The sequence below is a fragment of the Nannobrachium achirus genome (genome assembly GCF_963921795.1).
Source record: "Nannobrachium achirus genome assembly, chromosome: 9".
In the NCBI taxonomy this organism is placed as follows: Eukaryota; Metazoa; Chordata; class Actinopteri; order Myctophiformes; family Myctophidae; genus Nannobrachium; species Nannobrachium achirus.
This window is the reverse complement of record NC_137818.1, coordinates 7,021,357-7,086,098: the sequence shown is the minus strand read 5'-3', so window position 1 is coordinate 7,086,098 and position 64,742 is coordinate 7,021,357. Positions and strand designations below refer to the sequence as shown.

The window sequence follows — 64,742 nt, the reverse complement described above, 5'->3', positions numbered from 1 at the left end:
TGTAAACATTTATACTGTGAACCTACCACTGTAAACCTTTATACTCTGAACCTACCACTCTAAACCTTTATACTGTGAAACTACACTGTAAACATGTATACCGTGAACCTACACTGTAAACATTTATACTGTGAACCTACACTGTAAACATTTATACTGTGAACCTACACTGTAAACATTTATACTGTGAACGTACCACTGTAAACATTTGTACTGTGAACGTACCACTGTAAACATTTATACTGTCAACCTACCACTGTAAACATTCATACTGTGATTCTACCAAAGACACTGTAAACATTTATAATGTGAACCTACACTGTAAACATTTATACTGTGAATCTATACCAAACACACTGTAAACATTTATACTGTGAACCTACCAAACACACTGTAAACATTTATACTGTGAACCTACCAAACATACTGTAAACATTTATACTGTGAACCTACCAAACATACTGTAAACATTTATACTGTGAACCTACCAAACACACTGTAAACATTTATACTGTGAACCTACCAAACACACTGTAAACATTTATACTGGGGACCTACCAAACTGTAAACATTTATACTGTGAACCTACAGTGTAAACATGTATACTGTGAACCTACACTGTAAACATTTATACTGTGAACCTACACTGTAAACATGTATACTGTGAACCTACACTGTAAACATTTATACTGTGAACATACACTGTAAACATTTATACTGTGAACCTACACTGTAAACATTTATACTGTGAACCTACACTGTAAACATTTATACTGTGAACCTACACTGTAAACATTTATACTGTGATTCTACCAAAGATACTGTAAACATTTATACTGTGAGTGTGAACCTACAGAAGGAGATCACACTGTAAACATTTACTGTAAATCTCCTAAAGATCACAATATAAACGTTTACAAGTCATTTGATGAAAGGAGGAATGACATATTTCCTCCCCCAAAAATTATTACCTATTACTCACACGATTAATTTGCATTTCTTCTTTTTTTTAATCTTACAATTTTATCCACAATATTGTAACCCTTTTGAGTGTGTGTGTGTGTGTGTGTGTGTGTGTGTGTGTGCGCGTGTGCGTGCGTGTGTGTGTGTGTGTGTGTGTGTGTGTGTGTGTGTGTGTGTGTGTGTGTGTGTGTGTGTGTGTGTGTGTGTGTGTGTGTGCATTTTCAGCAGTATAACAGCCTATACAGCCCATACAGACGATAACTCAGGACACAGGGTTAGGTTGGAAAATGCCCCCAAAACAGAGACTAATAATGGAATGAAAAGGTCCTCACAAGTATTGAAAAAAACAAAACAAGAAAACATGCACACACACTCCCTCTCTCTCCCTCAGAAGGATAGTGTGTGTGCGTATGTGTGCGCGTGCGTGCATGTGTCCCTTTAGGGCGGTCTTTATTCTCTCACTGTGTCATACCGTTGTGGTGATGGATCTGTACCCTCGGGAGAGAGACCTTATGCTCTCTCTCTCTCTCTCTCTCTCAGTGTGTGTGTGTGTGTGTGTGTGTGTGTGTGCGTGCGCATGTCTCCATTAATCACTAGGTTCAACACAGACTCGAGCCACTGTTTCATCATGCAGGTCTTGTACACACACACACACACACACACATGCAGACACACATGCAGGCACACATGCAGGCACGCACGCACGCACGCACACACCACACCATCACCACAACGAGACCAGAGATCATTTCTAAAGCCTCTTCCACTCAGACTACGTGGGATCCGTGTGATCGCAGCACTCATCCCATTCCTGTCCAATGAGGGCAATGATGCGTGACAGTCCTACAGTGGTTCTCAACCTGTAGGTCAAGACCCACAGGGGGGTCCACAAATTATTTTGGGGGGGTCCTCAGATGATTAACTTAATGTGTAACATTGTTTTCTCTCTCAACAGGAAACAAACCAAGAAGTGTATAGAGGGTATCTGCACACTTCTAAAGTGACAATTTAAGACTAAAGTGATTTTTTAATACCTAAATAACAAATTAAACATTGGCCAAATTGTCAAATATTAGAAGCTGAAATTGTGATAATAGCAGATCTACATGCTCACAACGCCTCGCAACACGAGGCGTTGTGAGCATGTAGGTCCTCTCTCTCTCCTTCTGGGGGAGAGAGAGGGAGAGGAGGGTGAGGAAGGCTGCTCCCTCTCTCCTTCTGGGAGAGAGAGGAGGAAGAGGAGGGTAATGAAGGCTTGCTCCCTGCCCACACAGTGACAGATAGACCCCTCTCTGACCCCTATGGGGCTCTTAAGTCTGACATAATTTTGTAGGCAGAGGAGAACTTTTGGGGCCATATGGCCCCAGTGCCCGTGAATCTTTTTACTATTTTGACTATTTACTAATTTGTCTTCTCTTTCTTGTTGACAGGAAAGTGTTAGAATTATACTTTAGTCATTATTTTTGTCTCGGATCTGTTGAAATAGCGAGGGACACATGTTGACAATACATCTGCTTGGAGGTCTGACTACAAAATGATGTCACGGCTTAAAAGCCCCATGGACATCCATGGTTTGTCTCATTTCATATATCGTCACTGTCGGGCAGAAACCTTGTATCTCCAGGTTTCAAATGTGTATGTTCTTTCGCAAAGTAAAGCCCTGCTTCGCCATACAAGGCGGTCACACAAAAGTAGTGAAAACAGCAGATCTGCTGTTTTCACTAGTTTAAATCATTTTTAAAATGATAAATGCAAAACTAACGTTTTTCACCTGACAATCGTAGTAGATCTGCCATTTTTCAATAGAAGTAGGCTATAAGATAATTCCAGGTCTTGGTTCAACGTCCCCAACCTGAGTAGTAGATACTCAGTACAATTAGGTTTTTATACAAAGCTTTTTTTACCGACTGGGTGTTCGACCAACCTACGTTATTTTTGTCTAGATTGATATTTCTATGCATTTGATGCACTGATGTTGATGTATTGATGTATTACCTTGCTTATTGTATTGATGAATTTATTACCTTCCCTACGTTCCTCTCCGTCGGGCCCGATAATCCCGCGACTCTAATATGCTTTAATCGCAATAAAACAATTAAAAGTATAATCGCTGTCTATCGCCGGTCAGGCTCTAATCACCATCGGAGAATTGCTTCCGGACGCATTTCCGTATCCGGCTTGATCGGGTTTCCGTATCCCATTAGCTTCCATGTAAACAGTAGTAGAGGCAGCTCAGCGATGGAAGCATATTTTTTTGATGGGATTTTTTAAATTTATTTGAAAGCTGTGATCGGGTGTACACACGACTGGTACACGATCCCTACAGAGATGGCGCGCGATGTGCACACATGCACGTCCCCACGTTAAAAGGTAAGGATGACGCGGCAGTTAACCCCTTCAGTCGATGTTTAAAAGACGGTATATGAGTTATTGTAAGTCGCTCTGGAACCAGAGCGTCTGCTAAATTGTACTCAGATCTCAGCTAACACACGACACCAACTAATAAACAACACACGACTGTGGAGCTCTAAATTAGCAGGCGTGCTGCACCTGCGGAGCCCTCACACTGACCGGGCAGACGTTCAAACAGAGTTAATGAATTCCCGGTGGGGAAACCAGGAAACACAGAGACAAAAGGAAAACAAACACAGAACAAACAGACGTATTCATTAATTAATCAGAGAGCAGGTTTGTTGGCCGCCCAAACGACCCGACACCAGATATGATACTAGCTGTGTGATGAACTGGAGACTGGTTAAACACACTAACTAGTAAGACGCCTCAGGGCGACAAGCGACCTCGCCCTTTGCCATGTCTTGGCCATCTGCATGGCCAGTGATGTATATCGGACCAGTTACCCATATATGGAGACCCTTGGCACCCATAAACCAGTAAGACTCCCTAATCGGGAGATAAGCGTCCGTCAGGTCGCATACACAAACTTCAGAAGGCAATGGTAGCCAATCAGGAGGGAATATGGGAAATGGGACAGATCCATGTTGATGACATGACTTTAGAGAAACTGCGTACTGCTTTGCGTGATTTTAGGGCAAAATCTTTAGGAGTGGTGTCCAAAAATGTGTTTTGCAAGAATAGGCCTCATGGTGGCGCTAGAAGAGGGCCATGTGAGAAATGAGGGGTGGAGATTGTGGTTTGGCAGCCATGGAGTGTGTGTGTGTGCAAAGTTTGGCATGGATAGGGGAAGCGGTGGCAGAGATAGGGGAAAAGTGTGACGTGATGTGATGTGACGTGACGTGACGTGACGTGACGTGACGGAGGGAGGGAGGGACAGCCGGTGGAGGTTTTGATAGTAACTGCGACCTAACGGTCGCAATGAACATCCATGTACTGTAAATGGAGATATGCTGTGAAAGCCCAAACATGCTTACTCAGTTATTCGTTATGTGAAAGTCCTATGATGTCTATGACATCTGACATCATACCCTTTTATGCCCATACATGGAGATCCCTGTCTGTAGAACCAGCCACACAGATATGGGCTGTCTTGGCCATCTGTCTTGGCCATATATGGATTCTGTCAGTGTGGTATGTGTCTGATGTGGCCTCCATATATGGGCATTCCCATATGAAGTCCTGTTAGATATGGGCTTAATATTGATGACATCAGGGAACACCATATATGGGCATAAAAGGGATTCTTTTAGTGTGGTTCCCCTGACATCACAGTGATGACCAGACCAGTATCAAGTATCAGTACCAAGTTTGTTTGCACTTTATTTTTTACGCAAACATTCCCTCTGCTGTGTCTTTCTCACTCAGGTTGTTGCCATGTATTCTCTCTCATCTTTCACCTTGTAAAGTCGCTCTGCATGAGAGTGTGACCGATAAAAGGCCCCCCGATTTAATTCAATTGAATTAAACTGCAACTGTTTAACCCTGTAAGACCCCAACATAGAAACACTTGGACACTTTCAGTGTCAGATGGTGTATTTTGGAGAGGAAAATGTAATGTTTTTTTTTGTTTTTTTTTTTGTAAGGTTTTATAGCCATAAATCATAAATCATGCTCTAATTTACATATGGGGTATATCTTTCAAAATAATAACATATGTACATGTTCTAGACATTCTAATGATCTCCAAAAAAATATATTATAGGCATTTTACTTATGTTTTTGTGAGGAACAGCTTCAGTGAAAAAAGTGAGATGTTGTTCGGAAATATCGTGGTAATACCAAACAATAGGATCCAATGGTGATGTTTAGGTGGTAGGGGGAGCAAAATTAAAATCATTAAAACCTTTTGTTTTTAGATGATAATACAAATGGTGTAATATTGCAACAGTGGGTCTTACAGGTTTAAAGAAGATGGAGAAAGTGGTGGAAAAAGAGAACAGATGTCAGAAGCTCTGTGCAACAAAAAAAAGAGAAACACCCACCAGGTTTTTGGCAAATGACCAAAGAAGGGAAAAAAAGGAAGGGAAAGGAAGGGAAGGACAGGCTAGATTCTTAAACGCAAACATTGTGACAAAACGACCATATGCTTCCACCGGAGAATGATTCCCACGAGGCCCATAGCGGCGCGGTTTAGCCGTGAATAAACTGTCAGCGTTTGTAACAAGCGTGGGAGGGTGGAGAGGCCTGGTCAGGGATGTCGCACCAAATTCTGGGCCCTGGGACTGGGTACAAGGATTCACTGCGTTGTTTTGTGCCTTTAACTATTGAAAAATAGCAGATATACAAGCTCACAGCGCGGCACCGAGTGCCACGCTGCGAGCTTGTAAATCTTTTTTTTCTTTTTTTTTTTCGTGCAAGTCTTATATTTCTATGTCAGTGGTGCTCAAACTTTTTCATGTGAAGGACCCCCAAAATGATATGTATTTGGCCACGGACCTCCATCTCAAAATATCTAGTTCCAGCCTCCAGGGACCGCCTCAGAAGCAAAATTTGAGGAACAAATGTTCGCATAAAAAAATACATATATTCATATAAGATTTGCACACATTTTCACAACTATTCAAAAATATCAGGTCTACGAGCTTGCAGCGCTGTGAGCTTGTATATCTGCTATTTTTCATTAGCTAAAGAATAGAATAATTAAGCCCCCCCCCCCCCCCCCCCCCCCCCCCCCCGCCCCACCTTGGGCCCTAGTAACCCAGTCCCACTTTTTTTCCCCCTTGTGACGCCCCTGGGCCTGGTCTCCCGGCTGGGAGGGAAATAACATCGTAATTTGGGGGATTATGTTTGTGTTCCTCTGAGGAGCGTCGCTATTCGCTAATCATTTCCACATGATCACAATCTCTCAGGATCGGAAATTAAGGGGGGGAAAAGGAGGGGGGGGGGGGGGGGAAGGGGGGGGGGGGGGGAAGGGGGGGGGGGGGCGCCGGCCAGGAAAACGTGTCCGACATCTATGTCACGTTACAGCGATTAGAAGCTAATAAAAGCTACAAGCAGGGTCATTTACCGCTCGGCCAAAGCACACAAATACATCGCCGTGGTGGAGAGTAAAGATGTTAGTCTGGAATCTCTGTGGAACCTGGGGGGGTGGGGAAAAAAACGCCTCTGGTGATAGACCCGTCCCATATTTGCATACCAGGCCCTGATTGGTCCCTCACTACTTTGGAGGGATTGATATCCAATCACAATTCGTCTGGTTTCGTGGCTATAAAATAACAAACAAAATTCAAATAATCATATTTATTTGAACTGGGGACACCCCAAAATAGTCATATTTATTTGAACTGGGGTACCCCCAAAATAATCATATTTATTTGAACTGGGGACCCCCAAAATAGTCATATTTATTTGAACTGGGGTACCCCCAAAATAATCATATTTATTTGAACTGGGGACCCCCCAAAATAATCATATTTATTTGAACTGGGGACCCCCCAAAATAGTCATATTTATTTGAACTGGGGACCCCTCAAAATAGTCATATTTATTTGAACTGGGGACCCCCCAAAATAATCATATTTATTTGAACTGGGGACCCCCCAAAATAGTCATATTTATTTGAACTGGGGACCCCCCAAAATAATCATATTTATTTGAACTGGGGACCCCCCAAAATAATCATATTTATTTGAACTGGGGACCCCCCAAAATAATCATATTTATTTGAACTGGGGACCCCCCAAAATAGTCATATTTATTTGAACTGGGGACCCCCCAAAATAATCATATTTATTTGAACTGGGGACCCCCCAAAATAGTCATATTTATTTGAACTGGGGACCCCCCAAAATAATCATATTTATTTGAACTGGGGACCCCCCAAAATATTTGAACTGGGGACCCCCCAAAATAATCATATTTATTTGAACTGGGGACCCCCCGCACCCTGACAAGGGTTAGGGCCTAAAAGCCGACCCACAAACTCTGCTATTTTCACAATTTCTGCCTCTTTCTTAGATAATATTTGACAATTTGACCAGTGTTTTTACATGATTGATGATTACTTGTGATGCAGTAATTGTCTTTGGGGTGTAATAAAAGTCCTTAAATTGTCACTTTGCTGTCATCTAGGGACAGTGAAGGCCTATCGCGGTACTTTCGCGCTCTGCTGGCTCTGAGGCGCAATTTGGCACCTCAACAGAGTGCAGTCTATAGTTATTACTGTTAAACAGATAGTTATCTGTTGGAACATTGTGTGGCTATTGATCACAAACTGCATAATAAGCATAATTAATGGTTCCACTGTAAAAAACAGAAGAACATTATGAGTGAATCTGTAACAGTGAGTAGCGACTAATGTATTCCATTTATTAGACAGATTATGATTTTTTTTGTTGCTATGGGTAGTCTGATGCGCGGGTCAGGGTTTTTATGACCGGCGGGTCGCGCACATATTAATTATCTGACTGGACCCTGCAGCCCACCCCACGCCGCCACGTCAATTTTCATAACCCGCCCTGGCCTGCAACCCGCCATCATTAAATACACGTCAAATACGTCTTTGAATGTGGATTTTATTCCATCCATCACGGAAAGGCAGTAAGGCAGCCAATCCCAACGGTGCAAAAACAGAATGGCGTCATTGGAGGAGAAACCTTCAGTGCTGATGCAGTGCAGTGCAACAGAGCCATAATACAATATCTTTCGAACATTAAAAAACAATGACAACTTTGTTTTTTTTTTACAACAAAGGGTTCATATTTTAGATTGTAATTAGAGAGAAGAAAAGATGAGTGTGATGTTTTCATTTACTGCTTTCTATTGTTTTTAGTATTTTGATTTGAGTGGGTGGGGGCATGCGTAAAAGTGGCTAAAAATGTATTTTTAGACACAATAAGCCGGCAATGTCTTTGTTACCATTTACACCAGCCCCCATAAGTCACATCTGCCCATGAAAGATTGCGGTGCATCTTAGGAATGGACTTATTGTGTCTTTGCATGCATGCAAATCAAAATCGTTAAAATCACTAAAATGATCGAAAGAAGTAAATGAAAATGTTTTAACACTCATCTTTTCTTTTCTCTAATGACTATCTAAAATATGAACCCTTGTTGTAAAAAAAACAAAGTTGTCCTTTAAATACATGACGCATGACATGCTTATTTGATTTGGCAACACTCCTGTATGGGTCTATATAGTACACACGGAGCACAAAACTAATGTATCAAAGAGCGATGTTTAGGGTTGGGTATCGTCAGCGATACTTTTAATGGTATCGATCGCATGACGTCGATACTATCGAGTATCGGTTCAGGTAAAAACTAACGATACCTTGTTTCGATACTCTTGAATACACCCCTGGCCGGTCGCATCTGTAACAGTTGGGCTACTGAAAGTTTAATGACTGCTTTAGTAGGCTACACTCATTATCCTACTGTGAAAATAGCCAATAATGTTTATTATTATGATGATTCTCCAACGTCTATACTAAAATGGCTGAATAACTAGCTTAATAACCTATTGTGGTGTGTAAAATAGCCCATAGAAAAAGGAAAATAATAATTATAATAATAAATAAAAAAGTATCGAAAAAGGTATCGTATCGATTCAAAGGTGCACGATACCCATCCCTAGCGATGTTGCAGATCCAGTAGCCTAGTCGCTGGCGCAAGACAAAATAAACAACTAAGAGAAAAGACCGAAGCAACAGTTCTATGAGGACGCCTCTCAAACTATTTTCTACTATATTTATTATATAAATGCAGGGGTCTTCAACGTTTTCAGGCCAATGACCCCCCTTGGCCTGAAAGAAAAACCTGTTCCTCTCTCATTGCCACCTGTCCAGTCCCTCGCACTCGCAGCCCGGGGAGAACCTGCCGATAAACTCAACCCTGTCCGTCTGCCCGTCTGCTCTGCTCACAGCTGTCCGTCTGTCCTTCCGTCTGCTCTGATTACAGCTGTCCGTCTGCTCAGTGTCGGGAGTTTTAAAGCTGCTGAGTCAGCACTGAAACTCTTCCTGTCTGCCCACGGAACACCTCCCCGCTCACACATAACTCACACTAACGCTCACCGCGCGCACGCACACACACACACACACACACACACACACACACACACACACACACACACGCGCACGCACACACACCTCCTACTAACTCAGAACCAGGGCTGCTGTGTGCACTGCTGGATGGATGCCAGGTGTGTGGATTCACCTCAGCTACACTTTAGGCCTGATTTACACTGCCAGCCAAATCCAGCCTGAATCAGATCTGTGTCACATCAAGATTGGAATATGATTTGCTTAAATTAGTCTAAAATGCAGTCAGGTCACATGCAGGTCACATGAAATCCCATTTTAAGGCCGGCTTTACACTGCCACTGAAATCTAGCCTGAATCAGATCTGAGTCACTTCAAAAGTGGAATCCGATTTTTTTTAAATAGTCTAAATCCAAACATGTCACATGCAGGTCACATGAAATCCGATTTTGAAAAGCCACATCCAGAGGTGGTTTCAAATCCGGATCTGAGGACATCTGACTGAAAGCAGCAACCACATCCACCCCATTGAGTTATATGCAGGTCACATGCAAGCCACATCAAACTGGCCAAGCGTCACTTGTTGCGCGAGCAGCGCGACCCGAGCGCGGCTGTAAATTACATCATTACAGAGCGCGAGTATTTACTATTTGATTACAGTGCACTGAGCACATGAGAAAAACAAAAGAGAAGAGAGAAAACATGTGAGCTAAACAGTGAAAACGAGAGAGAAGAGCTTAACACAAGAGTAAAGAAAAGAAGAGAGAAAAACAATATTAACGTGTGTTTACTATGGTCTATTATGTCGCATTTCCTGAACGTAATCAGAACGTAATCAACCAGCGCTGACGTAGTGACGTAACGGCATGACGCCTACGTCGTTACCACGGTAACCAAAGCATACATGTCGCCGCAGGGCAGCTTTGGGCTACGCTGTCTGAACGCACAGATCAGATCTGTGTCACTTGCAAATGCAGTGTGAAAAGTCAGGCCAAAAGATCAGATTTGAGAACAAATCGGATTTGGGCTGGATTTGACTGCAGTGTAAAGCCAAACCACACTGAGGTGGTTTCAAATCTGATTCAAATCTGATTTCTAGAGATGTATCTCAGTCTGAATGCACTAACCCGGTCTAACGAGCCATGTCACATATCAAACTGTCCAAAACGCCACTTGCAGCTTGACCCGAGCGCCACGCCAATTAAGGCAATATATGAAGACATATCTCACGGCATGGCAGAAAATGGATTCAGAAGGTCAATGTCAGAGGAAAATTTAAATTAAAAAAAAAAACAGAAGAGTGTAAAGTCATGACGCCAACGTTGTTACCACGGTAACCAAAGCAGATATGTCGGTGCAGGGTGGCTTTGGGTTGAAGTTGTTAAAATCAGTCTGAATACACAGATCAGTTCTGTGGAATGCTTTTTTTTATCCCACAATATTGTAACCTGCATTTTTTCACCCAGTGCCAATTGCCTAAACTGTAATCCTGGGCTCTGCTCTCCCTCTGCCAACCTGGGGAGAGCCCCGAACTGAGCTCGTGCTTCCTTCAATGCATGAGGAGTGAGCAAACCGCTTCTTATCACCTGACAGGGGGGAGTTTCTAGGGTTGGAAGTAGCGCGTGGAAGGAACACGTTATTCCAACAAGTTCCTTTCCCCTCCATCAGGCGGAGGCAGTATAGAGACCAGGATTACTGCATGTTTTTTTTTGTGAAGGTACCTATACCCCAGGGGACATGGGGAGAACATGCAAACTCCACACAGAAAGGCCCTTTCGCCAACCCGACCTACGGTGGGCGCTGATGACGCGGAGGAGGGAACAAGGCCCAAGCGCCCACAGCGTCCCCTGGTGGGAATCGAACCCAGGACCTTCTAGCTGTGAGGCGATAGCACTACCGACTGTGCCACCGTGCCCCCCCCTCTGCTGCATGCTTTGGCTCGCTTTTGGAACCGCCACCCTTTTTATTCATTTTACCAGCATCCTTTTGCAGTGGTGCTTTGGCGGGGAAGCAAAGTGGCTTCTGGCGAGGAGCAACAGTAGACTGGCTAGCAGCCATTAGAAGCAACAGTATACTGGCCTGGCCTGGGTGCCTGCCTGCTCGCTCCGTTCCACGATTTGTTTTCGTCTCTCCGCGTCACAGTCTGGAAATGGTTCAGTTCAGGGACGTGCTGGCCATTGGGAAAAGCGGGACAACTCCTGAACGTCCGGTTCATTCCCAGCCATTAGGAAAAAAATAAAAATAAAATGTCGGCCTTCGTTCCATTTTGGGGGCTGGGCGGCCAACAAAGTAAATCGTCACTGTCGGGCAGAAACCTTGTATCTCCAAGTTTCAAATTTGTACATTTTTTCACAAAGTAAAGCCCTGCTTCATCATACAAGGCAGTCGCACAAAAGTAGTGAAAACAGCAGATCTACAAGCACACTTGTGTGCTTGTAGATCGGCTTGTAGATCGGCTTGCCGATTGTAGATCGGCTGTTTTCACTAGTTTAATTTTTAAAATGATAAATACAAAACAAACGGTTTTGGACATACAAGGTTTCCACCCGACAACGACGAAATATAACTCATGTAATTGGCCCACTGGCTTGACACATCTTTGAGTAGCAGCAGCGCTATAGAGAGCGCAATGAGGGGCCTCTCCAACTCTTTTTCCCGGGCTGAATCAGGGGCCCAGCACATCCCTGGTTCAGTTGACTCGTATTCCTGAACGTCAGTTGTGACGTAGGCGACGTCGTTGCTGATTGGATGTTGTTCCAGCTAATCAGAGTAGGGTTAGCGTAGCTACGTCATCAACCAGCCAATAGACACTGGTGTATTTGTATTTGCCATGCACCATAGACCAATCGGAAGCCGCGGATGTGTTCCAGCCGCTTTCTATGTCCCACCTCCCCTTGGAAATAGGAGGCTCGCTTTCCAGACTGAGATGCAGAGAGACAAAACAAATCGCGGAACGGAGCGAACAGGCTGGCACCCAGGCTAAAGGCCCATTCCCACTGGGCCAGATAAAAGATAAAAAAATCTCTTTCTCCAGATATTTTTCCATTCAAAGTGGATGGTAGATACAGATAAAAAAGAATATCTGCCACAGATATTTCTTTTATCTGTGGCAGATCTTTTTTTTATCTCTATCTACCATCCACTTTGAATGGAAAAATATCTGGAGAAAGAGATTTTTTAATCTGTTATCTGGCCCAGTGGGAATGGGCCTTAAGACTGGCCAGGCACGTGCACACGTACACATCATTGGGGGCTTGAGCCCCTGCCCTTTTATCCGTCCGTAAAAGGGTGCCCTCTCCAGACCATGAATGCAGTTTTTACTATGGTGAAAGAAATGCATAATGCCCCCCTTCCCATGCCATACCTGAAGGCGGCAATCAAGAGAATCGCCTTGTCCAAACTCTCCTGAACTTGAATGCAGCATCTTATGTTGAAATAATTGCCCTCTCTGTGTAGAAATCGAGCACTGAAAATAGCCGACCTCCAAGCTCACAACGTGTCACAAAGCGGCGCGCTGTGAGCTTGGAGGTCTGCTATTTTCGATATTTTCAACCAAAAGGCCCTTTTAGAAATGTCAGCCCCTGCCTCTCTAACATTCTCTGCACGTCTCTTGAGACTGGCTACCAGCCTGACAAGGAGAGTGTTTTTCCACTGACAAAAAAAAAAGAAAGCGTTAAACCGAAAAGCAACACAGCAGAAAACAATCTGCTCGAATCAGCCACGCCACAGCCTGTTATCAGCCCTAGGGCTGATACGCACAGCAGTACCTGACTAATCATCATAAAGTCTGGAAAGTGCCACCCTTAGTTGTCAATGTAAATGTCAGTAAGCTTGGATAATGTCACACGCACGCACGCACGCACGCACGCACGCACGCACGCACGCACGCACGCACACACGCACACACGCACACACGCACACACGCACACACACACACACACACACACACACACACACACACACACACACACACACACACACACAGCCTTCACTTGGATCACCTTGGGCGATGCCCCAAACCTCCAGGAAATAAGGGACACTCTAATATATCAGTATGATGGATATCAGCCTAATGTTTTGTGTCTGTCAGTTGGAGGGAAACCTTGTATGTCCAAAAACTGTTTGTGATGCTACGTTCAAGCGTGAAGCTGTTTCTTTGTTTCTAGTGGCTTCAATCGCTTCACTTTAGTTGCGCTCTGCAGGGACGTGCTGGCCATTGGGAAAAGCGGGACAACTCCCGAATGGCGGTTCATTCCCGGCCGGTCCAGGCCGGCCATTTGGAAAAAGATTAAAATAAAATGTCGGCCTTTGTTCCGTTTTGGGGTCTGGGCGGCCAACAAAGTAAACCGTCACTGTCGGGCAGAAACCTTGTATCTCCGAGTTTCAAATTTGTAAATTTTTTCACATCATACAAGGCCGTCGCACAAAAGTAGTGAAAACAGCAGATCTACAAGCACACAACGCCTCGCACCGCGAGGCGTTGTGTGCTTGTAGATCGGCTGTTTTCACTAGTTTAAATCATTTTTAAAATGATAAATACAAAACAAACGTTTTGGACATACAAGGTTTCCACCTGACAACGACAAAATCTAACTCATGTAATTGGCCCACTGGCTTGTCACTTGTCATGATCTGTAATGGCAAATCTTTGAGTAGCAGCAGCGCTATAGAGAGAGATCTCTCTCTACTCTATAGCACGCAATGAGGGTCTCTCCAACTCTTTTCCCCGGGCTGAATCAGGGGCCCAGCACGTCCCTGGTTGCGCTGGTCAGCGTTGGAAAATGAAGCAATAAGCCACGCGAGGCATGTGGTTTACCTGGTATTTTATAACGGCTGAGAGGCGTGGTGAGACACGAGGCGAAGCCGAGTGTCTTCAACCCTCTCAGCCGTTATAAAATACCAGGTAACCACAAGCCTCGCGTGGCTCATTGCTTTTCTAAAACGGTTACAATATGGCAACATGAAAAATCAAAGACATGTACCAATTAAAACTGTTTCTAATAATTCACCACAAGGTCTACAAGAAAGTAGTTCCCAGCTTTTTAGCCAACAACACAGGTGCAGATAATTGGTGCACTGTGGAACACTGTGGAAAGAGATAACGCACCTGGGTTTGATATAAACTGATTCAAGGTGTGGGTTATTAAATCATTTTTAAAATGATCAATGCCAACAACACCAGGGGTGTTGTTGGCTAGATTATTCATGAAGCTTTCCCGGAAGAGAAAGATCCCATGATTGGATGCTAGTTGCGTTGTTTTCCCCCTGCAAGGTACCAAAACGATTTTTCCTCCACTGGACCCCATTCATTTTCCTCTTTGTTTGAATGCGTTTTGTGCAAATATGGCCCCATTTATGTTAAAATTGATGATAAAGTTGCGGGGGGCGTGGCCAACTAAACTGATACCACCAAGTGTTCTTCTTCGTGTGCTGTATTTCGGGAGGCTCCGACCACATTCTCCCATGTATCCCGACGGTTGCACGTGACCATATTGGCTGCCAATAGCATTCCTTATGATTCCTGGGTTATATTCAAACAATGATGGCGACACCCATACAAGGGACAAAAAAAGCGCCATTTTCGCCGCATAGAAACCAATAGCTTCGCACCGTCCATATTTTTTTTACAGTCTATGTTTTGGACATACAAGGTTTTCACCCGACAACGACGATAATATGTTTCCATTCTTTCCATCTTAAAATGCAGTCAAACAGACCTGCACGCTGAAACCATCCAACCGTCCACTGACAGACACACAAGAATCCATAATGTTTTTTTCCCCCCCTCCTCCAGAGCAGTGGAGTGACTCATCGTGTTCCGTAAAGCCTTGCTAATCCCCTCTGTACATTGTTCCAATAGAGGTGTCACGCTGGGTGACAGCGCACTGCCGCGTCTGGGTGACAGTGACATGCTAATCTGACACGTTACGGATGTCACACTTCAGCAGGACACCCGCGTACTTTTAACCCATTCAGAACGGGTATTGTTTTATGCTTTAGCTATTGAAAAACAGCAGATATACAAGCTCACAGCGCGGCACCGAGTGCCACGCTGCGAGCTTGTAGATCTGCTATTTTTGGAAAAATCGTGAAAATTAGAATTTTGACCCGGTTTCTATAAGTGTCTTTTGAGTCCTTCTAAGATTTTTTCGAAAAACCCTATGTTTCTATGTCAGCAATCTGGCCGGCCATCGTCAAAGAAAAGGTCCTTTTCACTTAACTGGAGCTCAAGTTAGTCTGTTCTTGAGAGACTACTATGTCAGTGGTTCTCAAACCTTTTCATGTGAAGGACCCCCAACATGATATTTATTTGGCCACGGACCCCCATCTCAAAATATTTAGTTCCAGGGACCCCCCCAGAAGCAAAATTTTAGTTACAAACGTTCACTTTGAAAATACATATAGATTTGCACACATTTTCACGACTTTTTCAAAAATAGCAGATCTACAAGCTCGCAGCGCGGCACTCGGTGCCGCGCTGTGAGCTTGTATATCTGCTATTTTTCACTGGTTAAAGCATTCAATATTTCTAACCCTAAATGGGTTAAGACCCCCCCTCCCTCCCCCCGCACCCCGATGGACAAGGCAGTAGTACTAGCATCCATCCATCCATCTCACATGGGGAGGAATAGCATTAAGCTCTGTTCCCTCTACAATAGAATACCAGTAAGACTCCCTAAATCGGGAGATAAGCGACCGTCAGGTCACATGCACAAAATTTAGAAGGCAATGGTAACCAATCAGGAGGGAATATGGGAAATGGGACAGATCCATGTTGATGACATGACTTTAGATATACTGTGTACCGCTTTGCGTGATTTCAGGGCAAAATCTGTAGGAGCAGTGTCCATGAATGTGTTTTGCAAGAATCGGCCTGATGGTGGCGCTAGAAGAGGGCCATGTGAGCCAAGGAGTGTGTCTGTGCAAAGGTTGGCATTGATAGGGGCAGTAAGACGCCTAGGGCAACACGCGACCTCTCCCTAAAGGGCGAGGTCACGCCATGTCTTGGCCTTTTGGCCAGTGATTTATATCGGACCAGGTACCCATATATGGAGACCCCTGGTCAGGGGCGTAGCCACGTGTAGGCCTGACTAGGCCTAGGCCCACCCATTTCGTTTTTGTGCCCACCCAAAAAAGATATATATATTTTTTTTTTCTTTCTTTTTTTCTGAGATGCCAAATACATATAATTCTAGGGGTCCTTGACATGAAAAGGTTTGAGAACCACTGACGTGGAAACATGCGTTTTTCGAAAACCTCAGAAGGATTTCGAAGACATTTGTAGAATCGGGTCAAAAAAGAATCAAAGACTTGCACAAAATTAATGTTTATGATTTTTCTAAAATAGCAGATCTACTGTGAGCTTGTATATCTGCTATTTTTTAATATCCAAAGGATCAAATAATTCCAGGCCTATAGGCTGGTTGTGTAGCAGTGTAGCGTGTGGTTAGCAGTGCAGATTGGTGTGCATTGTTACCTCACAGCCCAGGGAAAAGCTGTCTCTAAAAATAATGTTCCAGCACGTCCATTCTGGAGTGCAGCGCCATCAATAGTTAATTGTGCGGCTGTTTCATTTTTCATGGGAATTTGCTGAGACTGTGTGTGCGTGTGCATGCGTGCATGCATGCATGTGCTTGTGTGTGTACACACACGTGTGCATGTGCGTGCACACGTGTCGGCTTGCGTGGGTGTGTGCATGCATTCAGTGTGCATGTGTCCGAAAAACAAAGATTGGGGAGGGGAGACAGAGCGACATAGAGAGAGAGAGAGAGAGAGAGAGAGAGAGAGAGAGAGAGAGAGAGAGAGAGAGAGAGAGAGAGAGAGAGAGAGAGCTCTGAGAAATGATTCTGCGGCCGAGTATATGGCACTATTAGAAAAAGTTATATTTACTCAATAAAATCACTGAATATCATGTATGTGATTGTTTGAGTAGGTCACACCAAACGAAATGAGTAAAAATCCAACTGTTCGTTTTGAGTTAGATGTACATATATTATTTGAGTTAATTTCGTGAGAATAAATTAGTATTTGACCAACTGATTTTATTCATGAATTATACTCAATTTGTTTTGGTAATTTTCCTTCATAATATTTGAGTATGGAGTACTTATATGGATCAATTTAAAAAGACCCTTAATTATTATTCATTCCAACTAAATAATCTTTCATCTCTCACAACAACCTAAACAATTGAGTAGATATGACTAAGATTCAAAATTGTACACAAGGGTTCATGGGAATAAAAGGGTTCATGGGAAAATTCTACTGGAACATTCTGTCAACAAACAGCAGCAGCAGCAGCAGCAGCAGCACACATCTTTTTCAACAAGAGACCTGGAGAGTGTTTGCAAATATTGGTAAGTAGATTTACTGTATCTTTGTGCATATAGGCTACATAAATGTATTGGGTATAACTTGTGTTCTTTACAAAGGTTTGCAGCTAGTTAAGGTCACAGTGAGGGTAATGTGCAAGCCCTCTAGTCATGACTTTTTGCATTTATTACAGCACAGCTGCATACAATGGTGTGTACAATGAAGATACAATGCACAGGTAGGCCTACATATTATCTACATGTATCTATTATGGTGTTCAATGAGGATTACATGTGTAAAAGACTTGGAAAAAGTATGAAGTAAATAAGCAACATGATTATACGGTATTCCTTGATTTTGGTTTGGCCAAGTAATTATTGGAATCATAAATTGACTAAGCCTCACATGGTGTCAGTTATTTGAATTATTATCTTTTTTTTTTCTTCAGAAATGCTCAAATGACCAATTTACAAGCTCAAGATTGTGAGCTGTAGATCAGCTATATCCACTATTTTTTGAAGTATACAATTATTATTATTAACTATATCCCTGTAAAATTGGGTTGCAGATATTAAGCATTAGATGACATGATGTTGTCAGCCAGCAGACATCAAGGATAGTTGGCCTGCCTTGTTAGATGTTTACAGAAATGGTTACAGGAATTAGACCTGAATGTGACAGACATCTTGTCATTGTAGTTAACCACTTGTATACCCTAGCATCCCTATCCTGGGGGAAAATACCAGATCTATAATCTCACATCTTCTTTTTTACTCTCTTCCCCTCATCTCTGTCTTCCAGGTTAGTGCAAAGTTCAGGATGATCACCACACTGAATCTTGAGCCAAAATGTATGGCAATGTTGGACTTCTATACCCCCAAACTACTGTCCATGTTCCAGTCCAAGAAGGGCAGTTTGGGCACAAATGAGTATTCTACTTCAGGTATGAAACTTTCATTTACTCTAACTGCTTTAATTATATTTCACCTGGCTAATGACAATAATTACTACATTAATTTATGCTAAACTCATCTTTATCCCCTACAACTCTCTCTCCTGATTATTCATTTCTAAATGTATGTCTTAATAGCTACTAAGGACAGTCTCCCAGCTTCCGTTGCTAAAACTGGGTTGTGGAAACAATTGTATTGCCAAAGTTTATGTTAGTTTATGAAAGTGCAGTCATACTTTTTCTTTATTGTTCAAATAATTATGTTTCTATTCTGCAGAGAGGAATCCCCAATCAACGAACACGAGAGTGTCAAGATCAAGGACTTTCAAGTTAGTAAAATATTTTTTTTGACGTTTTAATGTGATCGTGGATGAGACCATCACATGCAAAGGAACAGCATAGTGATGTCCAGAGAAGGTTGTGACATTGGCTGAATGGCTGTTGCATCCGTTGCATGTCTGGTCCAACTTATTCAAGATTATGCCCAGGGCTGCATGTGTGGAGACAGCTAGGATTGCTCAATGTGTGTCTGTGTGTCTTGTAACATTTAGCCTGAAAGTGAGCTCTAAACAATTATCTTCACAATGTGTGCAGGAAGGAAGCTGCTGGTGCACCTGTCAGAGTAGAAGAGAAGTTGACAGAGGAGGTGATGATGAAGATGAAGATCTACCTGCTGCAGAACCAAGAGGACTCAATGAATGAACCTACTGATGTAGGTATTGTGATTAAGGGTATCACTGCCCTCAACAATCTTGGGGATCTGCTGCTATCTGTTGGGACTGTATATGCCTTTAATCTGAGATACCCCAAGAACCTCAGATATGGTCTTGAGGATCAAATCATAACCTCAAAAAGGTAGAGAACTTCACAATCAAAGTGGGTGACAAGGTCATAACACGAAAAAACGAAATCTCTTACTTAGGATGTATCCTTGAAGCTAATCTTTCCAGCGAAAAGATGACTTCAAAAGCAATACAAAAAATCAACCAACGAACTCGTTTCCTACAGAGGATCGCCCCAATGGTCAACTTCAACACACTGAAGACCATAGCTGGTGCAATAATCCAGCCCCTCTTTGACTATGGAGTCCACGTATGGTATCGTGACGCCCCACAAGCCCTAAAAACTAAACTCCAAACAGCCCAAAATAAACTAATTAAGGTCCTGCTTAACCTTCCCAATCAGACTCACCTCACCGCTACTCACCAGTTAAGAGTGGGGTGGCTCAGAGTAGATGACAGAGTACAGCAACTTGCAATGGGCCTGGTGTACAAGATACACTACACCACTATGATACCCAAGTACCTGTCAAAATACTTTATAAACGTTAAGGATGTCCATAATTACAACACCAGAGGCAGTGCCACAGATCACGTTCAACCCAGAGTCAACTCAAAGAAAGGGTCGAACTCGTTCTTCTGCTACACCACAAAAATGTGGAATGCCTTACCGAAGGCAATAAAGGAGTGTGGATCACTAGCATCCTTTAAAATTGCCCTAAAAAACCACTTACAGGCAGCAGCCGTTCACAACTGGTAAAAACCTAGCCCAACCCTACCCTCCCTGCCCCTTCCTTGTATATACTGTACATACTGATTGTTTAGACTTACTGTTACCTGCCCCTTCCTTGTATATATTGTATATACTGTACTTACTGATTGTATAGACCTACTGTTTTCTTTTTTTTCTTTACATATCTACTGCATAGTACTGTGTTCTATTTGTCTGTCATTCAATGTTATATGAGATACTTTAATGGTTTCCTGTTGAAATAAGCTTAGTCTTTTCATGGATCTCCTTTTAGTAGACCTTGTACCAGTGAACTGTACCGTCATGAATCTGTACATTTTCCTATGCAAACTTCTAATAAAGCCTTCAATCAATCAATCAAAAGGTGTTCCAAAAAGTACTAGTTGAGTTGGATCCCGGACACCTTTCAGCCAAAGTTCAGAGACTGAAAAAATGTCTGCTTGCCGACTACTGTTCAGCAAGATGCTCTCAGAACGTTGGTATAACCAACTGAAAGTGGATTTATTGTCAAAACAGCATTTTTGCAATGGTATTTGTTGCTGATAGTAATTAGTTCATGTAAAGTGTTTGTTTCTGGTGCATTCGAGTCATAATGCAAACAGGTCAGTTTAGCATATAGGCATTACACGTGTGCATAGTCAATATGTTTAAATGTTGAGCTACTGTAAATGCTTATTTATTATTTCATATTCCAAGTTGTGATTTCCTTTCATGCCAAATGGCCTCTGACTGTCTTCTTTAATGTATTTTGTGGTTATGACTTACTGTTTATTTGATGGGCTCATTGTTCTTATGGTGCATAATGTTTGACAGACTGCTTACTTACAGTATGCAGTTCAATTAGAGGTACTTATATACAGTATTGTGAACACACACTGCTCTTTAGTAAACTTTAAAATTTTTAAAAGTGTCAGGGATACCCCTTTCCTGATCATTATCTTTAAACATATTGTTTTTGCAGGCATTGTTGCATGTCATTTACATACTAAAGTATGTTGAATGTTCATACTTGATGTGGTGTTACAATGGTCAAAATGAGTTGATTAAAAACATAATTATCTGCATAATTATTTCATGTGTATTCATTTGACATCATGTACTCCTGGAGTAAGTAAATGAAAGGGGTAAAATGGTACTATATGAATTAAATCAATAAAAGTAAATGAATAGAGTAAATGTGACATATTTGTTTTGTTAAATCATACTCTAATATTCAATTAGATCTACTTAATATTTCAATGTATTTACTTGTAGTCTTTTGTGGCATTGACTGAATCATTTAATTAAATCTACTCAATTTCTTTAGGTCATTGTACTCAATTTTAGTTGTTAATAAGTACGTAAAAGTTTTGGTTACTTTTACTCAAATTAATTGAGTTTCATTTACCTGATTTCATATCAGTAATATTTACTCAATATTTTTGAGTGTAAAAATGTTTCACCAATAAAATTGAGTAGAGCCTAGTTTTTGTTCTAAGAGTGAGGGGCGGACAGACAGAAACAGACACATTGAGTGTAATGTGAACAGTGGCGTCAGTTCAGCAAAAGCTAGGGTATGGCAAAGATGGGAGTCCTCATGGAAAAGAGGCATTAGATTTTGTATAACACGGTTATATTGTGAAAATAGCAGATCTACATGCTCACAACGCCTCGTGCTGCGAGGCGTTGTGAGCATGTAGATCGGCTATTTTCACAATGTCTGAAAAAAAGAACTAGTATTATCAGTTTTTTACCCAGGTTTCTACGGTTTCTTGGGCTGGATATGGCAGCCTGGAATGGTTGTTCAAGTGCAGCTAAATTTAGCATGTTAGTAAACGTGCCACAATTAACAATAATGCATTGCACCTGTGCAGCTGACCTGCGGAACCTGGGAATATACCATTTTGTCAAGCTGGGAAGAATACAAGTCTGGAGAATGTAATTAATACCTTGTTAAAGTGACCATTTTGTTAAATTTTGCATTTGTAGTTATTTTACTGTAATAACATAATAACCAGCGCAGATAGACAAAGAGACATTCATGGATTTATATTTAAAAGTAACTTTTATTTTCCCCCCTGAACCCAGGGTATGGCAGCTGCACACCCATGCCATACCCAATTGACGCCACTGAATGTGAAGTGTGTTCAGATGTGTGTCTTTTATCTTTTATATCTTTATCCTGTAAGACGCCCTATAAGGGCGAGGTCGTGCACATGGGCGTATAGACGCACCCGGCTGCATGGGTGACAGCAGACTGCTAGACGAGCGCTGCTGGCGCTTTGGCATGAGATCCACTTTGACCCACAAAAATGCACAGACCTGGTTGTTGTTTCAGTTGTTAGAGTAGCATGTGGGGGGTCCACGATTCTGAATCCATCGCAAGCATTTGTTTTTGCACAAACAAACTTTCCTTGTGCTAAAAATGGACCCCCCCCCCCCAGACACTGTGAAAAGACATCACTAAACCATCGTTTTGTTGGACCGTTTTTAGCCCAAGAAAAGTTTTTGTGTGCAACACAAATGCTTGCAATGGATTCAGAATCATGACAAACCCCTAGTTAGACATCTCACATCCTACTTAAAGCAGATTTTTTTTGGGAGCCCAACTTGATTTGGCCGCTGAGGGGACCTCGAAGGTCGCCGACTCGGGTGCCCTAGGTAAATCATTAGAGCATGCCGTGGGCTACATCTGTGCAAAATGTGGCACTTTTAGACTGTAATTTCCAATGGTAAATTGGAAATTACCATTTTATCTGCCTGACTTTTATGGCCCCAGACTAGTTGGAGTAACGTTATTGGCTGTTCTACGTAATGACTCGGTGACATCACAAAGTCATCACCGCAAAACATGCCCTTTGAAATGAAACGTTAACTAAACAAAATGTCATTCAGCAACTTTTTACCGACAGATCCAACAAAGATTATTTATCAAAACCTCTGAACACGCCATCTGCTGTGTAGCCAAACACACTTCCTTGATTGGCCAACCCAACTGATCGGCTTTGTGGATTGGCCAACCTTTGCGTGACATCAGTGTCACTGAAGCAATATAAGTGACAACACACACATTAGCACTCCAGTGTTGTTCAGAGCGAGACATTAAGAATCTAACCTATTCTACGGCCTGAGAAATGTTCTGCTGGAGGGTACATCTGAATGGAGGACCAGAAGGATCCTCTTATGCTACTTCTGCTGCTGCTGCAGTGAAGCATGAGGTGTACTACTTTGGAGGGGTCTGTGACCATAACACTCCATTGCCGATTGATGTGCACGTTTTCAACACAGTGTCTTTGCGCTGGATGAAGTTGCCTCCTTTGACACCTGGAAGAGGAGACATTGATGTTCCCACCAAGCGTGAGGGCCACTCAGCTGTACTGATAGAAGATACCATCTACATCTGGGGAGGGTACCCTAACTTCACTGTTCTTTATGGATTTGATGTCAACACCCATGGATGGTTCAAGCCCAGGGTGTCAGGGACTGTTCCAGAGGAGAGGCTGGGTCACTCAGCCTGTGTCTTGGGGAAGGTCATGTTTATCCATGGAGGATACACCCAGCGGATTGTTGTATGGATTAATGACATCTACAAGTTGGACACCACTACAATGGTCTGGTCTTTAATTAACACCAGAGGCAATACAGTACATGCTTCATCACGTCACTCTGCCACCATCATCGGGACAAAGATGTTTGTATTTGGGGGTCTAGGGTACTGGGAGGACTACAACATCAGAGTGTTTGACACAGAGACCAATTGCTGGTTGAACACGCCATCTGCACAGCTTCTTCCAGAAAAACGATGGGGTCATTCAGCCTTTAGCTACAGGGGAGAGCTGTACATATTTGGTGGCCAGAAATATGGCCAGACCTTCAATGATCTGTGGAAATTTAACCCAGAGAGTTTCTCGTGGAAGAAGGTTGAGCCCAAGGGTAAAGGAACGGGTTCAAGGAATAGTAGGTGCTGTTGCATGGTGGGAGATTGTGTCATCGTCCTTGGAGGACTGAAAACATCCATCTTAGACTTGAGTCCTAGTCTTAAGACGTTATGCAAGCTAGCAGTTATTCAGTACGGACTGGAGCAGTCAGAAGTCCCACACAACATCAGGTGGGAACTGGCAGCCATGACTGCCCACAGCAACTGAAAACAATCGGTCTACTAAAAAAAGAAAGAAACTAGAAATTGTGATTGCCGATGTCCCTACTGGGGAGCCAATCACGGAGGGGGGATGATCATGACGTTCCAAGGTGCCTGTGCTTCAATGCAAAGTGTTATGATGAGGAGTCAAAACAGTTCAAGGGGAAAACCCTTTGAGAAAAAGGGAACAATATGTGCAGACTAGACTGGCATTCTTTCTCATCATCTCATGTAAACCCTTTAGCCAATCAGACATCACGATTTCCCATGTTGTGATGTCAACCTTTCCCCCTCCCTGATTGGCTCCCCATTAGAGTCAACGGAAACCCACCCTGGCCACAATAGGCGATGTAAATGGCATGAACCTGCAGACACCGGAAGTGGCGGAAGTGGCGCGGTTAACGGAAGTTACGTCATGCGATGCCGTCTTCCGGTGAAATTCTCCTGGCGGAAGTAGCACCGTTTCATGCCGTTTCAGCCTATGGGCGTAAGCAGTCTTTTCTCTTTGCAGATGAGTAAGCAAGCCTGGCTACGCAAGGCTAACGGAAACCACACTTAGAATGACGTCTGATTGGCTGAAGGGTTACACGGGATGATGGGTAAAAACGCACTTTCCCCCATTTAATTCTAATTGTACTTTTCCCCCATTAATTGCACTTTTCCCTCATTGAATTCCAATTGCACTTTTCCCCCATTGAATTCCAATTGCACTTTTCCTCCATTGAATTCCAATTGCAATTCTAAAAAATCTAGTTTCCATCAATTTCCAATTGCAGCGGAAAAGTTTATCCAGAATAAAGTTCCCCCAGAATTATAGTGTGGGCAACCACACTAACTAATAACTAGTTTTCTAATAACTAGAAAAGATGCAATTGGACATTTTGGACACACAAGTGGTGCCTATTTATTGTCTCGATAGCCAAATTGTCCTGTGAAGCGTGACCAATCCACAAGCTAGCACCACTCCCCCATTGAACTCAATGGACTTACTATGGTGATGTCACCGAGAATGCTGCTTCCTGATTGTCTAAAAGTTGACCATAATAAAATAATGTCCGAACTAGAACAATAAATAGTCTGGTTGCCCCACTGGCAACCAAATTAACTAGAACCCCACTCTGTGGAGGTCCCAACTTGCGACTTGTGCACAAGTAGGCCATGTATGGCCGACTTGTGCGCCTGCAGAGCGCACCATGAGGTGAGCTCACCACTGGCAATGCCAGTGACATCACCACTGGCATCACCAGGAATGCTGGTCCCTCATTGGCTGTTAATGATGACGTTGCCAGAAATGCTAGTCCCTGATTGGGCTACGGCCTTAAACAAAGAAGGACAGAATGTGTATTTTATATCTTTATCCAGTAAGACACCCTAAGGGCGAGGTCGTGGACATGGGCGTGTGCACACATCCGCCTGCATGGGTGACAGCAGACTGCTGGGCGAGCCCTGGCGCTTTGGCATGAGATCCACCAAATGCACAGACCTGGTTGGTTGTTTCAGTTGTTACAGACGACGTCAGTTGGAGTAACATTATTGGCTGTTCTACGTAATGGCTCGGTGACATCACAAAGTCATCACCGCAAACCATGCCCGTTGAAATGAAACGTTAACTAAACAAAATGTCATTCAGCAACTTTTTTACCGACAGATCCAACCCGCTGTAGGAACTTCACCTGAAGATTATTTATCAAAACTTCTGAACGCGCTGTCTGCCGTGTAGCCGAACACACTTCTGTGATTGGACAACCCAACAGATCGGTTTGTGGATTGGCCAACCATTGCGTGACATCAGTGTCACTGAAGCAATATAAGTGACAACACACACATTAGCACTCCAGTGTTGTTCAGAGTGAGAATCTAAACTAATCTACGGCTTGAGAAATGTTTTGCTGGAGGGTACATCCGAATGGAGGACCAGAAGGATACTCTTATGCTGCTCCTGCTGCAGTGGAGCACGAGGTGTACTACTTTGGAGGGGTCTTTGACCAAAACACTCCATTGCCGATTGATGTGCACGTTTTCAACACAGTGTCTTTATGCTGGAGGAAGTTGCCCACAGTGACGTCTGGAAGAGGACAACATCATCTTGATGTTCCCACCAAGCGTAATGGCCACACAGCTGTGCTGATAGAAGATACCATCTACATCTGGGGAGGATATCCTTACTGCATTGTTCTTTATGGATTTGATGTCGATGCCCACAGATGGTTCAAACCCAGGGTGTCAGGGACTGTTCCAGAGGAGAGGCAGGGTCACTCGGCCTGTGTCTTTGGGAAGGCCATGTTTATCCATGGAGGATGCGCCTGGCGGAATCTATGGATTAATGACATCTACAAGTTGGACACCACTACAATGGTCTGGTCTTTAATTAACACCAGAGGCACTACAGCACATGCTTCATCACATCACTCTGCCACCATCATCGGGACAAAGATGTTTGTATTTGGGGGTATAGGGTACTTGGGGAACATCAACATCAGAGTGTTTGACACAGAGACAAATGGCTGGTTGAACACACCACCTGCACAGCTTCTTCCAGAAGAACGCTGGGGTCATTCAGCCTTTAGCTACAGGGGACAGCTGTACATATTTGGTGGCCGGAAATATGGCCAGACCTTCAATGATCTGTGGAAATTTAACCCAGAGAGTTTCTCCTGGAAAAAGGTTGAGCCCAAGGGTAAAGGAACCGGTTCAAGGAATAGTAGGTGCTGTTGCATGGTGGGAGATTGTGTCATCGTCCTTGGAGGACTGAAAACATCCATCTTAGATTTGAGTCCTAGTCTTAAGACGTTATGCAAGCTAGCAGTTATTCAGTACGGTCTGGAGCAGTCAGAAGTCCCACACAACATCAGGTGGGAACTGGCAGCCATGACTGCCCACAGCAACTGAAAACAATCGGTCTACTAAAAAAGAAAGAAACTAGAAATTGTTGTTGCCGATGTCTCTAATGGGGAGCCAATCACGGAGGGGGAATGATCCTGACGTTCCAAGGTGCCTGTGCTTCAATGCAAAGTGTTATGATGAGGAGTCAAAACAGTTCAAGGGGAAAACCCTTTGAGAAAAAGGGAACAATATCTGCAGACTAGACTGGCATTCTTTCTCATCATCTCATGTAAACCCTTTAGCCAATCAGACATCACGATTTCCCATGTTGTGATGTCAACCTTTCCCCCTCCCTGATTGGCTCCCCATTAGAGTCAACGGAAACCCACCCTGGCCACAATAGGCGATGTAAATGGCATGAACATGCAGACACCGGAAGTGGCGGAAGTGGCGCGGTTAACGGAAGTTACGTCATGCGATGCCGTCTTCCGGTGAAATTCTCCTGGCGGAAGTAGCACCGTTTCATGCCGTTTCAGCCTATGGGCGTAAGCAGTCTTTTCTCTTTGCAGATGAGTAAGCAAGCCTGGCTACGTGAGGCTAACGGAAACCACACTTAGAATGACGTCTGATTGGCTGAAGGGTTACACGGGATGATGGGTAAAAACGCACTTTCCCCCATTTAATTCTAATTGTACTTTTCCCCCATTAATTGCACTTTTCCCTCATTGAATTCCAATTGCACTTTTCCCCCATTGAATTCCAATTGCACTTTTCCTCCATTGAATTCCAATTGCAATTCTAAAAAATCTAGTTTCCATCAATTTCCAATTGCAGCGGAAAAGTTTATCCAGAATAAAGTTCCCCCAGAATTATAGTGTGGGCAACCACACTAACTAATAACTAGTTTTCTAATAACTAGAAAAGATGCAATTGGACATTTTGGACACACAAGTGGTGCCTATTTATTGTCTCGATAGCCAAATTGTCCTGTGAAGCGTGACCAATCCACAAGCTAGCACCACTCCCCCATTGAACTCAATGGACTTACTATGGTGATGTCACCGAGAATGCTGCTTCCTGATTGGCTAAAAGTTGACCGTAATACAATAATGTCCAGACTAGAACAATAGTCTGGTTGCCCCACTGGCAACCAAACTAACTAGAACCCCACTCTGTCGAGGTCCCAACTTGTGACTTGTGCACAAGTAGGCCATGCCATGTATGGCCTACTTGTGCGCCAGCAGAGCGCACCATGAGGTGAGCTCACCACTGGCAATGCCAGTGACATCACCACTGGCATCACCAGGAATGCTGGTCCCTCATTGGCTGTTAATGATGACGTTGCCAGAAATGCTAGTCCCTGATTGGGCTACGGCCTTGAACAAAGGAGGACAGAATGTGTATTTTATATCTTTATCCAGTAAGACGCCCTAAGGGCGAGGTCGTGGACATGGGCGTGTGCACACATCCGCCTGCATGGGTGACAGCAGACTGCTGGGCGAGCGCTGGCGCTTTGGCATGAGATCCACATTATGCACAGACCTGGTTGGTTGTTTCAGTTGTTACAGACGACGTCAGTTGGAGTAACATTATTGCCTGTTCTACGTAATGACTTGGTGACATCACAAAATCATCAGCGCAAATCATGCCCTTTAAAATGAAACGTTAACTAAACAAAATGTCATTCAGCAACTTTTTACCGACAGATCCAACCCGCTGTAGGAACTTCACCTGAAGATTATTTATCAAAACTTCTGAACACGCTGTCTGCCGTGTAGCCGAACACATTTCTGTGATTGGACAACCCAACAGATCGGCTTTGTGGATTGGCCAACCATTGCGTGACATCAGTGTCACTGAAGCAATATAAGTGACAACACACACATTAGCACTCCAGTGTTGTTCAGAGTGAGAATCTAAACTAATCTACGGCTTGAGAAATGTTTTGCTGGAGGGTACATCCGAATGGAGGACCAGAAGGATACTCTTATGCTGCTCCTGCTGCAGTGGAGCACGAGGTGTACTACTTTGGAGGGGTCTTTGACCAAAACACTCCATTGCCGATTGATGTGCACGTTTTCAACACAGTGTCTTTATGCTGGAGGAAGTTGCCCACAGTGACGTCTGGAAGAGGACAACATCATCTTGATGTTCCCACCAAGCGTAATGGCCACACAGCTGTGCTGATAGAAGATACCATCTACATCTGGGGAGGATATCCTCCCCAGATGTAGATGGTATCTTCTATGGATTTGATGTTGACGCCCACAGATGGTTCAAACCCAGGGTGTCAGGGACTGTTCCAGAGGAGAGGCAGGGTCACTCAGCCTGTGTCTTTGGGAGGGCCATGTTTATCCATGGAGGATGCACCTGGCGGAATCTATGGATTAATGACATCTACAAGTTGGACACCAGCACGATGGTCTGGTCTTTAATTAACACCAGAGGCACTGCAGCACATGCTTCATCATGTCACTCTGCCACCATCATCGGGACAAAGATGTTTGTATTTGGGGGTCTAAAGTCCTGGGAGAACAACAACATCAGAGTGTTTGACACAGAGACTAACTGCTGGTTGAACACACCACCTGCACAGCTTCTTCCAGAGGAATGCTGGGGTCATTCAGCCTTTAGCTACAATGGACAGCTGTACATATTTGGTGGCCAGAAATATGGGTATAGCCAGACCTTCAATGATCTGTGGAAATTTAACCCAGCGAGTTTCTCCTGGAAGAAGGTTGAGCCCAAGGGGAAAAGAACAGGTTCAATGTATAGTAGGTGCTGTTGCATGGTGGGAGATTGTGTCATCGTCCTTGGAGGACTGAAAACATCCATCTTAGATTTGAGTCCTAGTCTTAAGACGTTATGCAAGCTAGCAGTTATTCAGTACGGTCTGGAGCAGTCAGAAGTCCCACACAACATCAGGTGGGAACTGGCAGCCATGACTGCCCACAGTAACTGAAAACAATCGGTCTACTAAAGAGAAAGGTGCACCCAAACTCCAGAGAGGGGAAGGCGTCTGTTATTCAATGCAAAGTGTTTTGATGATGAGTCAAAGCAATTCAAGGTGGAAACACTTTGAGAAAAGGGAACAATAGTGTGCAGACTATTGTTCTTGGCGTTCTTACTCATCTCATGTAGCCCCAACCTGACTCCGCCAGATGGTGGCAGCATTGCGTATGGAAGCTGCACTACCATCTGGGACTGCTCAAGGAGAGTTGATATCACCGCAAAGTCCCTGTCTGGACCAATCAGAGGCCGCTACGGGTGGGCTCTATTACCTCTATATATGGGCGGGCTCTGAGTGGCTCTGAGCCAATAGAGTCTGATTGCAGGCCACAGAAACCCAGGAGGCGGATTCTCGGTGAAACTTCATGCAGACAGGCCAATATGAGTGGTTGGAGTTGGCACTCCCAGACTGGCCAACCACACTAATTAGACTACACTAGGGGCCAACTTGCTCCTTGTGCACTCGTGGCCACGTATGGCCTGCTTGTGGGATCGAGAGGAGATGAAGGGAGGGTGCGATCGGTGTGGGATAGAGAGGAGATGAAGGGAGGGTGTGATCAGTGTGGGATAGAGAGGAGATGAAGGGAGGGTGTGATCAGTGTGGGATAGAGAGGAGATGAAGGGAGGGTGTGATCAGTGTGGGATAGAGAGGAGATGAAGGGAGGGTGTGATCAGTGTGGGATAGAGAGGAGATGAAGGGAAGGTGTGATCAGTGTGGGATAGAGAGGAGATGAAGGGAGGGTGTGATCAGTGTGGGATAGAGAGGAGATGAAGGGAGGGTGTGATCAGTGTGGGATAGAGAGGAGATGAAGGGAAGGTGTGATCAGTGTGGGATAGAGAGGAGATGAAGGGAAGGTGTGATCAGTGTGGGATAGAGAGGAGATGAAGGGAAGGTGTGATCAGTGTGGGATAGAGAGGAGATGAAGGGAGGGTGTGATCAGTGTGGGATAGAGAGGAGATGAAGGGAAGGTGTGATCAGTGTGGGATAGAGAGGAGATGAAGGGAGGGTGTGATCAGTGTGGGATAGAGAGGAGATGAAGGGAGGGTGTGATCAGTGTGGGATAGAGAGGAGATGAAGGGAGGGTGTGATCAGTGTGGGATAGAGAGGAGATGAAGGGAGGGTGTGATCAGTGTGGGATAGAGAGGAGATGAAGGGAGGGTGTGATCAGTGTGGGATAGAGAGGAGATGAAGGGAGGGTGTGATCAGTGTGGGATAGAGAGGAGATGAAGGGAAGGTGTGATCAGTGTGGGATAGAGAGGAGATGAAGGGAGGGTGTGATCAGTGTGGGATAGAGAGGAGATGAAGGGAGGGTGTGATCAGTGTGGGATAGAGAGGAGATGAAGGGAAGGTGTGATCAGTGTGGGATAGAGAGGAGATGAAGGGAAGGTGTGATCAGTGTGGGATAGAGAGGAGATGAAGGGAAGGTGTGATCAGTGTGGGATAGAGAGGAGATGAAGGGAAGGTGTGATCAGTGTGGGATAGAGAGGAGATGAAGGGAGGGTGTGATCGGTGCTGTGGGTGGGCAAGTTGCCACTCTGTCGAGGTCACGCTATTGGATGACGTAAACACAGACGCACAGGGACGCACAGATGACGCCAGAAACAGGGAACCGAACGCAGTACTTGAGCGCAAGTAATCGTGGGCTCGCTGAAAGCGAGCACACGTATGTTATCTTCATTATTTATCTATCAAGTTCTCCTCAAAAATGATGTAATCTATCAGTCAAGTTCTCCTCAAATTGACATAATCCATCAGTCAAGTTCTCCTCAAAATGACGTAATCTATCAGTCAAGTTCTCCTCAAAATGACGCAAGACACTGCCCTTTGTACCGACAATACAAAGGCAGGGCCCATAACCAATGAGGTGCAGCCAAAGCGTAGATCTTTCTGCCCATACATAATGTTACATGCGAGCCCACACTGTTTCGTTGGAGCAGTGTAACTAGAAAAAAGATGCAATTGGAAATTGCAAGTGTGGTTGCCTATTTATTGTCTGGGTAACCAAATTGTCATGTGAAGCTCGACCAATCCTCAAGCTAACACCACTCCCATTGAACTCAATGGACTTACTCTGGTGACATCACCGAGAATGCTGCTTCTGGATTGGCTAAAAGTTGACCGTAATAAAATGTCAATGCCAGTGACATAACCACTGGCATCACCAGGAATGCTTGTCCCTCATTGGCTGTTAATGATGACGTTGCCATAAATGCTGGTCCCTGATTGGGCTACGGGCCTTAAACAAAGGAGGACACGACATACATACCCAGCCGATCGCAGTACTTGCGCGCTCTGCTGGTTCAAGCAATAATAATTAAATTAAACTAGAAAGATGTGCATGTTGCCGTGACTAATTTCTGCAGCAAGTAATCAAAAAAGCAGCATCCACTTTCAGGTAGATTTAAACTTCTGAGTCAGAAAAGGTCATAAAAATTGCAAACTAGCTGATCTACAACTAGCTTGATTTCAGACTGCGCTGAGTTTGAGTCTGACATTGTCCCATTGACAAGAGATTTCAAAGGGGAGGGGATTTGAAAAACATTCCCCCCTCCCCCTCCCCTCTATGAGAGGCATCAAACAGGTCGTTGTCTTTGATGCTAACAAGGTGTGCAAAACCCCCTTTGAAGTTCAAAGGGAGCAATTAAGAGCTTTGGCTGAGCTCCCCTCCCTCCACTGTTTCTGTTGATTTTCAAAGGTTAGACCCACCCCCTCCTCCGAGGCTCCGACTCTCATTGGCTTGGTTCTGCCTAAACCAGAGAAACGTTAGCGTCATATGACAACACCAGACCAAGAGAACCAGTCCGCTCAGAGAGTGGGCGGGTCTATGGGCTGGAGTCAGGCAAGATCTACAAGCTCAATGTCCTGCCAATCCTCTGGACCGAATAACAGTCTTGACAATGACAGGAGGTGTGAGGTTTTGAAATGGCACCTCTGTAAGGCCGCGCTCACACATGTGCGTCACGCATCATGATCTTATCGTCTGAGAATGGCCACTGGGGGCGCCGTACTAATGCATTGTCAATGGAAGGTTGTTTGGTTTTTTGTCGTTGCCGTGTCTCTAGCTCAACCGCAGCCTGTACGCTCTTGAAGAGACACGGCAACGACAAAACACCAAACAACCTTGCATTGAGAATGCATTAGTACGGCGCCCCCAGTGGCCATTCTCAGACGATAAGATGATGATGCGTGACGCAGATGTCTGTACGGCGCCCAAGAACTGTGTTCCAAAAACATAAACAAAGATCCTGGCTCTTTGATTCATATGGATGTGAAGAATCAACCCGACGGTGAGAAAACACTAACGTTACAAATATTGTACTTTTACTCCACTACAAATAATAATTTATTTTGGTTACTACAGTAGTTACTTTGTAGATATAAATCATTATATTATAAAACATAATACATGAATCCACTTTAGCCCAATTTTATACCTTGGCTATTTGAAAATAGCCGATCTACAAGCTCACAACGCGTTGTGAGCTTGTGGATCTGTTATTTTCAAACATTTTGTACTTTTACTTTAGGTACATTTAAGTACAATTTGATGCCAATACTTTTGTACTTTCACTCAAGTAACCTACATTGTTAATTAAATGCAGTATTGACACTTTTACATTGAGTAAAATATGTTAGTACTTTTTCCACCACTGAGTAAATGTACCATTACACCACATCTGCCCCTCCTCCCCTTCACCCCCTGCTGTGCTGTACGTATGCAAAACATGAATTATTAATGGTTGATAATTCCTTATTCCCTTTCAGGCTCTGCCAACACGTGCGAGAGAGAGAGAGAGAGAGACAGTGGACGACGCTGGAGGATTCTTAGAGAGGGTTTGTTTTGTTCTGCGTCGTTTGTTCCGTGTTTTTCCCCCTTTTTTTTCCTTGTAATTTGAGGTACGGCGGTACCGTTTTGTGGTATAGGAATATTAAATAGGGTATGTATTTTTCTAATGTGTGCGTTTTGTTAGACATTATTCTATAGGAAGGAGTGGTGTTGAAAGATGCTGGGAGTTATTGTTGTCCCACTTTTGGATCTTTTTCCACCAGGAAGGCTTTAAGCCATTTAGAACGGGTACACAATATTGTGTATCATTATGTTATGCTTTAATTATTGAAAAAGTAGCAGATATACAAGCTCACAGCAGATATACAAGATATACAAGATATAAAAGATATACAAGCTCACAGCGTGGCACCGAGTGCCGCGCTGCAAGCTTGTTGATCTGCTATTTTTGAAAAATCGTGAAAATTTGAATTTGGACCCGATTCTATAAGTGTCTTTTGAATCCTTCTAAGGCTTTTTGAAAAACCCTGTGTTTCTATGTCAGCAATCTGGCCAGCCATCGTCAAAGAAAAGGTCCTTTTCACTTAACTGGAGCTCAGTTATGTCTGTTCTTGAGAGACTACTATGTCAGTGGTTCTCAAACTATGTGAAAGACGCCCAAAAGACGCCCAAAATGATATTTATTTGGCCACGGACCCCATCTCAAAATATTTAGTTCCAGGGACCCCCCAGAAGCAAAATTTGAGTTACAAATGTTTGCTTTGAAAATACATATATTCAAAGATTTGCACACATTTTCACGACTTTTTTCAAAAATAGCAGATCTACAAGCTCGCAGCGCAGCACTCAGTGCCGCGCTGTGAGCTTGTATATCTGCTATTTTTCACTGGTTAAAGCATTCAATAATTCTAGGCCTAAATGGGTCAAGCCAGAACCGTTTCCCCTGAACCCGTGAAGTTCTGTGATTTCACGTATTTACATTATAGAAACGAAGAAAGAAAGAAATAAAGAATGTTTTACTCACTGGGTAAAAGGGCAGAGCTCAAATAAGATCGGTAACAAATCTGTTTGCCCGATCTGCCGTTTGGCAATTATTATTTGCTGTCCGTCGGCCTGGAGTTTTCGCCAATAACTGACATTTATGTGCTCAACTACTAGGCACAACTATCAGCAATCATTCCATTTGGAAGATTTCTATGTGTGTTTCTTTCCATTAGTATTCACATCATAGAATACACAACTGGAGATCTTAAGGTACTGTACTTCAATCAATAAGAATAAGAATAATAGGTAAGGTCGGGCGAAATATCCAACTTTTTTGACGAACGGCCGGGAGGGCAAACAGACTTGTATTCATAAGATCTAGACTGCATGTTGGCGTTTCTAAAAGCACACTGGAGGATGCATGGGCTTATCGATCACACAGACAGACAGACTGACAGAGAGACAGACAGACAGGTTAACATTTGCCTAACGAGCCGAGGGATCGATACGACACACATTAAACGTGGCGGACGGATTGGACACGGGAGACAAACGCATGGACGCTTCATGAAAGCCAAACGAGTGTGCACGTGCAATGAATGAATGAATGAATGAATGAATGAATGAATGAATGCATTTTTATTTTCGTGTCTTGTCAAAAAGACCCATCCCTTACGGGATTATAAGACACCAAACATGAATAAACAATACCACATTCCATTATTGGAAACTGCACACAGTGCACAACAATAATATAAAGAAAAGAAAAGAAAATGCCAAAACAAAATAAATATACCTTGTATATATGTTTTCTTTGTCCGTTTGTCCCATGCTTTCTCTAAATATTCTGCCAGTGCAAATATCTTTGTGTTCAAAAATCCAACCAAGTCTCTCTGCGTCACTTAACCATAGCAAATCTAGGTTTTTACACTTATTTAACAGTCTTTGACGTAGCTCATGATACAAAGGGCAGTAGAACATAAAGTGGAACTCATTCTCAATATCATTTATGTCACAATAAATACAAACCCTCTCTTCCTCCACTTCTCCTCTGTATCTACCAGTTTCAAGGTGCAGGGGCAACGATCCCAGAACGGAGTTGGGCACATAGAGATCTTTGTCTTTTGGATAATGGAGCACAAACATACTTTTCACAAGCATAACTGCTTTTCATCATAACAAACGTTCTCAATTGTGGCTTGTGCACTATATCCTGTGACCATTTGTTCTGATATATACTATTAAGTGTTTCTTTAACCATAGAGATGTTTACAATACTGTTATTTTGGAAACCGTGCACGTGTGTGTGCGTGTTCATGTTCATCCATCCATGAATTGCATTCAGCTTTCTGAAGTGTCTTTCTGAATAGCAGGTAACTACCATACAATTAGATCTGCTGTATGTGTTCAATGTAAGATGCTCAGGATTAAAAGCGTCTGATCGATGCAATGCCTCAATGTTAATCGTGTATAAAACGTATTTATTTGGTCAAATCTTAGCCTGATTTCAGACTCTGCGCTGAAGCTTGAGTCTGACATTGTCCCATTGACAAGAGATTTCAAAGGGGAGGGGATTTAACGGGGAAGACCACCCATTTTCAATATTGAACTATGTCATTAATATACCTTAGGGGAGTTGTGTGGAAATAAAAAAAAAGGTTCCCCCCCTTCTGTGTTGCCTAGAACTTGAGGATTGATTTTGGGGTTTGTATTGTAAAGTACAACGGTGTGATGTCATCACATTGTGATTTGCAATCACAATAGATCTGGTGGGAGGGGTTGTGTTTGACTTGTGTGTACACAAAAACACCCCCCTCTATGACAGGCATCAAACAGGTCGTTGTCTTTGATGCTTTAATTGATTAGAGAGATCACTAACAACCTATTGACACTTGTATGGCTCAATCAATTACTGCAATTAAAACCCCTTTGAAGTTCAAAGGGAGCAATTAAGAGCTCAGCTGCGTTGATTTTCTGTTTCTGCTGATTTGCTTGTCTCGTTAGACCCACCCCCTCCTCCGAGGCTCTGACTCTCATTGGCCTGGTCTTGCCTCAGACCAGAGCAGGTAGAGGTTCATTATGCAACACCAGACCAATAGTCCAGGCGTTTCGGGCAGTATTTTGATGGAATCGTGCACTTTATGAAAGAAGCATGAATTTTGGCACACAGTTAGAACATGCCATATGGAACATTTGTGGCTATAGGGGCATCGCAGATTTGTCTTGGGAAACTTGTGGGAGCCAATTAAAGTTGGGCTCTCATAGACTTTATTATAGAGTAAAATAATACAAAAAATACATATACTTTAAGTAGCATGTAAGGGGTCAAACTAGGTGTTTTGGGGGATTCTGAATCCAATGCAAACATTTGTTTTGCAGGAAAAACATTCCTTGGGCTAAAAACGGACCCCATAAAACTATGGTTTAGTGATGAGTCATCACTTTTCAAAGTTTTGTGGCGACCGTTTCTCGGAAAGGAATGTTTTTCGTGCAAAACAAATGCTTGCATTGGATTCAGAATCCCGAATAACACCTAGTTTGACCCCTCACATGCTACTTAAAGCATATTTATTTTTTGTATTATTTTACTCTATAGTAAAGTCTATGCGAACAACTTTGATTGGCTCCCACAAGTTTCCCAAGACACATCTGCGATGCCCCTATAGCCAAAAATGTTCCATATGGCATGTTCTAACTGTGTGCCAAATTTCATGCTTCTTTCATAAAGTGCACGATTTTTGCCTGAAACGCTCGGACTACAAGAGAAGCAGTCCACTCAGAGAGTGGGCAGGTCTATTGGCTGGAGCCAGGCAAGTCAAATCTGTGCTTCTGGGGGTCCCTGGAACACTGTCATTTTGGGGGTCCTTGATTTTGAGCACCACTGGCACTGATGTTATATCAACATACTGTAGGTTTTTCTGTTAGGAAGACATTTGTAGAATGGTGGACGCCAATCGTGGACACCATCTTGAAAATGGTGCCTTTCCGGTAGTTATTTTTTCCTGAATTTTTAGTATGTTGTTTATCATACCCAATATAACAGAATCCATTGAAAAATCTCTTTCATCAATTATTTGGGATTTGAACCATATACTGACGTATCTAATATTTGATTCATTGCAAACAGACCACTAGGGGGCGAGCCCAACTTGTTTGCGATGGTTTTTGAAAACCTTATACCCATTACACCGTACCAAAAATCAAAAACTTTGCACCAAGTGCACAAAATTGATGATTTTTGACCAGTTTCTACCCAGCTATGGAGTGAGTGTGGAAATATAGTGGTCCTCTGGAGTGAGTGTGGAGATATAGTGGTCCTCTGGAGTGAGTGTGGAAATATAGTGGTCCTCTGGAGTGAGTGTGGAAATATAGTGGTCCTCTGGAGTGAGTGTGGAAATATAGTGGTCCTCTGGAGTGAGTGTGGAAATATAGTGGCCCTCTGGAGTGAGTGTGGAGATATAGTGGTCCTCTGGAGTGAGTGTGGAAATATAGTGGTCCTCTGGAGTGAGTGTGGAAATATAGTGGTCCTCTGGAGTGAGTGTAGAAATATAGTGGTCCTCTGGAGTGAGTGTAGAAATATAGTGGTCCTCTTAGAAATATAGAGGTCCTCTGGAGTGAGTGTGGAGATATAGTGGTCCTCTTAGAAATATAGTGGTCCTCTGTATCATCTAAGCTGCTCCACCCCTGGTGTAGATGATGTATTTATATTATTTATACTATGTATAGAGGATGTATTTATAGCACTGAACTCATGTGAGCTCTCCTGGAGAGAGAGAGAGAAGGCAGAAGCTATGAATAAATGAATGAAGTGAGTTCTGTGTCAGAGAGGGTTTCTGTGTACAGAGTCACGGATGAATGGGCAGAGTGGGATTCCTTATCACCACGGGGAGGAGGGGGAGGGGGGCCCGTGACACGCTACCCCCCCCCCCCACCTGCAGGGGGGTCATGTAAGCCCTCTCCTAGCTCCCCTACCTCCTTTGTACAGCTGACACATGCACACCCGTGCACGCACACGGACACGCGCAGGTTGGCATTCCTATGTACATTTGTCCAGACAGCTTAGGACGAGGATTTTTTGAATGACTGGCTTTTCTTAACCATAAGCCGAAGCCCGCAAAATAGCCGATCTACAAGTTTAGTTTAGTTTAGTTTAGAAAGTTTTATTTCGGTCCGATTTGGCAGCCAGTATAGTACAATACATTCAGTATAGCAATCAGTATACACTGTATGGTCCGAAAAGGTAAAGGCAGAAGCTTATGCTTATAATGCCTACCCCATATAAATAAAATACAATCAAATATACATTTGATTTGACAAAACTGGAAAACAATGTAGTCAATAGACTTGCTAATCAACAAGCTCATAGATCAGCGGTGTTTTGGTGCATGCAACTAACTAAAGCCTTTTAATCATGTTTATAACTCTTAATTCCCAACCCCTAAACCTGACCTCTAAATGTGTCGTCCTAATCTGAAACATTTAATCTTAAATACAGTAATATACACACATGTAACATATTTATTTGTGTTCCCATTTAAAAAGAACTTTCTTGAACAGTGTTAGTGTGGAAGAGTCCTTGAGCAAGACTCTGAACCCCTGGTTGCTCCCGGTGAGCAGGTTGGTGCCTTGCATGGTTTCCTCTGCCATCGGTGTGTGAATGTGTGTGTGAATGGGTGAATGTAATGCACAATCTCTGTAATGTGCAATAGATGAAGGATCTATATCAAGGGTCTTCAACAGGGGGACTGGGACCCCTAGGGGGTCCTCAGAGTTACTATAAGGGGTCCTCCAAATCTTTGTGTGATAGAAACTTTTTTTCCTGAGAACTTTAGCCAAAAATAGCAGATCTACAAGCTCGCAGCGCGAGGCTTTGTGAGCAGAAGTACAGAGTGAAACGTCACATTTATTAAGTATTGATGGTTCAAGTGGTTAAATATCTGAAAACACAAATTGACATGAATCCAAAATACACTGACAATTGTGCTATCAAACGATGAAATCATATGGAATCTATGAACAGGTTGTGGGGGTCCCTGCTTCATCTCTGTCTCAACTAAGGGGTCCTTGGCCTGAAAACGTTGAAGACCCCTGCTCTATATACATGCACCATTTGCCATGTATTTATGCTGCCCATGTGTAAGTGTTATGTACTGTATACGTATAGTATCAAGGGATACCACAGTTCATAAACAGCTACCGCGAGGCTTCCGCTATCTATAGACTGATGAACGAGTCAAAAGAGCAAAAAGATTACAGAAAGATCAAAGGACAGATTATTCCTCTGTAGGATTTCCTTGTAATGACATAAAGTAAAGAGCTGTGATAATCTGTCTCCGTGTGAATTCAAAGATATGCTCTGCAGATTAAAACCATTCATCAGCCTGGGATCCTGTTTCACTCTGCTCCTTTCTCATGGTGTCATCATTTTTATTTGTATTTATTTCATGTTGTTTATCTTCTATCCTGTGTGAGTTCTCTCTCCTGATTGGATTAGACCGCTATCCCGACCTGGAAATGTGCTTTAATGGTTTCTAAAGAGCTGGAGAGGCCGTGTTGTAGAATATCCTCGTCGTCGTTTGGAAACCTTGTTTGTAACCAAAAGAAATATATATAGTTCCTTTCTTATTATTTTGTATTCTAAAATCTTGATAAAGTGGCAAAAACTTCAACACTTTTCAGTTTTAAGTATTTAAAGAGGTGGTGCCATGATTTTTCCCCCCTCTAAAACATGATTATCAGGTATTATGATTATACTAGGAGGAAGATCTTTTCCAAAAAAAGTATACTGAAAGAGTTAAAATTGAGTTTTTATGTGGCCACCCGCCCCCCAGTTCATTAAGTATGCATGGATGTCATGGTGGGTGGTGACCTAGCTGATGTCAGCCACACCCCACAGTGTTGGGTGAATGGTAATTAGGGGAGGAGTTGATTCTGTGATGTCATCGTATCTGTGTTTTTAACTGACACTTTTGACCACAAGGTGGCAGCCTCCAAGAGAAAACAAACAAATACCAAGAGAATACATACTTGCTCATAAAAACCACACCAGGGGGTCTAATGAAGTACTTTCAACCTCCTAGACACATGAAACACAGAAAAAGTACAAAACTATGGCACCACCTATTTAAGTATTATTGCATGTCTTATTGCAGACACATGTATATCACAATCACATGTGTATATTTTTTTGGCACTGAATTGATGAGTAGGCTAGTTCCCAATGTGTGCTTTGAGTTTGCAACATGCTTAGAAAAGTGCTATAAAATTGCAATCCATTATAGAAACTTTAAGTACAATGCACAGTGTTGTGTGACTTTTTGGACTGTTCTCTACACTTTATATATGTTTTAACTTTGCTCTGTATGGTTGATTCTTCTGTGTCTCACTGTACACAACAGTCCTTTTTTCCCCTTTTCTGTTACTTTCCTGTAGGCTATTTGTATCCTTAACTCAACTGCTGTACAGCCTCTGGGCGACTGAATTTAATGAAGGTATCTATCCATCTATCTATCTATCTATCTATCTATCTATCTATCTATCTATCTATCTATCTATCATCCATCCATCTATCTATCTATCTATCTATCTATCTATCTATATATCTACTGTAGCACCCTGCCCCCACACGGTGAAGACAGTATTTATGTGAATGTAACCCAGAGAACTTTGTGAACAAGCTAACGTGCATGCTCAGCAAAATGCAGCACAAATTACAGTGAACCAAGACAGCGGTGAGTTTATCGGCTAATGAGGCAACAAACAAAAGAAAACAGCTATTCTTGCAGTTCTCCAAAAAGAAACGTTATTTAACTAAACAGTGGCTAACTGTATAGTTAGCAACAGCAGGCTGAAGTAGACTGCACTCTCTCTCTGTGGAGGTGACAACTTGCATCTTGTGCACTCGTCGTGGCCATATATGGCCTACGTGTGCACCAGCAGAGCACGCAAGTACTGTGATCAGTGTTGTAGCAAAACAATAGCAAAAACTGCAGATCTACAAGCTCTCCCCAAGGGAGTGCGTATATACTTTACATCAGGGGTGGGCAACTTTGATGATGGAGAGGGCCACTATATGTCCACCTTCACTCCAGAGGGCCACATTGCATATTGCTACGTCCTACTTTGTCATTCTAGTATCTCATACAAAAGAAGCAAAAATAGCAGATCTACAAGCTCAAAACGCATCGCGCTGCGATGCGTTTTGAGCTTGAAGATCGGCTATGTTTTGCTTCTTTTGAATTGGAATCCTGAAATGTAACATTTTGATTTCATTTCAGTGAACACATTTAGTTATATACTCATGTTAACTTTATGAACCTAATACAAATACATTGGGCATAAAAAAAACATTTTAGTACTACTATACTAACTATAGTCATTAAGCTACTAATATAGACTGATGGAATTAAAGCAGGTCATGTTTGGAATTGTAACAGCTGAAATCAATTATAATATCAGTATTCCTGTATTTACCTGCGGGCCGCATTAAGTAAAAGTGGGGGCCGCATGTGGCCCCCGGGCCGCCAGTTGCCCATGTATGTTGTACATGGGCGTCACAAGGGGTAGGAAAGTGGGACTGAGTTACTAGGACCCAAGGTGGTGGAGGGGCCTTAATAATTTTATACTTTAGCTATTGAAAAATAGCAGATATACAAGCTCACAGCGCGGCACCGAGTGCCGCGCTGCGAGCTTGTAGATCTGCCATTTTTGAAAAGTCGTGAAAATGTGTGCAAATCTTTGAATATATGTATTTTTTTAAGCGAACATTTGTAACTCAAATTTTGCTTCTGGGGGGTCCCTGGAACTCAATATTTTGAGATGGGGTTCCGAGGCCAAATACATACCATTTTGGGGGTCCTTCACATGAAAAGGTTTGAGCTCCACTGACATAGAAACATGGGTTTTTCAAAAAACCTCAGAAGGATTTGAAATATTCAAAGATTTTCATGATTTTTCAAAAATAGCAGATCTACAAGCTCGCAGCGCGGCACTCGGTGCCGCGCTGTGAGCTTGTATATCTGCTATTTTTCCCGCAGTGAATCCTTGTACCCAGGGCCCAGAATTTGATGCGACACCCCTGATGCTGTACATGCTGGGTGAGCAGCTTTCACTGAAATGAACGGAGGGTTTTTGGAGCTGTGTGAAACACAGGCTCCCTATACGTGGCTGTGTGGGTCTGTGTGTGTGTGTGTGTGTGTGTCTGTCTGTCTGTCTGTGTGTGTGTATGTAGCCTGGACTTCCTAAACTTCGGCACGCCACTAGTCCCACAGTTTTGCCACCACACACTTGCGCCATATGTCAAATCGACCGGCTTACTCGGGAATCGTGGGCTATTACTTTTCTAAGAGAAAGGTTCTATAGTTTAATTGATATTAATTTATTAGTGAATTAATTTTCCCCATTGACTTAGAATGGGAATCGCAAAAACTCACATTCAATTATTTGTCTCTCGCAAACCACAGGGGCTACAGTTTCAAGACTTGGAGAGGAGGTTCATAATGATTTCAAGGATTAAATAAAAAATAATTGTGTCATTTGGCCTCATGGTGGCGCTATAACACCCCACTTTACGTTTTGGCCTGTAACTCTTGAACCGTAGGTCGGAAAATTAAAAATATTTTTTCCCTGGATTCCTTGGGTCATGACGCATCTCCCCATATAGGCCACGCCCATTTGCGCCATGATAGATTTTCCGCCATCTTGAATTTTCTCCAAAACACACTTTTTGCTCCTTTTCCTACATATTTTCTTCAAATGTCACAAAAATCGGTACACATGATCCACACACACACACACACACACACACACACACACACACACACACACACACACACACACACACACACACACACACACACACACAGCTCCACTTCACACGGGTGTGATTTTTTTTTATTTTCTGTGTATGATGATAAGTGTGTGGGTGTCCCTGCTATCAGGAGGTCCCTGTAAGCGATACACACACATTACATTACAGAGTGTCCTCTTTCACACTCTCTACACAATCTGTCACCTTTCACTGCCTGGCTGTTCCTGGAGCACTGAGTCTCACACAGTCTCATCCACATGTGTAGAACAGCTTCTCTAACGCAGTGGTCCTCAACCTTATCAGGCCGCGACCCCCAAATTAATCATATTTTAACTGGGGACCCCCACCCCCACCCTGACAAGCACTCAGAGTTGAGGCATTACATTTTGTATAACACATTCTATTGTGAAAATAGCAGATCTACATGCTGTAGATTGGCTATTTTCACTATTACTAATATTTGACCAATTTGGCCAATGTTTAATTTGTCATTTCAGAGGTATTAAAAAGTCCTTAAATTGTCACTTTAGAAACTTGCAGATACCCTTAAACTTTATGGTTATTGGTTTGTTTACTGTTGAGTGAGAAAACAATGTTGCACATTAAGTTAATCATCTGTGGGGACCCCCGCTAAATAATTCGGGGACCCCCCTGGGGTTACGATTTTTGTAACCCATTTTTCACCTGGTGTCAATTATCTAATGTAATCCTGGGCGCTACACTCCCTCTGCCAACCTGGGGAGAGCAACCGACTGACCTCATGCTTCCTTCTATTCATGAGGAGTCCAAGTTGCTTCTTTTCACCTGACAGTGGGGAGTTTCCCCGGCTGGACGTAGCGCGTCCGTCCAGCCGACGTAGCGCGTCCAGCCGGGGTTATTCCAACCAGTTCCATTCCCCTCCATCAGGCGCCCCGGCTGGCCAGGGGGTGGCAGTATAGAGACCAGAATTACTCCATGTTTTTGTGAGGGCCCCTACCCTAGGGGACACGGGGAGAACATGCAAACTCCACACAGAAAGGCCCTTTCGCCAACCCCACCTAGGGTGTGGGCGCTGATGATGCGGAGGAGAGAACACACCCACAGCGTCCCCGGCAAGGAATCAAACCCAGGACCTTCTAGCTGTGAGGCGACATGATCATCAGGTATTATGATTATACTTGGAGAAAGATGTTTTTTTTCACACCCACCTGTTCATTAACACATGGGCGGCCAAGGTTTATAACATTTATAGCTGTTGCTGGTGCCACCATTGACTTACGTTATGTTTTGATGAGCCCCGCAAGCTTCGTGCGTGTGCACGTGCGTGTCCAGAGAAGATTGAGGAGGTACTCCATTTGTTTACAAACGCTCGCGAAACTCGCGGTAAAAAAATCGCGGTAAATTCGCGGTAAAGTGTCGCCGTGAAAACAATCAGCTCTCTGCCTCCATGGGGCTGTTTTTACCTCATTCTCAGATAAAGCCGTTCTTATGTTTCAAAGTAGAATCTAAAGCCATGTAAAATCCTTCCGTGTGGGGAGAGACAGGGGGCTTCCTGCCCTGGCTGGGTGACGTAATGGATTCAGGGCATGCAAAGGGAAGCTGCGGTCTCGAAAAGTTAACTATTTGTTGACTCGTCCCTCGACGATATAACTTCCTGTGGCAGGGTGACATCTAGTGGCCATAACTCGTCCCTGAACGCGTTTGGCTCCCCAAGTGTTAAGTATGCCTGGTTGTCAGGTACCCACCTGGCAACCAGGCATACTTAATGAAGTTAGCCACACACACACACACACACACACACACACACACACACACACACACACACACACACACACACACACACACACACACACACACACACACACACACACACACACACACACACACACAGTGTTGTTGGATGGTGAAAAGGGGAGGGGATGATATTATGATGTCATCATATCTGTGTATTTCAATTGGGCCTTTTGACTCAGAGGCTTTGAGCGTTCAAGAAGAAACCAAAAGTACACAGGGATATATATTATTTATAACCACACATGGGGGTTTATTAGAGTAATGTTAACTCCATAGACACATACAAAACAGAAAAAAGTACAAAACTATGGCACCAGCGATTCATGCGTCGCCGTACTGCCGGTGGTGCAGCTTGCAGATCGTCTATTTCCAGTGCATCGCCGCATAAAGGAGGAATTAAGAGGGATCTGTGTGGCTTCAAAGAGTTCCCAGTCACGCAGCCAGCCTTGTGGTTGTGATGACTTGGAGTTTAATCCCCCGAAGACTGAAAAGATTTGATGGAAATGAGGATTATTATTATTATTATTTTTCTACTCTGCTTGGTGAGATGTGAATATGCATGGTGGGGGTTGCTGGCAAACAGAAACAACTCGTATCTCCACGTTTCAACTTTTTTAATGTTTGTTTTCGTAACTCTACTTCAGTGGTTTTCAACCTTTTTTCTAATCAAGATCCACTATTTATTCAGCATTTTGAGTCCGAGGAGCTCAGTGGGTAGAGCTCTCGCCTGGGTTCATGGGTTCGATCTTCATTTCTAACTGTCCAATCACTCTGCACTAAGCTGCTCATCACAGAGTGACAACGGCCTAGACAGGAACAATGGTTCTCAAACTTTCACATTTCACACTTCACAAAGCCCTGTTAACTCTGAGTGTAGCCTACACATGGAACCAAATGGACCCTTACAGGGCCTGTAACTCTGAGAGTGTACACATGGAACCAAATGGACCCTTACAGGGCCTGTAACTCTGAGAGTGTACACATGGAACCAAATGGACCCTTACAGGGCCTGTAACTCTGAGAGTGTACACATGGAACCAAATGGACCCTTACAGGTCTGTAACTCTGAGAGTGTACACATGGAACCAAATGGACCCTTACAGGTCTGTAACTCTGAGAGTGTACACATGGAACCAAATGGACCCTTACAGGTCTGTAACTCTGAGAGTGTACACATGGAACCAAATGGACCCTTACAGGGCCTGTAACTCTGAGAGTGTACACATGGAACCAAATGGACCCTTACAGGGCCTGTAACTCTGAGAGTGTACACATGGAACCAAATGGACCCTTACAGGGCCTGTAACTCTGAGAGTGTACACATGGAACCAAATGGACCCTTACAGGGCCTGTAACTCTGAGAGTGTACACATGGAACCAAATGGACCCTTACAGGGCCTGTAACTCTGAGAGTGTACACATGGAACCAAATGGACCCTTACAGGGTCTGTAACTCTGAGAGTGTACACATGGAACCAAATGGACCCTTACAGGGCCTGTAACTCTGAGAGTGTACACATGGAACCAGGTGGACACTGGACCCTTACAGCTCGGTAACTCTCAGTTACAGACCTGTGGTAATGCCAGGCCATGACATCTGAATGTTCCAGGTCTGTCTGTCTGTAGTTTGTCTCTTTCAATAGAAGACATGATGGTTGATCGCACGCACGCGTGCACGCACGCGTGCACGCACGCGCGCACGCACGCACGCACGCACGCACGCACGCACGCACGCACGCACGCACGCACGCACGCGCACACGCACACACACACACACACACACACACACACACACACACACTGCACAACATCATAGCCTGAGGCAACTCCTCTCTGAATGCAGATATAGAATATTAACCCATAAATAAAAATGCATGCATGTGATGAAATACATGTAACCTCTGTGTGTGTGTGTGTGTGTGTGTGTGTGTGTGTGTGTGTGTGTGTGTGTGTGTGTGTGTGTGTGTGTGTGTGTGTGTGTGTGTGTGTGTGTGTGTGTGTGTGTGCGCGTGTGTGTGTGTGTGTGTGTGTGTGTGTGTGTGTGTGTGCAGTGTGCAGTGTGCACGTGCGTGTGTGCGCGTGTGTGTCTCCCACGAGGATTCACACACGTGTGATGAAGATTTGCCTTTCGCATTAAATTAGTCTTAATCATCTGCTTAACGAAGTGACAACTCCATCTCATCATAGAAGTGTTTGTGTGTGACGTCTATGTTCCCTCAATCCTAACCTTAATCCATATACTGTACATACATACATATACATACTGTACTGTATATATGCACTGTAGTCCCCCTCAATCCTAACCTTAATCCATATACTGTACATACATACATATACATACTGTACTGTATATATGCACTGTAGTCCCCCTCAATCCTAACCTTAATCCATATACTGTACATACATATACATACTGTACTGTATATGCACTGTAGCCCCCCTCAATCCTCATTAACCTCAGCACATGCATCCAAGTAGCCTACATAAATGACATACCGTATGCATGCTCACATGTTGATGCATGTATGTCTATTGTCTATACATGCTTTTTAGCCATTTTGACAGTAACACTAGCCCCCATAAATCTGCCCATGAAAGATTGCAGTGCATCTTGGGAATTGGCTTAGTGTGTCCAAAAACTATAGAGACTGGGATGGATTTGAGGATTTTGAAGATGAACCCAAAGAGATACAGTAGGATTAAACACGCAAAACCTGAACATCAACTGCAGGGACGGCTCCAGGGGGGGGGGGGGGGGGGGGGGGAGGGGGGGGCTAGAGGGGGTTTTCGGCCCCCGGTGAAGGCTTAGCCCCCCCTAAGCCCCCCCCCCCCTCTCCACAAACCCGATTTTGATGAAAAATATTTAAGGAATAAATACATAAAATATATTTCAATATGTGAAAGACAATTGACTGACTTCTATGTAAACCATACGATTAAATCATATTTTTAATGTTGGAAAGCATCTTCAGCCTCACAAAAACCCTATCCGATCACCTACAGTCCTCAGATTTGGCCAATGATCTGGTCTGTTCAGTTATCCATACTCTAAGCGAGATAATCTTGTTTGTCTTATATTGGTATTATTATATTGTTTGTTTGACAAAATTAATTCCCCCCCATAGCCCCCCCAGTCGCAATTTTCTGGCGCCATCGCTGATCAACTGACACCATTTGACTCTCAACACTTCCTGTCTTTTCAAATTAACCCTTCTTGTGCCTATCCCGGACAAGTTCAGGATTTTTTCAATACAATACAATGTTTTTTTTTTTGCTATTTTACCCTGAGCTGCTTGTAGAGATGTGGGTGGTCCTGGCTCGTCCTACGCTTCCCAACGACTGAGTCTAGAATAGATGGTCCGACGATTTATTCCATTGAAAATGGTTTAGAATACAGTTTAGAGCCCCCCCCAAAAAACTCAATCTATACTGTCGGTGGCACGACGTATTCCGGGGTGCCGATCCCGATCTAGTTCAGGTTTTTTAATGAAATGAATTAATTAATCGGAGGCCTCAACGAAGCCCCGGTCTAATTTTCCATCCAGGCCCCAGGCCGCGATTCTGTTTACATCGGCCCGTAAACGGGTAACGCCGCCGCACCGCGCCGCCGACTCCAATACAAACTCACATCTTTAGAGACCTTTTTCTCTGAACTGTGTTCCCAGGGCAGCGACAAAGTTTTATTTACGGCTAAATCGCCGAAAATCGATCTTCTAAAATTAATGATAGCCTATAGCAACATTGTTGCTCTCTTCATCCGGGTCACATTGATCACATGCACCAACGTGGACAGGCGCTTCACTGCTACGTGGCTCCCTGTATGTTAGACCGGCGGTCAATGGGACTATCTCTGGCACTTTGGCGCCCTCTTGTGGCCCTTGGCACGCATCGAGTTAAAAGCACTCCGTCCAAATACTAGGTCAAAACCTAGTATTTGGACAGAGTGCTTTTAATTTGAAAAGACAGCAAATGCTTTTAATTTGAAAAGACAGGAAGTGGTGAGAGTCAAATGGTGTCAGTTGATGTTCAGGTTTAGGTGTCTAATCCTACTGTATCTCTTTGGGTTGAGGCACAAGGAGTGACTCTTATGCCACAGGCCGTTCACTACACTGTGAATGATGTAAATAAATATATTATGAAGAGAACGTTTTGTGGGGAAAAAGGAACGTGCAGCGCTCAGCAAACTGCCGCATAAATGAAAGGAAAAAAGAAAGGGGGAAAAAAAGTGTTTGTTTGTTTGGTTAGCTAATGAAGCAATAAGGAGCGACGACACATCATCAACAAAGACAAACAGAAAACAACACTTCAGCATGTTTCATATGAAGGCTTAGTAATTATACATCATCCACACATGACAGTTTAGTCACTTGTTTACAAGAGTTGTGTGTGTGTGTGTGTGTGTGTGTGCGTGCGTTTGTATGCGTGTGCGTGTGCGTGCGTGCACGTGCGCGTTTGTGTGTGCAGCAGTAGCAGTGGTGTATAAAGCAAATTAGTACATTCACTCAAATACTATGCTCAAGTACAGTTTTGAGTATTACTTCCAGTAAGACTCCCTAAATCGGGAGATAAGCGACCGTCAGGTCGCATAATCAGGAGGGAATATGGAAAACTGGACAGATCCATCTTGATGACATGACTGTAGAGATACTCAGTGTACCGCTTTGTTTAGTTATAGATATACAGAGAACAGATTTGGGTGGATGTGGTTGGGTTTGTTTAAAGTACCAGATCACCTCTGGGACAACCAGATCTTATTGTATTGTTGTTTGGGACATGATCAACACAATGCTGAGCTATTTTTTGTGTTCAATCTGTGTTTTTAGATATTTTAGTATTCAATTCCAGCATGCTACAACTGGTCATATGATGCTTTGTAGCATGATATTGCATCATCTGATGCATCATATGATGCAAAATGCATCATATGACCAGTTGTAGCACGCTGAAATACTAACATATCTAAAAACACAGATTAAACACAAAAAATAACTCAGGATTGTGTTGATCGTGTCCCAAACAACAATAAAATAAGATCTGGTTGTCACAGAGGTGAAGTGGTCCTTTAAAGTTGATACACCATGAAATTTCACTTTTCCTATTTTAAAACCTTTTTTTGGGGTCCCACTAGCACCTTATTCTATCCTCACAAAGTCCCATTTCTGACCGTTGTGTCTTTCTCTGGTTTTGTGAAGGCGCCAAGGCGGAAGTTAAAAGCATCCCACGGGTTCTCAAAACAGGCTGTCCAGATTTGCTGCCGTCGCTGACGTCATCGACGGCCGTTTTTTTTTTTTTTTTTTACTTTTTTTTTCTTTTCAATATTATAATTTTCAAAAAGATTTTGGGGGGGTGGCGCAGTTCAGGCCAAAGGTGGTATTGCAGCTGAAAATGCTCAGAGCCATTCAAAATGAGAGAGGCTCTCTATTCAGGAGTGGTAATTTAGCCTCAAACCTTTTGAAACATAAACAATATGACATAAATACTTTTTAAATGCATGGTGTATCACCTTTAAGGGCGCCCTCTATCTGAATCACTGAAAACACGGACATGGCACCTAAAGATCTAAATGTGTGAAGTAAGACGTCCAAGTAGTTCTGCCTGCACTGAGACTCTGCTATGATATGATATTACATCTGGAAGTGTAGTTAGTCCATAAGCAATAAACAGTCCATGAACAGTTAAGCCTCGTCGTCAAATCTCCAAAGCAGCCGCTAGAAAACCAGAGAGAAGCAGTGGAATAATGATGGCCTCAACCACGCTTTAGAATTAAGCCTCAAAGACCCGGAACGCACCCGAGTCGCGCTAGATTTTAACCACTTTAACCATTATTTTATGCTTTAACTATTGAAAAATAGCAGATATACAAGCTCACAGCGCGGCACCGAGTGCCGCGCTGCGAGCTTGTAGATCTGCCATTTTTTGAAAAATCGTGAAAATGTGTGCAAGTCTTTGAATATCTGATTGATTGATTGAAGACTTAATTAGAAGTTTTCATAGGAAAAAAGTACAGTTTCATGACATGGTACAGTTCACTGGTACAAGGTCTACTAAAAGGAGATCCTAGAAAAGACTAAGCTTATTTCCATATCTTTGACCCGATCTTTGACACGACTTCTAAATCCTTCCTCTAAATCAGTGGCTTTTTCATGTCAAGGACCCCCAAAATTACATTTATTTGGCCGCGGACCCCCATCTCAAAATGTGTCCAGGGACCCCTGCCCCCCGGAAGCAGAGATTTGAGTTCCAAAAGTTTGCTTTGAAAAATATATATTGATTTGCACACATTTTCACGATTTTTCAAAAATAGCACAACTACAAGCTTGTAGCGCGGCACTCAGAGCTTGTATATCTGCTATTTTTCAATAGTTAAAACGGTCAATAATTCTACGCCTAAATGGTTTAAATAATTATACTGCATGCGATGGGAGAGTTGTTTCTCAAAGAAGATTATCCTCCATTACAAGCGGCGAAGCCGCGAGGACTAGGCTAATAAACGTCCGTCCGTGTAACGCGGAACCGTGCGAGCGATCTTATTATTATTACTACTGATTGCGGGAACGCTTTTCACGCCTTTCGTGAAGAGTTTCAACGCTGGCCGCAAGATGAACTTTAAGCTTCTCAAACTTATAAATATTTACAGTATGTGGTGGTGGTGGTGGTGGGAAAAAAAAAAAAAAAGAAACAAAAGAACCTTGGATTTTGGGGCCATTGAGGGACTCCATCAGTGAGTGTGTGTGTGTGTGTGTGTGTGTGTGTGTGTGTGTGTGTGTGTGTGTGTGTGTGTGTGTGTGTGTGTGTGTGTGTGTGTGTGCGCGTGTGTCTCTGCTAGTCTTATTTACAGACACACTGTGAGGCTCCATGCTAGTTATTTTTTTTAGTACAGTATAATCCATTAATTATTTACAGCAACTACTTTATCTTGGTCACACACACTGCGCGTGCGTGTGTGTGCGCGCGTGCGCGCACGTGTGTGTGTGTGTGTGTGTGTGTGTGTGCATGCGTGTGTGCGTGTATGTGTATGTGTATGTGTGTGTGCGTGTGTGTGTGTGTGTGTGTGTGTGAACTCTATCAAGAAAGAAAAACCTCATCTCACAACCACACTCCTTCCCAGGGGCGTCACAAGGGGGGGAGGGGGGGACTGAGTTACTAAGGCCCAAGAAGGTGGAGGGGCCTGGAATTATCTTATACTTTAGCTATTGAAAAATAGCAGATATACAAGCTCACAGCGCGGCACAGAGTGCCGTGCTGCGAGCTTGTAGATCTGCCATTTTTGAAAAGTCGTAAAAAATCTTTGCAAATCTTTGATGTATATATATATTATATTAAGCAAACATTTGTAACTCAAATTTTGCTTTTGAGGTGGGGGTCCGTGGCCAAATGCATATCATTTTGGGGGTCCTTCACATGAAAAGGTTTGAGCACCACAGACATGGAAACATCGTTTTTTTATTTTTATTTAAATCCTTAGAAGGATTTGAAACATGTCAAAGACATTCAAAATGTTCACGATTTTTCAAAAATAGCAGATCTACAAGCTTGCAGTGCGGCACTCGGTGCCGCGCTGTGAGCTTGTAGATCTGCTATTTTTGAATAGTTATAAAGCACCCCGGGCCCAGAATTTGGTGCGACGCCCCTGCCAACGAACTGCATGTGAACTGGGAGGGAAACGTGGGATTTGTTGCTCTAATGTCCTTTCAACTGTCCTGTTCAACTTAAAGCTCCAACGATATGAGACGGAGAGAGAACGGGACGTTAGCCAACCACAGCTATAATCTCCTCTAATAGGCTGACAAACACCATGCGTACGTCCTCTGTTTGGGTGATAAAGATATCAGACCATGGGCGGGGAGAAGCATTTATCACAGACCATTAAGCATACCACACTTTCACTTTGGTTCAGCATATGGTCGCTGTGAAGTTGGCCGACGGCCTAGGCTCCAAGAATGGCTCAAGATGTTCTTTTACAGCTGTTTATTTCACCAACCTCCACCTCCGATGCAGTTTTGTACAGTGCAAACCATAATTCCAAATGCAAAAATAAAGTTGGCCAAAAATCAAAAATAGAGAACTCAAGAACAAAAGGCAAAAATCAAGAAAAAGGAAAAAATAACAAACTGCACTAGACTATGCCCATGAAGGGCCCTGGCAGCTCTTCCACAGAGGTGTTCTCACCTCGCTCTCCCGAGCATAACTGAGTTGCCCAGGTTAGCAGCCTTCCTCTTAAAGGAGTGGATCGTACCACTAACCCGGGAACTAATTAACAGCAAATAGCTGATCTACAAGCTTACAGTCTCTTCTGAATACATTAACATACTAATAAATGTTCAAGTGTGTTACACTACCCATCATTTAGGTTAGAATTCATATATAGAGACAATAGGAAACCTTTGCTCAATGTTACAGTCAAACACCCCCACTGCTCTACAGTACTGGCCCATCCCCCCCCTATTTATGTGGAATGGTACAGTCCTGATCTGTTTGTCTGCCCCACATTCAACAGAGCACAGCCAGCACTGCAGAGGAGCTACAGGTGACCAACAATGAGCTAAATCACAATAAGCATGTTCAATAAACATTTCAGAGTCATTTGTGAAACCCCACCGTATCGACATTTGTTTACATAAGCCACGCAGCACATACACCTCACAACAGCGCTCCCAAACCGGCCGGTGTTCTTAATTAGTATTTGGCGCAGCTGTGTGGTGTGTGTGTGTGCGTGCGTGTGCATGCAATGTCTTTAAGCAGAGCGCATCTTCCTATAGGGCACGGGCTGCCCCGTGACATTTCCCCCCCCCTCTGAAGGCGCCCCCTGTGGCGTCCTCGACAGGAAGTCAGCGGTGCAGTTCTCGGACCCCTTCCTGTACCGAACCACAAAGTCATACGGCTGCATAGCCAAGAACCACCTAGTGATTCGGGAGTTAGTGTCCTTCATTTCTTTCAACCAGGCCAATGCCCGGTGGTCCGTCTCCAAGGTGAACTCTCTCCCCAACAGATAGTACTTCAGGGAGTCAAGTGCCCATTTTATGGCAAGGCACTCCTTTTCCACCACCGAATACCGCACCTCATGGTCCATGAGCTTCCTGCTGATGTAGACGATGGGATGGAGGTTACCTGCTTCCCATTGCAGTAACGCCGCCCCTATGCCCACATCCGAGGCATCAGTCTGGACCATGAACGGCTGTTCGAAGTCAGGGCTTTTCAGAATGGGTTCTTTGCACAACAAGTCTTTCAGGGTGTTGAAGGCCACCTCACAGCGCTCCGTCCACTTCACCTTGTTGGGCAAGTTCTTTTTGGTGAGATCGGTGAGGGGAGCTGCGATGGTGGATAGCCTGGGAATGAACCGGCCATACCAGCCAATCAGGCCCAATACGGACTTGACCTGAGACTTGGTGGTAGGTCTCTCAGCCAACCTGACAGCCTCGAGCTTCCCAACCTGTGGCCGAATTACCCCATTACCCAGCACATACCCCAGGTACTCCGTCTCATGTTTGGCAATGGCACACTTGTCTGGACGGATGGTCAGGCCCGCCCCCTTGAGTCTCTGGAACACAGCTTGTAGATGGACCAGATGTTCTTGCCAGGACCTGCTGTACACCACCACATCATCCAGGTAGGCTGCTGCAAAGGCCTCTGTGCCCACCAGAACTCTGTCCATCAACCGTTGGAAAGTTGCAGGTGCCCCATTGAGACCAAAGGGCAGGACAGTAAACTGGAAATGTCCAAACGGCGTTCTAAACGCGGTGCACTCTTTGCTCTCTGGGCTGAGGGGGACCTGCCAGTAACCCTTACACAGATCAAGGGTCGTGATGTAGTGTGAACTGCCAACCCTCTCCAGAAGGTCGTCAATTCTTGGCATCGGATACAAGTCTCTCTTAGTGACCTTGTTCACCTTCCTGAAGTCGAGACAGAACCTCAGAGTTCCATCTTTCTTTGGGACCAGGATGATTGGACTGCTCCACTCACTGGACGATGGCTCGATGACACCCAGCTCCCTCATCGCCTCGATCTCCTTCTTCAGGACTGGCAGCAGGCGTTCTGGAACCCTGTAGACAGGCTGGCGAAGGGGATCTGGCTCTTTCAAGGCGACACGGTGTTGAGTGACATCGGTGCGGCCTGGAGTTAACCCAAACAGGTGCTTGGGCAGGATCTGAAGAAGCTCCTTCCTCTTCTCCTCCTCCAGGTGGCTCAGCTCCAGCTGTGGCTCCCCCTCTGGCACTGGTAGGTACTGCTCCGGTGTCTCCTCTTCCTCCCTCACAGCCTTCACATACAGAGTGTGGCTTGCTGGTGGCGGTGGGGTGGGACGAGGATTCCATTTCTTGAGCATGTTGATATGGAATGTCTGTAACGGCTGTCTGCGGTCAGGCATGTGGATCTGGTACGTCACCGGACCCATTTTCTGCTTGACCTTGAAGGGACCCTGCCACTTTGCCAACAGCTTCTGCTCTGAAGTCGGCAACAGCAACAAGACGTCCTCACCCGGCTGGAGACTTCGCTGCCTGGCTGACCGGTCATACCACTCTTTCTGCTTTGCCTGGGCTTGGAGTAGATGTTCTCTGGCAATGGTGGTGGACCTCATGAGCTGCTCTCGCATGTTTAGGACGTAGGAGAGAATGTTCATGTCCTGTGCTTTAGCGGGACCCTCCCAGGTCTCACGGAGCACATCAAGAGGCCCTCGAACCTGGTGGGCGTAAAGCAGCTCAAAAGGTGAAAAGCCCGTCGAGGCCTGAGGGACCTCGCGGTAAGCAAACAGAATGTATGGCAGCCATTTGTCCCAGTCTTTACCAGTCTCTGATACAAATTTCTTGAGCATGCCTTTCAAAGTCTGGTTCAGGCGCTCTACTAGCCCGTCAGTCTGAGGGTGGTAAGGGGTAGTCCTTATTCTCTTAATCCCTAACAGCTGATAGGCCTGTGCAAGCGTACGGCTCATAAAGTTCGGACCTTGGTCACTTAAAACTTCCCGAGGAATGCCCACCTGGGAAAAGAACTTTAGCAGAGCCGATGCTACTTGCCTAGCCGTCACCTCTCTCATCGGAATGGCCTCAGGATATCTGGTGGCATAGTCGCTGATAACCAGAATAAACCGGTTTCCTGATTTGCTTCTCTCCAGGGGCCCCACTACATCTACTCCTATTCTCTCAAATGGAGTACCAATGACAGGAAGTGGAATAAGGGGTACAGGGGCTGTAGCTTTCCCTGCTGTTAACTGGCATTCTGGACAGGTTTTACAATACTCCTTGACCTGGGTGTACATTCCTGGCCAACAAAACCTCTTAGAAATGCGCTGCAGGGTTTTCATAAAGCCCAGGTGACCCGCCCAAGGAATCGTGTGACCCACCCTTAGCACTTCCTCTCTACAGGATTTGGGGAGTACTAGCTGTCTCCCATCTTCACTGACTCTGTACAGAAGATCATTTTCAATGACATAGTGCTCACGGTGGGACAAAATGCCTGTGTGTTCCTTCTCTGCTTCTTTGAAACACTGCCCCAGAGTGGAGTCCTCATGCTGACATTTAGCAAGATCACAGGGTAAGGTGTCTAACTGCAGCTCTAGCGCTGGCACTTCTGGCTCTGCCTGCTCTATGAACTGTGGCATAAGACCCTCTGCTTGAACTTGCTGTCTGCGCCTCTCCAATCTGTCCTCGTGTGTAACTGTAGGCTCCCCTACCTCCTCCCCATGCAACGGCATTAACTGCATTAACATGCCTGCCTGCGTGTCGGGTGTACCAGGTAGGTGTGCTGTAACTGACACTGGCTCAAGTGTAACAGGGGACCCTGCCTGCTGGATTACAGATGAAACTAGTGGCTGTACCTCCGGCAATGGAGCCTGCCTGGCTCTGGCACGTGTCACTACACCACAAAACCTTTCCCTGCTTTCATCAATGAGGTCATACAGGACTGGAAAATCTGTACCAAGCAGGATGGGGTAGGGCAACTCTGGGACAACACCCACTTTCATCAGGTACACCTGCCCTTTAACCTCAATGTAAATGTCAGCAGTAGGGCTCTGTTCTTCATGGCCATGGACACAAATGACAGGGATTGAGTCTCCATCATTCCACAGTTCTTTAGCAACCAAGTGAGACTGTACCAGAGACTGTGAACAACCTGTGTCTAAGAGAGCAGTGTAAGGCTTGCCATTTAGCTTAACAGTGGTCAAAGGGGAGTCTGGCTGCTCTTCAGGGTGTACCGGGAACTCAGGCCTAGGGACATAGCAAAGACTGGTGGACTTGGGCTTTTTGAGGGGGCACACGGGGCGTGTATGTCCTACTTTACCACAATTATAACACACAATCTCTGGCCTATCACCTGGCTGTGACTTGGTGTTAGTGTACTCCCTAACCACCGGCCTGTCTGACCTAGGCTGGGCATGATAGCTAGACTGAGGACTACCCCCCTTGAACCAACCCTCAGACTTACCCCTCGCCTGGCGCTGTCCGGCGTAGCGGTAGGAATAGGACCCTGGATCCTTGTGTGCCGAGACGTAGGTGTCAACGAGATCTGCTGCCTCTTCCGCTGTCTCAGGATCCCGCTCTTTGACCCAGACCTTGACTTCTGTGTAGAGGACCCTGAGGTATTGCTCAAGGACCACCTTCTCAAGGATGTCCTCTTTGGAGGCAGATGAGAAGTCAAACCACTTGCTGCATAGGTCTTTGAGGCGGGTGTACAGCTCATGAGGTGACTCGTCTTCTGGCACATCGAGGCTCCGGAAGCGCTGGCAGTACAAGTCTTTGTTCACCTCGTACTTTCTCAACACTGCCGCTTTCAGCCGGTCGTAGTCTTGCGTGTAGACTGGGTCCATCGCTACAAACGCCGCTCTTGCTTTGCCTGTCAGCAAGGGAATCAGCCGGATGGCCCACTGCTGTCGTGGCCATCTGTACACCACCGCCAGCCTCTCAAAGGTTGTAAGAAAATGTTCAATATCATCGGAGTCTTCCAACCTCACCAGCCTGGGGTCCCCCATCGGCACTGGTGCTGACCCTAGTCCTGCTGCTGCACCTCCCATCACTGGTCCCGTTGGCGCTGGTCCCGTTGGCGCTGGTCCCGTTGGCCCTGTTGGCGCCCTCGGCAGCGCCCTGGCTGCCTCCATATCTAACTGGATCTGGGTTATCTGGTGATTAATGACATCGAGCCTCTGCTCCTGTCGTTGCCGGTTGTTGTCCTCCCTTCTTTCCTTCTCCATCTGAGATTGCATGTACGTTTCGAACATTTTGGCCAGGCTGGAAAATGTTGCCTCTTGGGAGGTGGTGGTGCTCACTCCGCTGTGGACTGGTTCCTCCACAACTCCTCCTGTGGCACTTTCTTCATCCTCTTCCGAGAGCGCTGCTTGCTGCTGGTGGTTTCGTAGCACTGGTTTTGGAGGCATCTTGAACTTTTCTTCGCTTGCTTCTGACACCACATGTGAAGTTGGCCGACGGCCTAGGCTCCAAGAATGGCTCAAGATGTTCTTTTACAGCTGTTTATTTCACCAACCTCCACCTCCGATGCAGTTTTGTACAGTGCAAACCATAATTCCAAATGCAAAAATAAAGTTGGCCAAAAATCAAAAATAGAGAACTCAAGAACAAAAGGCAAAAATCAAGAAAAAGGAAAAAATAACAAACTGCACTAGACTATGCCCATGAAGGGCCCTGGCAGCTCTTCCACAGAGGTGTTCTCACCTCGCTCTCCCGAGCATAACTGAGTTGCCCAGGTTAGCAGCCTTCCTCTTAAAGGAGTGGATCGTACCACTAACCCGGGAACTAATTAACAGCAAATAGCTGATCTACAAGCTTACAGTCTCTTCTGAATACATTAACATACTAATAAATGTTCAAGTGTGTTACACTACCCATCATTTAGGTTAGAATTCATATATAGAGACAATAGGAAACCTTTGCTCAATGTTACAGTCAAACACCCCCACTGCTCTACAGTACTGGCCCATCCCCCCCCTATTTATGTGGAATGGTACAGTCCTGATCTGTTTGTCTGCCCCACATTCAACAGAGCACAGCCAGCACTGCAGAGGAGCTACAGGTGACCAACAATGAGCTAAATCACAATAAGCATGTTCAATAAACATTTCAGAGTCATTTGTGAAACCCCACCGTATCGACATTTGTTTACATAAGCCACGCAGCACATACACCTCACAACAGCGCTCCCAAACCGGCCGGTGTTCTTAATTAGTATTTGGCGCAGCTGTGTGGTGTGTGTGTGTGCGTGCGTGTGCATGCAATGTCTTTAAGCAGAGCGCATCTTCCTATAGGGCACGGGCTGCCCCGTGACAGTCGCCATGACATTAAAGGGTTAATGTTAAAGGTTGAGGCTACTTGTACAGCAGCCATCTGGTACAGAAATAAACAGGTGTTACCATTGATACTAAATGGTAAATAAATGGTAAATGGTGCATTTATGGTACATAGCACCTTCACCCAAGGAGCCTCACAATGATTACTACTCAACGTGGGGTGGCTCAGAATAGCTGACAGAGTACAGCATCTTGCAATGGGCCTGGTGTACAAGATACACTACACCACTAAGATACCCATGTACCTGACTAAATACTGGTGTACAAGATACACTACACCACTAAGATACCCATGTACCTGACAGAATACTTTATAAATGTTAAGGACGTCCACAATTACAACACCAGAGGCAGTGCCACAGATCACGTCCAATCCAGAGTCAAGTCAACCAAATGGTCAAACTCGTTCTACTGCTATTACAACCAAAATGTGGAACGCCTTACCGAAGGCGAGTGTACATCCCTAACATCCTTTAAAATCACCCTGAAAAACCACTTACAGGCAGCAGCTGTTCGTAACTAGTCCATATATGGATGTACAGTCACATCACAGTGATGACTCGACCAGCTCAGCAGTAGGGTATACATGCCAAAGTGCCCATGTGCTCGCCCTTACTGGTTACATACTGGTTGTGTATTACATTCACCCATTCATACTGGCAGGGACGTGCTGGCCATTGGGAAAAGCTGGACAACTCCCGAACGGCCTGTTCATTCCCGGCCGGTCCAGGCCGGCCATTAGGAAAAAAATAAAAATAAAATGTCGGCCTTTGTTCCATTTTGGGGGCTGGGCGGCCAACGAAGTAAATCGTCACTGTCGGGCAGAAACCTCGTATCTCCAAGTTTCAAATTTGTACATTTTATCGCAAAGCAAAGCATCATACAAGGCCGTCGCACAAAAGTAGTGAAAACAGCAGATCTACAAGCACACAACGCCTCGCGGTGCGAGGCGTTGTGTGCTTGTAGATCGGCCATTTTCACTAGTTTAAATCATTTTTAAAATGATAAATACACAACTAACGGTTTTGGACATACAAGGTTTCCACCCGACAACGACGAAATATAACTCATGTAATTGGCCCACTTGTCATGATCTGAAGTAGCAGCAGCACTATAGAGAGAGATCTCTCTCTATAGCGCGCAATGAGGGCCTCTCCAACTCTTTTTCCCGGGCTGAATCAGGGGCCCAGCACGTCCCTGCATACTGGCACACTTGGTAGGGATGGGACGATAAGCAATGTTATCATTTATTGTGGGAAAAAAAAAAACGTTCACAATAATCGTATCGTGGAGATTTAATTCATCGTGATATCGTCCTCCGTCATGCACTGGGATCAATTCACCTTTTATTTGCCGAGCTGCATATCCGGTACGATTTAATCCCTCTATAATTGGTAAAATGTACTTATAATATACGTACTTGATAGTCCTTTTTTCACTCTATCAAATGTCTTTGCCAAAAATAGCTGATCTACAAGCTCACAATGCGTTGCATTGCGACGCGTTGTGAGCTTGTAGATCTGCTATGTTTTGGCAAAATGTTATTTACAGTCAGTTCTAACCAAAATGGCTATTATCTCAACGTTTTCCTTGCAACATAATCACTAAAATAACGTCACTGTCGGGCAGAAATCTCGTATCTCCAAGTTTCAAATGCGTGCGTCTTTTGGTAAAGCAAAGCCCTGCTTCATCATACAAGACTGTCGCACAAAACTAGTGAAAACAGCCGATCTACAAGCACACAACGCCTCGCATTGTGAGGTGTTGTGTGCTTGTAGATCTGCTGTTTTCACTAGTTTAGTACATTTTATAGATGATGAATACAAAACGAATGGTTTTGGACATACAAGGTTTCCACCTGACAACGACGATATGCTATAAATATAAGGTGCTGGGAGTGAACATTATAATGTAGGGGTGCCTCGGATTAAAAAATATATTTATGGGGTACCTTGAGACAAAAAAAGTTTGGGAACCCCTGCCCTAATACTCGGCAATACCCAGCATTTTAAATCAGCAGCTTTTCCAACTTCGGGACTCTAGCCTAGTGTAGCCATTATTATAGCCTATAGACAAAGGAAAATAAATGACTGTACGGTTGGCAATGTACGGAAATGCAACTGTATTAAAACCCATTTAGGCCTAGAATTATTGAATACTTTAACCAGTGAAAAATAGCAGATATACAAGCTCACAGCGCGGCACCGAGTGCCGCGCTGCGAGCTTGTAGATCTGCTAAAAAAAGTCGTGAAAATTTGTACAAATCTTTGATGTATTTTCAAAGTGAACGTTTGTAACTCAAATTTTGCTCATGGGTGGTCCCTGGAACTAAATATGTTGAATGGGGGTCCATGGCCAAATAAATATCATATTGGGGGTGCTTCACATGAAAAGGTTTGAGAACCACTGTCATAGTATAGTAGTCTCTCAAGAACAGACTAACTGAGCTCCAGTTAAGTGAAAAGGACCTTTTCTTTGACGATGGCTGGCCAGATTGCTGATATAGAAACATAGGTTTTTCAAAAAAATCTTAGAAGGATTCAAAAGACACTTATAGAATCGGGTCAAAATTCAAATTTTCAGGATTTTTCAAAAATAGCAGATCTACAAGCTTGCAGCGCGGCACTCGGTGCCGCGCTGCGAGCTTGTATATCTGCTATTTTTCAATAGTTAAAGCGTAAAATAATGATACGCAATAATGCGTACCCGTTCTGAATGGGTTAAAGCGTCATAAATCTGCAACCTTGTGTAAAAGTTCTTCCAGTGAATTATATTACTTCTCCAGTCACGTTATTGTACGACTATATTCTGGTTATTGTACTCCATAATTAATGTGGGCTGTGAGAGGAAGAAGTGTGGCATTTATCACATTGTGACATTTCTCCCCTGAAGATAATAAAGTATTCAATCTCGCCACGCCGGTGGAAGCCCAGATGAAAACGCTAATGAGAAGCAAGGTCCTTAACCTGAGGCGACACCCGTCTAAAGGTTAACCCTGTAACCCTATAGCTAGCGCTGGTCCATAGCGTTAGAAGGATAGTTCTCCTTAACTCTACGTCAGGGGTCTTCAACGTTTTCAGGCCACGGACCCCCTAGCTGAGAGAGAGATGAATTAGGGAAGTTACTTTGGGGAAGTTACTTTGAAAGCGTAACTTGTACAGTTACAAGTAACTCACCATGGCATGGCAGTAACTTGATCAATTTAAAGTTATACCCCTGGAGAAATGTAACTTATAAAACATAGAAAATGTAACTTCAGTAACTCAAGGTCAAGTTTATTAAGTATTGACGATTCAAGTGGTTAAATATTTGAAAACACAAATTGACATGAATCCAAAACACACTGATGATTGTGCTGTCAAACGATGAAACTATATGGAATCTATGAACATGTGGTGGGGGTCCCTGCTTCATCTCTCTCTCAACTAATATAAGGGGTCCTTGGCCTGAAAACGTTTAAGACCCCTGCTATAGGGTTCACATGGTTACTGTAAAAAACATGATCCTATCACACAAAGATTTGGTGGCCCCCCAGTAGTAACTCTGAGGACCCCCTAGGGGTCCCGAACCCCCTGTTGAAGACCCCTCCTCTATATGTCAGTGATGATCCCTTGCGAAAGCATGAAACGCTGCGCAAACCTCTCATCTGCAGTAAAAAATAAAATAAAAAAATACAGTTTTGCTATACTCACCAAAACGAAGGCAGACAAAAAGTGTATTTTAGATGTGAGTTGGGGCTACGAGTGTTTCCATTAAGTGAAGTAAGCTTTCAAGTCCCAAAACCTGTCTTTTTTTTGGTGAGTAGAGAAACTGTATTTTGTGTATATATTTTGTTTTACTCCAGACGAGAGGTGCGCAGCGTTTCTAGTGGTCACAAGGGATAATAATAATAATAATCTCTATTGTCCCCGAAGTGACATTTGTCTTCACAGTCTGTTCAAACAAAGAAACAACACATAACCAACCATATAACAACACGGACATATCACACAGACAGATCATCAGTATCCCACTATACACAGAAGAAAAAAAAAACTCTTAGCGACGGGGGCGATTGTTTAGCAGATTGTTAAGTGCAGCGATGGCTGAGGGGACACAACTCCTGCTAAACCCAACCTTGTGCCACTTCAAGGTTCTGTATCTTCGCCCTGATGATCATCAGTGACATAGCGTTAAGGAGAACTCCTTCTAACGTTATGGACCAGAGCTAGCCCTAGTAATACAATCACTCCCCTAACAGGGTGTATATAGGCCTACACCAGGGGTTTTCAAAGTGGGTGACGGGGCACCCTGGGGTGCCACGACGGCAGTCCAGGGGTGCCGCGAGATCATTTGATAATATTTGGAATGTATTTGGACACTTTTGAAAAAATATTTGGTGTCATTTTAAACTTGAAGTGCAAAGTTATTTTCAGTCAATATAATCACTGTCAGGCAGAAACCTCTGTCGCACAAAACTAGTGAAAACAGCCGATCTACAAGCACACAACGCCTCTAGATCAGCTGTTTTCACTAGTTTAGTAGGCCTACATTTTATAGATGATAAATACAAAACGAACGGTTTTGGACATACAAGGTTTGCACCCGACAACGACGATATGCTATAAATATAAGGTGCTGGGAGTGAAAATTATAATGTAGGGGTGCTTTGATTGATTGATTGAAGGCTTTATTAGAAGTTTGCATAGGAAAATGTACAGATTCATGACGGTACAGTTCACTGGTACAAGGTCTACTAAAAGGAGATCCATGAAAAGACTAAGCTTATTTCAACAGGAAACCATTTAAGTATCTCATATAACATTGAATGACAGACAAATAGAACACAGTACTATGCAGTAGACATGTAAAGAAAAAAAGATAGAAAAAGAAAACAGTAGGTCTATACAATCAGTAAGTACAGTATATACAATATTAAAAAAATATTCATGGGGTACCCTGAGACAAAAACTTTTGGGAACCCACCCGTTCCACCCACTCATCCTTCCCCCTCATCCTCCT

The 64,742-nt window shown here is 44.0% G+C and overlaps 1 protein-coding gene across 1 annotated transcript; it reads left to right on the top strand.

Annotated features, from left to right (window-relative positions):
- Window positions 1-23,264: 23,264 nt before the first annotated feature.
- On the top strand, window positions 23,265-24,275 carry LOC308291823 (kelch domain-containing protein 3-like; the record flags this gene model as incomplete). Its single annotated transcript, XM_080733955.1, has 1 exon — window positions 23,265-24,275. One exon carries the CDS (start codon window positions 23,265-23,267, stop codon window positions 24,273-24,275), a length of 1,011 nt encoding a protein of 336 aa, XP_080590081.1.
- Window positions 24,276-64,742: the final 40,467 nt, after the last annotated feature.